Genomic DNA, 69,764 nt, shown 5'->3' with positions numbered 1-69,764 from the left:
ACTTGTGCTCATCAAAAGACTTTACCAGAAGAGTAAAAAGACAAGCTACAGAGTGGGAAAAAATTTTTGGCTGTGACAAATCCGATCAGCTAAAATCTACAAGATACTGCAAAACCTCAACAACAAAAAGACGTATAACCCAGTTAAAAAATGGGCAAAGGATATGAACAGGCACTTTGCCAAAGAAGATATTCAGGTGGCTAACAGACACCTGAAGAAATTCTCACAATCATTAGCCATTAGAGAAATGCAGATCAAAACTACAATGAGATGTCATCTCACCCAAAAAAGGCTAAGCATGAATCCAAAAACCACAAAATAATCAATGCTGGAGAGCTTGTGGAGAGACTGGAATACTTATACACTGTTGGTGGGAATGCAAAATGGTACAGCCACTTTGAAAATCAATTTGGCACTTCCTTAAAAAGCTAGAAATAGAAGTACCATACGATCCAGCTATCTCACTCCTTGGAATATATCCTAGAGAAATAAGAGCTGTCACAGCAATAGATACATGCACACCCATGTTCATTGCAGCACTGTTCACCATAGCAAAAAGATGGAAACAACCTAGGTGCCCATCAAGGGACTAATGGATAAACAAATTATGGTATATCCATACAGTGGAATACTACGCAGCGATAAAGAACAACGATGAAGCTGTGAAAAATCTGGTAACATGGAGGAAATGGGAGGTCATTATGCTGAGTGAATTTAGTCAGTCAGAGAAGGAGAAATATTGTATAAGACGACTATTACAAAAACTCAAGAAGAGGTTTAAACACAGAAGAAAGCATTCTTTCATGCTTACAAGGGCGGGGAGGGAGGGTGAGGGTTATTTAAGTACATGGTAGATAAGAATTATTTTAGGTGAAGGGAAGGACAGTACACACTACAGGGGAAGTCAGCACAACTGGACTAAACCAAAGCTAAGAAGTTTCCTGAATACAGTCAAACACTTTGAGGGGACAGATTAGCAGGGGTGATAGGGGTCTGGGGACCATGCTTTCAGGGGACTTCTAAGTCAATTGGCATAACAAAGCTTATTAAGAAAATGTTCTGCATCCTATTTTGGTGATCGGCATCTGGGGTCTCAAAAGCTCGCAAGCGGCCATCTAAGATGCATCAGTTGGTCCCAACCACCTGGAGTAAAAGAGAATGAAGAACACCAAAGACACAAGGAAAGTATTAGCCCAAGAGACAGAAAGGGCCACATAACAGAGACTCCATCAGCCTGAGACCAGAACAACTAGATGGTGCCCGGCTACCACCAAGTGCCACCCTGACAGGGAACACAGGAGAGTCCCGGATGGAGCAGGAGAAAGGTGGGGTGCAGAACTCAAATTCTAGTAAGAAGACCAGACTTAATGGTCTGACTGAGACTGGAGGAACCCCAGAAAGCATGGCCCCTGGATTCTCTATCAGTCCAGAACTAAAACAGTTTCCGAGGCCAACTCTTCAGACAGGGATTGGACTGGACTGTGGGACATACAGTGAGACTCATGAGGAGTGTGCCTCTTAGCTCAAGTAGATACAAGAGACTAAATGGGCAGCTTCTGTCTGGAGGTGATATGGGAAGGCAGAGAGGGTTAGGAGCTGATTGAATGGACATGGGGAATCGGGCGGAAAGGAGGAGTGTGTTGTCACAGTATGGGGAGAGCAATTAGAGTCACATAAGAATGTACGTATATATTTTTGTATGGGAAAAAATAAAAACAAAAGTAAAAGGCCCATTGTGACCACTAAATTGATTTTGTCACTCACAGTTTGAAAATGTTTTATGGGCTAAACTGGGTGGTTAGTACACAGGTGTTTGTCTTGTTATTTCTCATGCAGGACTCACTCCTTTTCTTCACACACCTGTCAGAAAGAAGCCCCTCCAGGCAGATGGGGGACAGCTGCCTGGGTGATAGATGAGCTTTGCAGAGTGCAGCTGGGTACCTGGGGAGCCCAGGCAGAGTGCAGCTTGGGTGGCCAGATTCTTCCTGTTGAAGGGAGCCTGCTGCAGAATACCCCACTGGAGTGGGGCCTAGCTCAGGGGGCACGGGGCTTGGGAAGGTCCTCTCTGCAGCTGTGTCCTCTGGCCCCTCACCAGGGAGTTGGCCCACACTGTCCTGGGAAGGAAGCCCGCGCAGTGTCCAGCTTGGGTCTCTTGTTCTGCCCAGCACCTGTGTGGGGCCCACAGCATCCTCTTCCTTCACTTGCCCCAGCTGCCTGGAACGTTCTAGTGGCCTTCTGAGCCCTGGCCTGGCCTTCCCACAGGTGCCAAGCCAGCAGTGTCCGTTAATCCGTGGGGAATGCCCACCGGAGCCAGCACACACTCCGTCCCCAAGGGCTCAGACCCCTGGGCTGCTCCGGAGCAGGCAGCCCGGAGTGCCGGGGCGAGAACCTCCGATGCCTGGGGTGCAGCCTCGGCCACCAAGCCTGTGTCCACCTCTGGTAAGACCCAGCCCCAAGCATTCAAGTGAGGGAGCCCGGCCGTATGGATCAGCGCGGGGTCCCGGCACTCCTGTGCACCTGCCTGGGAGAGCCCCTGGCTGGGTCGGGAGAGAAGGCTGCGCTGGGCCCTGTGCGCACGGCCCCCAGGCCTGCCCCTGCACTTAGGGCCCAGGGCAGGCTGGCCTCAGGGAACTTCTCACACACCCCTGTCCCAGCTTCTGGGCCCAGCTCAGATGTACTCTTCCATCACTGGCAACGCCTTAGTTGCGGGGCGTGGTGGAGGCAGTGGCAGGAGCACCCGACACTCTGCACTGGGGGCCACATCCCTGGCCTGGCCCTCATGGTCCTTCCAGCCTACAAGTGACCCAGAGCTGGTCCTGCCCTCTCTGGACCCAGAGTTCTTCTCACGCATGGGGGAAGTTGTACCTCCCTGCCCCCTCCAATGGGGCAAAGGCCCCCTGCCGGCCCAACCCAGGCCGTAGTGGGCTGGGGCACTGAAGCACAGAAGCCACCTAACACGCCCCATCACTGCCTCTCCTGTCCACCCAGGGTCCTTTGATCTCTTCGGTAATCTGAATGGTACAATTAAAGACGACTTTTCTGAATTTGACAACCTCCGAACTTTAAAAAAAACAGGTAAGGAAATATGGCAGTGATTTCCATAACATTCTGTGCATATCAGCTTCATGCACTTCCTCTGTGTTGGGATCTTGGGAGCCTTAAGCGTCTAGCTCTAGGAACTCCCACATAAACAATGAGAAGTCTGCGCTGGAGGTTTTCTTTTCACCTGTCCTCTGTGGGGCTCATGCTTCCTGTTCCAGCCTGTGTCTTGGCCTTCTTTCCTCCGGCCATGTCACCAGGTCAGCCAAGCCCTGGGGCAGGTGCCTTCTGCATGCACACCCTCCTCCTGGGGTCTGACCTTCTCCTTCCAACTTCCTGTTCCCCGCAGGTGCCTCCTTTTTCCACACAGCCCTGTCTTTGGGCATGAGCATCATCACTCCCAGATCATGGCTCCTGCCTGGCTTCCAAGACCCCAGGCAACCCTCCAGGCCCCCAAGACCCCAGGCAACCCTCCAGGCCCAGCTTCCTCCCTGGGTGCCTCTAGGGTGAGGGTGCTGAGAGAATGAGCCTGGGAATGGAGGTGGGTCTAGAGGGGCCAGGGATGCCCGCTTTACCTGCCCCTGTGTGGAACTGGACACAGCCAGGGCCTCTGTCCTTCACAGCAGTGGTCACAGCCACACAAAGAAACTTCTCTTCTTTCTCTTCCCTCTTTCCACTCCCCGACCCTGTCGCCGACCCCTCCTGCCCTGCTCCTCCTCTGCCTTCTTTTGACTCCCCAGCTATGGCCACAGGCCTGGCCAGCCCTGGTCTCAGGTACAAGCAGTCAGGTCCCAGACCAGCCCGCTGGCCCCTCTGCCAGCCAAGGGGTCCTAGCTAGGAGGCCAGGGAAAGCTTTGAGAATATACTCGTTCTTGGGGTCTGTCTTTTGCTGCATTTAAAAAAAAAAAAAAAAAACCGCAGTAAGAGCCCATGTGTCTCTCCACAGGCCTGAGTACAACCTAATCGTCCTTGTCTGCCTTTTGCACCTCTACAGAAAAGCCTCTCAGCCAGGCCGTTGCTCCATGAACACCCTTCCATGGGCTTTCATAATATGTCTCCCAAATTATAGATGCATTCACATTATGGGAAATATGGAAAATATGGCAAAGTTGGAGGAAGAAAAAGTCTTCTATAATCCTACCACCTGCATGCAACCTCTTTGTTTACTTCATGTCACTTGATGTGACCCAGCAGTAATTTATTTAATCATTGATTTTTGGGAGGGCATTTTAGGTTGATTTCAGGTTTTGCTAATGTAAATAATGGTACAGTGAACATCCTGTGCACATCTTACGTTATTTCCTTAGGCTAGATTCTTAGAAAAGGAATTGCCGACTGGTGAGTGTGACCGTTTTTAAGGACCTCTATGTCCATCACCACGTTGCATCCCAACAAAGCAATCATATTCCCACTGGCCTGTCTCAGCAACCTGCTGTTGGCTGAATTTTAAAAATAGTTTGCTTTCTTTTTACTATCAAGAAATTAACGTTCATTGTAGAAAATTTAGAAAATGCAAACATAAAAAATATAAATTCCCCATGCCTGGCCACCAACCCACAACATCTTCATGTTTTGGAGAATTGTGTTGTACATACTGTTTTATAACCCGCTGTCTTTACTTAATACTTCAGTGCCATGTACTTACCATTCATCTCCTCCGGAGATGTATTTACACTGGCTGTGGGTATCTGGTTATTTAACCCGCCCCACAGCTGGTGGCTGAGGCTCTCGCTTGGGGCTGTATGGTCCGTCTTGTAGTGAACATCCCCATCTCCTGTACATCTACACAGGACTGCTGGGGAACCTCAGGTTGGAGGACTGTTATGTGTGGCTTGGAAGTGTGTAGGGTGCAAGTGTGGTGAGCTCTCACCCCCCATGCTCATGTGTGTCCTTGTCTTGCAGCTGAGTGTGTGGCCTCTCTGCCATCCGAAAACAACGGAACCACAAGCTCTGACCCCTTTGACTCTCAGCCTCTGACCATTGCCTCCAGCAAGCCCGGTGGTGCCCGGAAAACACCCGAGTCCTTCCTGGGCCCCAACGCGGCCCTGGTAAACCTAGACTCGTTGGTGACCAAGCCCGCCCCGCCGGCCCAGTCCCTCAACCCCTTCCTGGCACCAGGTATGCACTCCCCAGGCTGCCCTCTGGCTGCTGCCTTATTGCTTAAACCCTCTCTTCTGCCTTTCTGATGAGCTCCTCCCTCTGCAGGTCCCAGACGAGGGGGCAGCCTTGTGGGTGGGAAGGAGTGGAGCCACCAGAATGGGCCCAAGCCTGGAACTCCTTGCTCCAAGGCCACGGAGGTGGGGATGAAGCCATTTGTAGTTGAGGATGAGGTGTGAGCAGAGGGTAGCCCTTTTTTCAGCCAAGATTTCCTTCGTGCTTGGAGCCCCTGTCTGGGGGCACCAGTGTCAGCTCTGGGCAAGATGGGGGAGGGATGGGTGCAGGAGGAGGGAAGAACCAGGGTTTGTTGTCCACATCCCTGCTTTATACGGGAAAATATAACAGCCCTATAGCGTGAGCCATCTTCCAAGGACCAAGCACTCTAACTTCAGCTCCTCGAACCCCACCTTACCGTTCTTGTTCAATCTGAAGCCCTGCTCCACCCCTCCTGGAGCTCTGTTGGCTGCACAATGAGTCCCAGCCCCTTGATTTAGTGTCGGGCAGCTGACCACCCTGTCCTGCCTCTTCTCACGTCCTGCATTCATCAGGCCTCAGCCCAAGGAGCCCCAAACCTGCTGGGTCCTCGTTACCTAACCCAGGCGTTTTCATGTTCTGTTTCCTCTGCCTGGAGGGTCCTCCCTCCTCCTCCTCCTGGGGACACTCCTCCTACAACCCCCAGCTCAGGTGACCCCTTACTCTGGGAACCCCCCACTCCCTCACAGATTCTCCAGCAGGGCCTAGGCCCCAGGGCAGGGAGGATCTGAACAGCTGGAGCTGCACCCTGGCAGGACCTCCAGAGGATGACTGTTGGCTTCAGGGCTGAGGTTGGCACTTTGGGACTGCAGAGTCGTGGAGCACAGCAGGGTGTGGCTGCACCCGGGGCAGGGGCATGGTGGTCCCTTGCTCCCTGGAGCTCTTCTTGAGGTGGGGCTGGATTCCAACCCAGTGCCTCAAGCCAGCCTTGAGCCCATCCCTACCCCAGGGCAGTTCCTGCCTCCTTTGCCCAGCAACCCAGTGGGAGGTCCATCAGCAGCCTGCCTAGGCTCTAGGTGGGCACTGTCAGGCCCTGGGGCAGCTTTTCAGGCCACTGGATTGTCCAGGCCACCCAGCCCACTGTCAGCTGTGGGGTCACACAGCCAGATCTGTAGTCCTGGCACTGTTCCTCCCTAGCTGAGCCCTCCAGCAGGTGACTGCCCTGCCCAGTGGTCTCAGCTTACCTCGGGGGGTTATAGCGAAGTCATGGCAAGGGGTCCGTGCAAGAACCCCCTGGCATGGGTCACTGCAGCAGCGTCGCTTGTGGGTGATGGGCAGCTGCTCCAGCTGACTTAGGGCTGGCAGCTCTGTAGTATTTGGAAGCATACTAATAGATGTTCCGCTAAAAGGGAGAAAGGTTTTCTAAGGTGACACAAGCCCTAGAAACACTGGTTAGACAGGGGCTCAGGTCTTTACTGAAGGCCCCTGGGCCTGCATGATGCCTGCTTCTAGCCCCGCTGCCATTTCCCAGGCCCCCTTGGTCACAGAGCATGGCAGCACTAGCAGGGGCCGTAGTTGCTGGAGGAGGAGGTGTGGGGGCCACACAGCCAGCGCTGCCCCTTCAGGCACGTGGCCTCGGCAAGTTAGTGGCCACACACAACTGGGCCTCCCACCTCAGTGGGCCTTGCTCTTCATGTGGGTGGTCACTGTCTGCCGTGGGCCCAGTGCCACCAAAGGCCCTGCAGGCACAGCAGGGACCAGCCGGATAGTGGTGTCTGTGTGGGAGAGGTGGTCCTCTGCCTCTCAGCAGCTTTGGGTACCATGTTGTCCTAGTAGCTCTGCCCACTGCCCATCCTGTTCTCTCCCCAGGTCCAGCTGTGGCCTCGGCCCCCGTCAACCCCTTCCAGGTGAACCAGCCGCAGCCGCTGACACTGAACCAGCTGCGGGGGAGCCCGGTCCCAGGGGCCAGCACGTCCTTTGGGCCCAGCCTGGCTGTGGAGCCGCTGGCGATGACCTCCGTGGCCCCCGCGGCCCCACACCCAGCTCTGGGCAGCAGTAGCTCCTCCTTGATGCCGCTGGGCCCTGCAGCAATGAACGTGGTAGGCAGTGCGGGCATCTCCCCATCAGCAGCTCCGGCCTCTGGCACAACAAACCCTTTCCTCCTTTAGTGCCCAGACCTGGGATTGCCTGGAGTGGTGCCCAGAGCATCTGTGCCTGAGAGGGCGGACCACAACCTCATGCTGCATGGACCACGTCCGAGAGCCCTGGGAGATCAGGGCAGCCCAGCTCCAGCTGCCCAGGAAGAGCTGTCCTCGCACCCAGTCCCCCCTCAAGCTGCAGTCACTGGAGTAAGGCTGTGGGACCTCAGTGCCCCTGCAGACCACAGCCTGCCGAGTTGGGAGTGGACCTGCCTGGCCCAGCTCTCGCTGTCTTCTGAGCACCCACCCTGGCACCACTAGGGATCTACTGGACCCCCTGAGGCCTTCCGAGGAGGAAGTTAGCAGTGTTACTGAGCAACTCTTGGACCTTGCCCGGCCCAGGATCGGGGCTGTGGCCTTGTCTCTGCCCAGACGGGCTGGGTGTGGGTGGGAGGGGTCCTTGTGCCTGGCCACAGACATGGACTCTTTGGGAGTGGTTGTGCATACTTCACTTTCTTTGACTCGTGTGAGTTCAAAGTAAGCACAATCACCGGGGGACAACTCTTGAATTAAATCCACTAGAGCAAGCTTTAAAACTAATCTGAGCATAACCCTGCCATGTGGCTATATGCTTGTATACGTTTGCACATATTTTGTTTAGTACAGTTTCATATTTGAGTTTGCAGAATTATCTAATAGTCTTTTTTTGGCTAATATTTTTATAATGTGGTTCTTATTTAACTGTCTAGTTTTGATAGAATTTACCAGGTCTGACTGAATTAAGATAGCGGCACATGTCATTTTAGCGGTTTAAATCCTTATTTATGGTTTTAACTCTGTAAGAAAATTTAAAAAGGAGATGTTTGGATGACAAAAAAAATGCCTTATGGAAAAACGAGAGGAAATTTTTGTGACTTTATAGGAAAGAATATGGGAATTTGATTATACATAAAAGATGATGTTTATTAAAAAAAAAAAAACAAAACCTACAACAGCAACAAAAAAACACTGGCCTCCAGTTGACTTTTCCTTCCTTTAACTCCCTATTTTGGTGAATTCTCAAACTGGTGGGCTTTTAGCCTTTTGGCTAGATCCTGAGAGGCTATTTTTCTTACTGATATACCAACACCTGAAAATTAGAGAAAAAATCTTAATGTATGAATGTGACTTACCAGTTTTTTATCAGCTAATTCCTTTTTTTTTCATTAAAGGCATGCACAGATTAACAAGGACTTCTGTTTACAGTGGAATCTGAAATGGAAGAAACGTCTTTAACCATGTGTGTCTGTGAGCTACTCCATCTTGGTCCATGTGGAAGATGGGATAATGTGGACGCAGCACCATCTCAGGACGGATTGTGGCGCTTCTGTCTCCGTGGGCCTGGGGTATCCCCAGGCTGGGATGGGGTGAGGGACCAGGCGGGCCCTCATCCACCCATCTGCCCACTCCAGACACATGTTGCCAACTTAAAAATAATTCACGTCTTACTCTGGAGAGGAAGAAAAATTCATTCTCACACAGGGTAGATGTTTAACAAGCGTGCATCAGTGTCATCTCCCTCTCCCAGCCTCCTGCCTTCCTTGCCCCACCAGCCACTATACAGATAGTATTCGGTCACGTATTAAAGACCAGAGGCTTGCTTCTCCCCAGAGAAGGGCCATTCCCCAGCCATTCCCCGAACCAACAGGGACCAGGCAGAGGCTGCAGGGCTCCTGGCATTCAGCCTGTCTGCTTTTGTTCAAGAACAGGGCATCTGGTCTCTTTCTGCCCAGGGCAGGTGGGGACAGGTGGGGTGTGGGGCAGGAGATTCCCCTGGGAAGGTGTTTTCACCCCAGAGTGGTTAGGGGCCTCGGCTGGCCTTACAGGCTGGTGGGCCAAACTTGACTACTTGGGGTCAGCAATTCCATTGTAACGAAGAAGAAACTGAGGTGCCTCTGAGGTCCCAGCATCTTCCCCTTCATCCATTACAGCCCCCAACCTCTCCCCCTGGCAGCACACTGTCCCTGTCCCCGCTGCACTGATGAAGAGGCTGCCCGGCGGCTGTGTGCCCGATGAGCAGGGGCAGAGGGTCCTTACGGTCCCCTCAGTCCCAGGGCCAGTGCCTGGCTTTAAGCTTGTGTTGACTTGATACTTATTTACTGTATAATTTATCGTTGGTACCACGATGCGGTTTCTCGCTGTCTTTCCCCTACTCACCTTCGTTAATCCCATGACACAGACAGTGGAGGGGCGGGGCAGGGCAGGTGGCCTGGCTGGGGACAGCTTATTTCACCCGGAGGCCAGCTGGTTCTCCTGCCCTTGTGACCTTGGGATTCGAGGCCTCTGAACCTCAGTGGTGGACTGGGGGAGAGGACAGAAAGGAAGTGGGGAGCGGGAGCTGGCAGCCAGTGGGTTTCTGCCCTGGTGAGACCCTGGGATAGCAGGTCTCCAGGGCTGTGACTGATGGAATTGCTGGCCACTAATGCTTTACTCTTTCCAGCACCACCTCAGCGCTATCACTTCTGGAGTGGACGTGACCCCCCCACAATCTGGGCCTAACCATGTGGCTTGCTTAGAGTGAGGTATAGGTGGCAGTGCCGGTTCCAGGCTGGTGTTGAGGGGCCTTGCATGTTCACCTCCTCTTTGGCATCCATGCCACAGGAAGAGCTGCCCCGAGAATCCACGGCCTGCCAGCCCACAGACCCTGATTGTGTAACTGCCGTGAGCCACTGGCTCCTGGGTGGTACAAAGGGCCTGTCCCCTCTCAGACCTGTGATCAGAGGAGGGCCAGCAGCTGAGGGACAGAAACGTGTGCAGACAGGACTGGAAGGGGTGCTTGGGTGGAGGAGGCTAAGGCAGAGGCCTGGACAAGCCGGGAGACATGCAGACTAGGTGGCTGGAGGGCCCTGAGGAGCGCCTGGAGGGAGGGCTGGGAGAGCCCTGAGAGTGAGCCCTCTGCTGGGCTGCCAGTACCACTGCTGCAGCCTACTTTCTCTCAGCCCCAACACGGGACCCACAGCGTCCATTCAGGGACCCGACACACAGACCAAGCACTGGCCTGGAGGACTCTGGGAGCGGCTGGGGGAGGCCTGAGGAGAGTTTGCTGGAGTGACGGGCCGGTGGCAGAGGGTGCCCTTCGGGAACAGGTCATAGGAGAGGAAGAGAGAGGTGAGTTGGTACTCCAGGCCCTGCTGCAGTGGCCAGCCTCCACGCCTCAGTGGCCTCACCAGGCCCACTGCCCTGGAGGTGGCCCTCCAAGCGAGGCTCAGGGACCAGACTGCCTTTATTTCTTGATTCCACTGTCTTCAGCACATGGCTCTGCAGGGGGCTGTGGAAGCCGTGAGAGGTCAGGCCTAGAAGGGCATGCATCTTTTCCACCACACTCCAGTGCCAGGACTGGCCCCACGGCACCATCAGAGTGCAAGGGAGGGAGTGCGGAGATGGCTGTGGTCAGCACATGGCCAGTCTCTCACTGCTGGTTCTCATCACCAAATATTTGTTTCACCACCCCCCCATGGAGCGCATATTCCCTCCCCAAGGGAGATGTTCTAAGGGCCCCCGGTCTCTGCATCCAGCTCAAGTCCTGCATTATTTCTTGGGGTGCACAGCCTGCTTCCCCCGAGGCTGGCACTGCCTGTACACTCACTTCAGAGTCACCTTATCTGCACCCCCAATAAGTCATGGAGTGGAAGGAGCAGCTGCTACAGACAACGTTGGGAAAAGCAGTGCTGGCCTCCTGCCATGGGGGAAATGTCCTGATGATGTGCTGGTTCTCTCTGCCGTAGTCTCTCCTTGGTGGGGGGTTTGGGGTGGGGGCTCATCCTTTTTCTATGACCCGTGGCCACAGTGCAGGTGGGTGTCAGAGCACTCCCCTTAGGCCCCATAGCTTCCTCAGCTTGTGCCTCTTGTGGACGTTCAGGGCCCAAGACCTGTGTCAGAGGCCTTAGTCCAGGCTTAAGTTTCCTTTGGCAACACAGTTCCCTCCTAAAGTTGGTAATCTTTTGACTACTTCTTCCAATCAGTTATGTGTGCAAATAACTGCTGTTAGTTTGGTTAGACTTACTTGTCTACCACTGTTGGCTCCCACACTGACTGGGACTAGATGGGCTAGTGGGATATTAGCCAGCAGAGGCTTGGTAAACACTCACACCCTGGGACCTCTTCTCTTGAGATGCCTCCACTTGGTACCCAGCTGTCATGCTGCAAGAAGCCTGGCCACAAGGAGAGGCCATGCGGAAGAGAACGAGGTGCTCTGGTCAGTAGTTCCAGATGGGCTCCCAGACAACTGTCAGCCATGGGCATGAGCCATCTTAAGACCTCCCAGCTCAGGTGATTCAGATAACTGCAGCCCCAGACGACAACACGTGGTGCAGAACCGTCCAGCTGAGCCCAATCGCCCTAGAATCATGAGAGAGAATACACGGTGGCTGCTTCCAGCTACAAAGTTTTGCGGTAGTTTGTTACACGGCAATAGGTAACTTAAAAGTATACACATAAAATACTTTCCTAGACATAAAAAAAAAAGTTGCTGTCGAGTTGACTCTGACTCATGGTGACCCCATGTGTGTCAGAATAGAGTTGTGCTCCTGGGTTTTTCAGTGGCTGATTTTTTGGAAGTAGATTGCCAGGCCTTCTTCTTAGACATAAAACCTGCCTCACTTCCTTGCTCCCTTACCCCCATACTTAATAGCAGCTACCATGAAGCTACCTGGGGCAATGGTGGGAAGGGCACCTCCTTAAGGCTGAGTTACTTTGTTCAAATGTTTTACTACGCCTTTACTACTAAAGCATTTTTCAGTTATTTTCCTGTTCTAGAATTGGTCTCCTTTTCCAACTTTTTGATGCCAAAATATTTTGGATTCTTTCATTTCTGCTTGCAAATTGGCCACTTCTTTCCCGAGCTTCTCTCTTTATTGTGATAGTTTTCTAAATGCAGCCACCAGTAGCCAACGAACAGCATTAATATCCTATCATCCTTCTCCCTCAGGCACAAGGATGTTCCTGGCAGCTCCCTTCCAAGCTGTGACTGAGTAATCCAGATTCCTCTCTTATGATATCTCCATCTTCAGCACTTGGCCCCAAAGGTGCCGTGGAAAGGGAAGAATAAGAAGGATCACCCGCAGGAGGCTTTTAATGGGCCAGAACTAGAAGTGGTAGGCATCCTTTCACCCCACATTTCTTTGGCCAGACCTACTCACATGGACCCACCTCGATACAAGGGGCCAGGACACACAGTCTTCCTCCATGCCCAGGAGAAGAATGAAATGGTTTGGTGAACACACAGCTGTGTGGCTGTGAAGCATAGACCGATGGCATGTGAGGGGTGACCTGGGTCACACACCTCACCTGTTCTCCATTATATGGTCACAGATCTCCACCCTCCTCCCCACATACCAAGCACATACACAAGCTTCAACCTCCCAAGGTACTATTGTTGTCCTGCACCTTGATAGGGTTGGGTATGCATTTGTCAAAACTGGTGCAGAGTCCACCTGAGATGATGCATTTTTTTGTATGTAAATGTTATTAAAAACAAAAAAACTGAAAACAAAGATTGAACTCTAGTTAATGATAAGCAACCTAAAATACTCAGAGGGAAATGAACTGCTGTCTGCCATTTATTTTTAAATGCACTAAAAACAGGCTAGATAAAAGGACTGATGGAAAGATGAGTAGTTGGATATATGGAAAAACCAAACCAAGTACAGGAAAATAGTAACGGTAGACTCTAGATAGTTCATATGTGGCTGTTTACTGTACAATTATTTCAACTTTTCTGTGTTTGAAAAGTTTAATAAAATGTTGAGAAATTGCACGAATTAAAGTGAAGGGTGAACCACTAAGTCAAAGCTGCGCTAGGTGGTGGAAGTGACCTAAGTCACCTGTGAACACAGGATGGAACAGGATGAGGGTCCAGGGCAGGGCAGGGGGAGATCCACTGGCATGTGGAGGTGAGGAAGTGGACAGAGTACAGATGGCACCCTCAAGTTCTGCAATAAAGGTAGGCTGAGAAATGGAGGGTATCTGGAGGGGCCGAGGGTTTTTTTTTTTTTTTTTGGCAGTATCAGAGCATGTCCACCACTAGGCTGATGCAAATGATCCTGCAGATAGGGGAACACGTGATGGAGGAGGGAGGGGAGAATCACAGACCCCATCCTTGAGAAGCCAGAGGGTGTGGGGGCCACTTCAGGTAGGGTCAGGAATGAATAAAACAAAAGGCAGTCCTCTCACGTGGTGGTGCAGACACGAGGAAGTTCTTCGATAGTTCCCATTTCCTTGCAAGCTCAGCTGCGAGGAGGCCAAGGGGGTACTGAAGTCTGAAGAGAGAAAAGATGTGAAGCATCTTCTCAGAGAAGGTGGGGGCACACATGAGGAAAGGTGGGATTGCCTGGCAGAGTGGCCACTGGAGGCCCGGACTGTGGACTGAGCATGGACCCAGCAGCAGGTGGTTTCTGCTTCTATGGGTTGGGGTTTTGCCAGGTGGCTATAAAGGGAAAAAGAGCACAGGCATCTACAAAAAAGTGCATGTGAATGATGATCATGAACTCCAAAGTGGGTAGGGAGGAAAGCAAGGAAAGGAAGGGCTGGTGGTCAGCAAAAGGGAGGTTAGCCATTTGGTGGCTTTGCAACCAGGAAGGGACGACGGTGTTGGGAGAGGGGACCTGAAGTAAGGAGGCGGGTGTGGGGAGGTGATGGTCTGAGCGGGATGCTTGAGTTGATTCTGGAGGCAATGGTCAACTGGAAATGGGTCTGACCATGGGAGTGGGTGGCTGTTGAGGGGCAGAGGCAGAGTTCCTGGGGTTATCCATGTGGACAGTGATGTCACCAGGAATGGCAGGAGGCAAAGATGGGGCAAGAGGCAGTCCAGTCTCAGTAATCGCCACAGTCAGTGGTGTGGTCTGATGGCCTGGGCTTCAGAGGAGTTGAATGGGGCAGGGATGGGAAACATTTTGTAAACGCTAACAAGGGGCAAGGACTGACAGCCTACCTTTGGGTCCAGGTACATGGGGTGCAGGGTGCAGTCTGGGCTCAGTGAGGGCTGGAAGGTCAAGGGGACTTTCCACTCTGAGACTAAGGATGAAGCACGAGCCCAGCCGGGGCGGGGGTGGCAGAGGCCTGGGCATGTGTGCATGTTTCTCTTGGTGCTAACAGAACTGAGACCAAGGACAGGACAGGGTCATCCCCACAGTCTCCTGGTGGTGGGGGCCTGTCAGAAGCCCAGGCCTGGCACTTGGTAGCATTCAGGCTAAGAGAAGCCCGACTGGGCAGGGCCCCCACTGTCACCCAGTGTGTCTGCTGAAGGTTCTGTGGCAGGGTGAAAGCCTTGCTGTGCACTGGGAGGCGACTGCCTGGTGCTGGCATGGGGTGCAGCGTGAGAAAGCCCAGCCTCAGGCTGAGACCCCATCGGAGTGACCGGGGCACCTGTGTGGTGTGCATAGCCCCACAGTGTGGGCAGAGCCTCCTGGCCCTGGGGCCATGGCAAGTGGCCAGGGTATGGGCTACAGGAGCTCACCTCCCGCCAGGTCAAGGCTAGCTGAGTTAGGGCTCCAGCAAGTAGCTTCCTGCGTCTGGGAGGCCATCCTCCTCAGCTGTGCATAGGGAGCAGGCAGAGGGCAGGCTGCAGCCCATGTCCACAGGCAGCTCAGTCAGCTCTGCTAATGCCATCTTCCCAAGGGAAGCTGGCAGTCCCCGAGCATTGTGGCCGGACAGTGCTGGGCCCAGGGAAGTGCCTCTGTTCAATGCCTGCTGCCTCCAAGTGGACCCTGGGCCCACGCTACGGAGAGGCTGCAGACACGCAGAGGTGTGAAATTAGAGCTCTTGGCCCAGCTGCTATCCTGTTCACAGTTCCCCAGGCATTGCCCATACCCAGGCATTGGCCATCCCTGGGAGGGTCCATCCCCCAGCTACCCACTGTGTTACCCTGGGTATGGCACGCCCTGCCCTGGGGGGCTTTGGGAACTTCCTCAGGCCCACCAGGGGTGAGCACTTGGGCCTGGGGAACACCAGAGCTGGGAGGGAGGGTCTTGAGGTGGTCAGGAAAGGCTGCCATGCCTGACAGTGGAGGTGCTAAAGGGCGAGAAGCTCCAGGCTTGGGGTCTCTGGAAACGTGACTTTATTATAAAAACGTTCTCAAGGCTGTGCTTCTGGTCCACTTTCCGAAGCGGTAGCATCAAGAAGAGCCGCTGGGCCTGCAACGCCAGATGGGGCAGCAGCCAGAGCCCTCACCAGAGGACATTCTGGGGCAGGGTGGGCCCTGAGACGCCCTGTGAGTCCACAGGCCCCATGTCATAGCCCAGCTTCCTCATGTCCTTGGTGACTACGTTGAAGAGGAGGGTGACGAAGCCCTGGGAGCGGACCCGGGTCACTGGGGACAGAGGGTGGTATGTCAGCAGGACCAGGCCATGGGGCCACAGTAACTCCTCAGCCTCAGTGCTCTTCTGTACAGTGGGGTGACAGTGCCTGGCTTCTGTCCCTCAGAGCAGTGAAGGGGCCACAGCAGGGGTGGGGAAGACCACAGCAGACCCTCTGTGCCACACCTGGAAGGTGCTCTGGGGAAATTCCTGGGTCCCTGCTCCTGCGGCCCCAACCCCCAATGCCCACACCTGACATTCCCCTGCTGCTTCCTGGGACCACCTAGCCCCTGCCCAAGCTTCAACACGCCTGTGTGTGGAGTGGGGGGGTGGGGGGGTGGAGGTCAAGCTTTACCTTCCCGGCCTTCACCCTGAGCCACCACCTTGGGGTCTGTGTACTCGGGCCGCCGTCCCATGAACCAGCTGGGAAAACAGGACACGCTGGCGTGAGCAGGGCTCTGGCCTGGGTCCTCAGGCCCACCAGACACGGGCTCTCTCCTTGTCTCAGAAACTAGCACCGCCCCCACCCCCAGCCTGCCCCCTACCCTTTCTGCCCATCTGAAAGGCTAGTCTGGGCACCAGGGAGCTAACACCCTTGTCCAGATCAAGCAGAAATGGGGGACTGGCGGGCTTCTACCAGGCCTGTGGTGCTTTCCCACCACAGTCCTCCTGTGGATACACTGTGGACACGGAGGGAGATGCTGGGCAGGGGTCAGGCATGGCCTGAACCCAGGTGGAAATCCCAGAAATGTGGCTAAAGCTGAGGCAGAGGAGGAGAGGGATAAGGGCAGGGGGTCCTGGGGGGCAGGGTGCCACTTCCTGGACTCCAGCCTACCTTGAGAGACCGGCCAGCAGGGGCAGATTTGGGGTCGGCTCTGGGCTCCCCACCTCTGCCTCTTACAGTGTGTGGTCCAAGACATTACCCATCTCTGAACCCCAATGTTCTCACTGTGTAATCGGGGGAATGATGGCACCTGCCCCATGAGGCTATGAGGTGAGGGCACTCTGTAACCTGCCACATAAAACACCAACCTCACCACTCAGACTCACCTTGTGATCACAGACGTGATGGCATCATGTCACCTCCCATACTCCCAATGCAGGGGCCAAGGCCAGCCAGCCAGGAGCTGGCTCACTCAGTGCCTGGTCACAGAGGCTCAGGGCAGGCCCAGCAAGGCAGACGTACCCAGGCCCGGGCTGGCAGGGCCCTTTCCAGAGCAGTGCCACACTTCTGACACACCCACTTGAGCCGGAAAAAAACCAGGAGCACTATTCTCGGCCAGGTGAGTCAGGCAGACGTGGGCCTGGTCCCAAAGCGGCCTCCTGGCCTCCCAAAGCCAATCTCGTGCTGCCAGGGCCTCTGAGGTGAACAGTGCCACCCAGCACAAGGGCTGCTGAGCCTCTGGAAATGCCCTTGGGTGCTTCTGTGCACCTCTCTGGTCCCTGACCTTCTGCAGGAGCAGCTCCCAGCACTTCAGCAGCAAGCTCCCTCCAGGGCACTCCCCTGCCCCAGGAGGCTGCTGTGGGCAGTGGCTCCCCTGGGAGGAGAAGCAGCCTGGAGAGGTCCAGGGGGCGTGGTTGCAGGGCCTGAGGGCCTGCACACCAGCGCAGTGTGCCTTGCTGCACCTTGCTGCCAAGCGTCCCTGTCTGATTGGCAGGGAGACTGGGAGGCAGCAGAACCCCAGAGGCGGTCCCCAGGTGTCACTCCACCACCCTGCCCCACCCCATGCGGCCTGGGGTGGCTCTCCGCTCACTGGCCCAGGGCAGTACTACCCAGACAGGGTGAGGTGAGCTGAGGCGAGGTGAGCTCCCAGAGGCCCATGCCCACCCCAAATCGGGCTGGAGAAGGTGTAGAGATCACAGGGGGGATGTCCCCATGGACTCACAGCCATGCTCCATTCCTCAAGAGAGGGAGGGAGAGGCAGTGCATCTCGTGAGGGATCTAGATCCTGGGTCCACTAGCTATGCGCAGCCTGGGCAGGCCACAACCTCTCTGCTCCTCAGTCTTCAGCTGCAAAGCAAGGCTACTGCCAGCACCCACCTCCAGGGCTGGGTAGGGGCTGAGGCTGGTGGGGCAGGCATACAGCCTCAACCCTGGAGCTACCCTTCTCACTAGCACTGCCTGCCAGGCCTGGGCTGTGACAGACCACCTTCAGGGAAGGGCTCCTGGCAGACAGCACACGTTCCTGGGCCTGCAGCAGGAAGGAGCTTGTGGGCGGAGGAACTGCAGGCAGGAGGCAGAGCAGAGGTCACAAGGCAGCCGGGAGCAACAATGTTGCCGAGCCTCCTCACCTGGGGATGTGCCTGGTGGTTTGCTGCAGGGGAAGGGCATGGCCTAACTTGTTTTTGTCGCTATGGGAAGACTAACTTGGAGGGGCTAAATGATGGCCCCCAGGTCCTAATCCCTAGAACCTGTGAATGTGACCTTATTTGGAAAAAGGGTCTTTGCAGGTGTGATTAAGGATCTTGACATGGAGAGATTATCCTGGATTATCCGGGTAGCCCCTAAATATAATCACAAGTGTCTTTATAAGAGGGAGGCAAAAGGAGATTTTGATACAGAAGAGGAGGCGGCCATGTGACCACAGATGCAGAGATGGGCGTGATGTGGCGACAAGTCACGGACCACCTGGAGCCACCAGAAGCTGGGAGACAGGAAAGATTCTCCTCTAGAGCCTTTGGAAGGACAGTGGTCCTGCTGACTGCACATTTCAGCCTAGTGCTAATGATTTTGGACTTCTGGCCTCCAGAACTGAGAATCAATTTTGGTGTTTAAGACATCAAGTCTGTGGTCATGTGTTACAGTAGTCACACGAAACACACGAGGCCAAGCATACATATGGGCAGGCCTGTCAGGCCACAGAGTGGACTGGGAAGAGGGGTGTGGAGAGCTGCGACTGCCAGAGGGTGCAGTGTGGGGACAAAGGCTGGGGCACACAGTTTCAGCCTAAGTCCCACAATACCAGAGCATGGGGAGAAGGGCTGGGAGACGAAGTTCCGGTCTGAGTCCCGTAGTACCGGCGCCAGCTGTGCAGACTCCCCTGCTCAATCTGACAGACTTGCCATGTCTGAGCAGATGGTGCCCATCAAACTGCCCTCATCAATCAGACTTTCCCCAGTGTGGTACTCATGCCCACATTCCTGTCCAGGGAGACCTCTTTTGAAGGGCTCACGAGGGCCCCGGCACCAAACTGCTGTCCTCCAGGCACAGGCAAACCCGACCATCAGGTGTGAGGGCTTACGGCTTTCTCTTCTGGCAGCAGAACCTTTTCCTCAGTGAGGTTCTGTGTGAGCCCAAGCCGCTCTGCTAGGAGCTGTGAGATGTGGGCATGGGTAGAAATTCTGGCCAGGAGGGTGGGACTGGAGCCTCTCAAAGCCCTTCCCCAACCCCAATCCTCTGTACATATCACCCTGCTGCCTTCCTGTCAGCCCTAGGGGATGGGCATCATCCCCTCCAGCTTACAGGGGACAATCTGGCAAGGATACCTGGCTCCTCGTGGCCGCAGGCATCCCAGACACTTGAGCTGAGGCCAGTGGGGACACTGCTGTCCCTCCCTCCCCAGGCTTCAGTGATTGGTGGGGCTGGCCTCAGTGTTGTCCCTCTGCTCCTCCTATGCTCCCTCCCCCAAGCTGTGCCTGGCCCTAGCAGGCCCTGTCCCCCTGTCCTGGCTGTGGATGGAGAGCCAGGGTCCATCCTGCCTGCATGGTTAGGGAGCTGAGCTGATGGGGCCCAACTGGCCCTCCAAGCAACTCCTTTGATGTGGTAAGAGGTGAGAGGCCTTTCAGCTCGGTCTTCCTCCACTCCCATCCCGAGAGCATTCGTGGCAGGCCCTGCTGGCCTGCTCCTGCCTGCCTCTCTGACTTTCCCCACCATACAGCCCTGCTTACCACACCTGAGCTGCACTGGCCTCCTTGCTGTTCCTGACATGCTGAGCACATTCTCTCCTTTGTGCACACTGTTCTCTATGCCTGTGACGTTTTTCCCCCAGATCTTTCCACGGATGGTGCCTTAACTCTGCTTTAGTCTTTGCCGAATGTTACCTCCTCCCAGAGGCCTCCCCAGCTTGTGACCTTGGCCAGGTACTTGACTTCTCTGAGCCTCACTCTCCTAATCAATAAAATCAGGCTAATTATAGGGCTTAATTACTAAGTAAAAGGGTTTCTACAGGTTCGTTAAAAGGTAGAGTGGGCCATTTGTGAAATGAAGACAACAGAACCCACCTAACCTAGTTGTGAAGAGTACATAAATTAATACATGGAAAGCACGTGGAGCAGGACAAGGCACTGACTGATAAGAGTCACCTGCTATTAGGATTACTGTGTCATGCTGTTTTTCCCAGGCTGCTGTCTCTCATCTCCTACCCTTTTAATGTCACATTATGTTGTGAGCAGTTTCCCATCTGCTCAAATGGACACAGGGACCTTCAGCAGGGCTCAGAGTAAGACTGCACAGCCTTATGCTGCTAGAAGAGTAGCTGGTGGGTGCCTCCTGCCCCTTGAAGACCCTGAGGACCTGTCTCCATGACGAGGCTATGTGACACATAATGAGTGGAAAGTGACATCTGTCCACCCACTCTACTTAAATCAGAAGCGGGGCTGGGGTGGGGCAGAAAACTCACCTTGTAAACTTCTGCAGTTTAGATGTAGATTCTGGGACAAACATGGGGATGGTGCTCTTGTGCCTAAAACAAATGTATTCACAGAAAATGTGGCTCACTGAATGTGCTGCATGACAGAAACATAACAGAACTTTCTGAGTCCAGTGAAGTGCAGCAGGACAAGCACGGACCCAGGAGGCCTGGCTGGGGCTGGACCGAGTTAGAGTAAATGCCAGAGACCCACCCTACTACCTGAGCACTGGCCTTCACCTGCTGTGGGCACCGCACAGGGAGAGTCCTGCATTCTTTTAAAGGGCAGGGGGGATGCTGCAGGCAACAAATGAGGCCTGGGTCTTGGCTCATACCATGCTTCAGCAAGCCCTGGCCCTTCTCCACATGTCCACATCCTTTGCCACCTTCAGGGCCAAATTTGGATGCCCTTCCTCCAGGAAGCCCCTGCCAATTCCCAAGACCTTAGCCCTGCTGTGGTCACCTGCTCCAGTTCTTCCCCTAGTGCCTAGGGTCCTAGCCTTCACCCTACCCTGGGTGCTACCCACTAGCCCCCAGGCCCTGAGCCCACCACCTGCCCACCAAGCCCCTCCTTCCACATCCTGCACTTCCTGTTTCAGCAACAGCACTCCTCTAAGCTCCCAGCACACCACTGTCCCTTCTTCCTCCCCCTCCTCTGGACACACTCCCCATCCTTTAAGGCCAGATGACCTGCCCTCCTCTAGGCTCCAGGATACCCCATGTCTATACTGTCATTGCACTTGCCGAAAAGGACCAAGTCTCCCCGTCTTCTCCACTGCTCCAGGGGCTTCTGTGGGCAGGCCTGTGTCTGACGCACCTGTGTGCTCTGGTGCTCAGCAGGGCCAGGGCACAGAAAGGGCTCCCAGCCCAGGAGGTGAAGGACTAAATGAAGGCAGGCCCTAAATGCACAGCACTGCCTCTGGACCAGCCTCCTTTCAGGACCCTGCTGTTCCTGTGGGGTGCTCTGACCTGCCCGTCCCACCTGGACTCTGGACTGCAGCATGAGCCTCATCCCTAGTCCTGAGGCTCTCTGTCCAGACGTGGGCTGCCTCCCTCCAGCACCTCCCCAGACTGAGCTGCCAGGCCCCCAGTGACCCCAGAGCCCTGTCTGTCCCCAGACAAGCCCTGCTGAAAGGCCCTGTCCCAAGGAAGGATGGCCAAGTGAGGGGCAGGCTTCCACCCAGGGCCCAGCCTGGAGCGATGACCTACCGGCCAGGTGAGAAGGGCACGTGTACCATCCCATAACCACGGACCACGTCGTTCCCAAAAACGTCCGGTCCGTACACGCTGAGCACCATCTGCGGCCCTTGGGAAGGACAAGGTGGGGTCAGCACGTGGGGAAATGCTGGGGAGGCACAGGGCAGACACGGGGGTGTGTCCCACGAAGTTGGGGCAGCGGGCTGGCTGGAGGGCAGGGGCAGACATGGGAATCCCTCACCAAGGGCGTCTGCCAACCCCAAGTCAGTCAAGGAGGGTAGGAAGGTGTGGGGACCCAGAACCTGCCAGCCAGGTCCTGCTTGACCTTTTCCTTTCTGTTCCTCAGCACCCGGCCACAACACCAGAGGCACACAGGCAAGGTGCCACAACACAGTAAATGCCTCCTGAATGCCCACAGAGAGCCAGGCTCTGTTCCAGGCACTGGGAACAAAGCAGACGAGGGCTGCTCCTCAAGCTTCCACCCTGATGAAGGCCGTCAGGCCCAGGGTCAGGGCTCAAGCATGTACTTCAGGGGACCTGAAACCAGAGAGATGCTTGCTTTGGGGGAGTCTGCAGGAGTCTGAGAAAGTGAAGGCCTTCCCTGCATCTTCCTTTAAAATATCGACAATTATGCCTGTTCAATGCTAACACTTAGGCGGACTAAGTACTTTCACTCATTAGCTGATCCACTCCTCTGGATGTTAAGACAGATTCCTACCCCTGTAACAATGAGGCCCAAAGGGCTCTGAGCACCGGTGAGCAGGGCCTGCTCAAGGCCTAATCCTGCCACCACTGCTTAGCAACCTCAGGCAAGCCACCTAGTGTCTCTGCATCTGACTCCTTATCTCTACAGTAGGAAAAATTCCACCTCATAAGTTGTCATGAGGATTAGTTACTACTTGAAAAACACTTGGAATAGTACCTAACACAAAGTAAGTGCTCAATAAATGTTAAGGAGAGATCTGTACCTTCCCCATTGTACCTCAAAAACGTAACCACTAACCACTACTGAATTTTATGAAACCACCTCCTTACTTTTCTTTAAGAATGCATCCCAAACACTGTTTGAACTTCATACAAATGGTATCATACAAGATATGTATTTTGTATCCAGCTTCTTTAATTCAACATTGTTTGTGAGATTCATTCAAGTTGCTTCATGTATAGTAGTTTGTTTTCAGTGCTGTATAACATTTCATTATCTGAATATATCATAGTAATTTCATTCTAGTGCTAATGGATATGTGGGTGGTTTCTTCTTTGAGGGCTATTACGAACGGTGCGGCTATGAGAAGTCTTGTACATGCCTCTTGGTACACATGTGCACACATTCTGTTGTGTCCAAGAAAGGAGCTGCACAGAGTATACATTTGCTCAGTTTTAAAACATAATACCAAACTGTTTTCCAGAGCTTGTATCAACCTCCACTCCTACCAGCAGTGTCATCTGAGTTCCCAGTATTCTATAGTCTCACCAAAACCTGGTGTGATTGTTAAGTGTGTGTGTGTCAACTTGTCAGATATTAATATAGCCACTCCTGCTCTTTTTTTGACTGTGGTTTGCTTGATATATTTTTTTCCCATCCTTTTGAGTTTTAGTTTGTTTGTGTTTTTAAGTCTAAGGTGTGTCTCTTGTAGGCAGCATATAGACGGCTCATGTTTTTTACTCCATTCTGCCACTCTCTGTCTCTTTATTGGTGCATTTAGTCCATTTACATTCAGCATAATTATTGATAAGTATGAGTTTAGTGCTGTCATTTTGATGTTTTTTTGTGTGTTTTGTTGAGTTTCTTTGTTCCACTTAATTTTCTGTGCTGAGTCATTTTTCTTCATATATTTACTTGTCATCTTTTTCATTGTTGTTGATTTTGTATTTGCTGAATCTTTATATTTTTGTTTTTTATTTTGATGTGTAGGATTGTTAGTTTCCTTTGTGGTTACCTTAATATTTATTCCTATTTTTCTAAGTATAAACCAGTCTTTTATTTCTTTATATTGCCTTGACTTCTTCTCCACATGAAAAATCTATGTCTACATTTTTTAAGTCCTTCTTTTTTGTTTTAATGTTGTCATCTTTTACATATTGACATCTCTGTCTCCCTATTTTCAGTGTTTTAGCTTTGATTTATTTTCGTGACTTCCCTCTCTGGGTTGATATCTGGTTGCTCTATCCTGTGTTCTAGTCTTGGGTTGTTATCTGATGTTATTCATTTTCTAACCAGAGAACTCCCTTTAGTATTTCTCGTAATTTTGGTTTGGTTTTTGCAAATTCCCTAAACTTCTGTTTCTCTGGAAATGCCCTAATTTCGCCATCATATTTGAAAGACAGTTTTGCTGGACATATAATTCTTGGCTGGCAGTTTTTTTCCTTCAAGGCTTTATATATGTCATCCCATTGCCTTCCTGCCTGCATGGTTTCTGCTGAGTAGTCTGAGCTTATTGTTATTGACTCTCCTTTGTAGATGACTTTTTGTTTATCTCTAGCTGCTCTTAAAATTCTCTCTTTATCTTTGGTTTTGGCAAGTTTGATTATGTCCTGGTGACTTTCTTTTGGGATCCACCTTATGTGGGGTTTGATGAGCTTCTTGGTTAGATATCTTCTCATCCTTCACGATATCAGGGAAGTTTTCTGCCAACCAATCTTCAACAATTCTCTCTGTATTTTCTGTTATCCTCCCGTTCTGGTACTCCAGTCACTTTGCAGGTTATTCCTCTTGATAGAGTTCCACATAATTCTTAGGTTTTCTTCATTTTTCATTTTTTCTCATAAGTTGGTGTCAAGTGTTTTATCGTCAACCTCACTAATTCTGACTTCTGTTGCCTCAGTTTTGCTCCTATGACTTTCTATCAAAGTGTCTAATTCTGAAATTTTATTGTTAATCTTCTGGATTTCTGATTGCTGTCTCTCTATGGATTCTTGCAGCCTGTCATTATGCTCTTCTCAATCTTCTTAAGTTCCTCTATTGCTTGGTCTGCATTTTGCATCATTTCCTTCCTGATCTCTTGAGTTCTGTATATTAATCTTTTGTATCCTGCCTCCAGTAATTCCAAGAAATTTTCTTCCTCTGGAAAACTTCTAGATTCTTTATTTTGGGAGCTTGCTGAAGCCATCATGCTCTGCCACTTTCAGTGATTTGATATTGACTGTTGTCTCCAAGTCATCAGTAAGTTATTATATTTATTTATGTTTGCTTACTGTGTCCTAGCTTCTTTTGTATTGTTTTGATATGCCCAAATAGGCTGCTCGTGTGAGCTAGCCCAATCACCAGCACCCCTGAAGCTCCAACGTCCTGCCACCAGGTGGCCAGACCTGCCACTAAGTATGTGAGCCCAAGAGTCCACCCACTCCTCCTGTATGGATTCAGCTCAGGTGTACAGGTAGTTGGCCACCAAGTGTGTGGTGCAGGCTCTCACCTACAGTCCTAGACAGGCATGGGTGATTGGTGTAGGCACAGACATCCGGCTGCAGCAGGGGGTCACACACTGAGCAAGGCAGGGCGCCGATGGCCACCCGACTGTCCACGAGGAAAGCATGTCCCTGTTCCCTAGAGCGCGTAGGTGGGTGGGTTTTGCAGCCTGACTATGAGCACCCAATGCTGTTGACTGTAAGGACTGGGGGGCACCACTTATTCTTGGGCCCCTGTCGCAGGTGGCTAGATAGTATGGGTGGAGCTACCAGTCCTCAGGCCCCTGATGTGGGTCGGTGAGGACCCTGCTTAATGAGCATAGTAGTGTCAGATGTCACGAACCTGCCACTTCACAGCTTAAACAGCTGAAGTTAGACTTCAGGTATATACCCTGTTGTACTGTGGTAATAAGGGCCTATGCTGTTGAAACGGGCCCACACAAGTCTCTGCAGCGGGAAAGGCACTCAAAGTCTGTGAACCCCTTATGCCTGTGCTTAGGCACAGGAGCTGTGCCTGTCCTAAGTTCCCAGCTTAGGGGAGCTGGCAGATTATTTGTTCCCCAGTTTGTTAATCTGTTCCCTCTCCAAGGCCAGGAGAATGGCTCAGGGTACATGACGGGTCCTATTTCCAGCCCAGGGGACTTGGCAATCGCTGAAGCCATCATGGACCCACTGCAGAGCAGGAAGTGGGGAGGTAAATGGGAGAGAGGTTTTTCCCTAAGGGGGATTTTTTGATCCACGCAGTAGGCCAGACACAAGTACTTATCTTTCACCGACTGAGGACTGCTTCTCAGTGGTTCTGAATGGTCGACTAGACTGTCTCCCGCTGGGTCTCTCCCTATGTGGAAAATGCCTCCTGAGCGCCACTGCTTGCCTCACTGTGCACCAGGAGCTGATTCAGCCTGAAGGGCTCCAGCTCCTGCTGGGTCAGGTCTGGCAACTTGTTGCTGCTTCCGAACCATCTCTCCCTCCCCCTGCCTCTCAGTCCAATTCCTCAACTTTACCTTTGATGTTCAGGGCTCCTAGATTGTCATATATAATCGATTCACTTGTTTTTTTGGTCTTTGTTGTAAGAGGGACCACCAGAAGCATCTGACTACTCCACCATCTTGGCCTTGCCTCCGTGTGTGTCAACTTGGCTGGGCCATGATTCTCAGTTGTTTGGCAGTTATGATTTAGTTTGCCAGTTATATAACAATGTAGTCACCTCCATGATAAGCTTTAATATAATATGATCACCTCCATGATGGGATCTGCTGTGAGTAACCAATCAGCTGAAAGGGAGTTTCCTTGGGGGTGTGGCCTCCATCCAATATAGGTGGAATTTCTGGCAAGGCTTGTGGGCTTTTGCTCACACTGGATCCTGCAGCTGGCTCCTGTTTGTCTGACCTCCAGTTCTTGGGACTTGAGCCAGCAGCTTACCTGCCGATCTTGGAATCTGGCAGTCTTCTCATCCTGTGAGCCAGAGCTCCGTCGTCTGACTTGCTGATCTTGGGTTCACCAGCCCCTGCAGTATGTGAATGAGAAACTTCCAGCCTGACCCACAGACTTGGGACGTTAATCTCTACAAATGCATGAGTCATTTCTTTAATATAAATCTTTCTCTATATGTATTTTTACACTTCACTGGTTTTGCTTCTCTAGAGAACCCAGCCTAAGCCACTTAGCATTATCAGTATTTTTAATTTTAGCTATAGGGTCGCTATCAGTCGGAATTGACTCCACAGCAGTGGGTTTGGTTTGGTTTTACTCTGGTGAGTGGCAGCTCGTTGTAGTTTTAATTTGGATTTTTTCTGACTAACTAAGGTTGAAAACCTTTTCCGTTTTCTTGATCACTTGGAAGTCCTCTTCTGTGAAGTGCCTGCTCAAGTCTCTTGCCTATTTTTCTACTGGAAAGTCTTTGTTTTATTGATTTATGTGTATATGTATGCACACACATGTAATATGTGTGTATGTATTCTGTGGCTTGTCTTTTTACTCTTAATGATATCTTTAGATGACTGGAAGTCCTTAATTTTAATGTAGTCAGATTTATTAATTGTTCTCCTTTAAGGAGTTCTTTAAAAAGCCCTACCTTGATATCATGCAGGTATCTCCCAGGTTATCCTCCTGAAGATTTATTATTTTGCCTTTCACATTGAGATCAATGTATCTATCTGGAATTTACTTTTGTGTATGTATGAGGTAGGAGTCAGGTTTCGTTTTTTCCTGTGTATATCCAATTGTTCCAGCACCATTTACTGAAAAGATCCTCTTTTCCCTCCTGTTATTCAGGGCCGCCTTTGTTGCAAATCAACTGTCTACATATGCTTAGATCTGTCTTGGGTTCTCGGTAGATCTATTTGTCTGTCTTTGTGCAAGACTACAGTGTCTTAACTATTCTGCTTTATAATTAAAACTTGAGATCTGGTAAAACAACTTATATTTTATTATTATAAAGAATATATTTTTAAAATACCATTTTCTATTTATTGCTAGTATACAAAAAGCAACTGGTTTTGTGCACTGACCTTGTATCCAGCAATAATGCCAATATATTAATTTTAATAATTTATCTGTAAATTATTTTGGAAATTCTACACACATAATAATATCATCTGTGAATAATGAGAGTTTTATTGTTCCTTTCTAAATCTTACGCCTTTTATTTCTTTTTGTCTTATTGCCCTGGCTAGGATCTCTAGTGCAATGTTGGTGGTGATAACAAACATCCTGATCTCAGAGAGAAATCTTTCAACATTTCACTATTGAAAGTGATGCTTCCTCTTAGTTTTTTGTAGATAGCTTTTATCAGAGTAAGGGAATTCCCTTCTATTCCAAGTTTGTTAGAAGTTTTTATCATGAATGGATGTTGAATTTTGTCACAAGAGTTTTCTTCATTTATTGGGATGATCATGATTTTTCTTTTTAATGTGGTGAATCACACTGATTGATTTTAGAATATTATATAAGCTTTCTGAAGTAAACCCTACTTGCTCATGATATATGCTGCTAAATTCGATTTGCTAATATTTTGTTCAGGATTTTTGCAACCATGTTCATAAGTAAGTTTCTTGTTGTTAGGTGCCATCAAGTTGGTTCCAGCTCATAGCGACCCCACATACAACAGGATGAAACACTGCCCGGTCCTGTATCATCCTCACAATCGTTGTTATGCTTAAGCCCACTGTTGCAGCCCCTGTGTCAATCCATCTTGTTGAGCGTCTTCCTCTTTTTTGCTGATCCTCTACTTTACCAAGCATGATGTCCTTCTCCAGGGACTGGCCCCTCCTGATAACATGTCCAAAGCATGTGAGACGAAGTCTTGCCTCTAAGGAGCATTCTGACTGTACTTCTTCCAAAACAAATTTGTTCATTCTTTTGGCCGTCCATAATATATTCAATATTCTTCACCAACACAATTCAAAGCCGTCAATTCTTCTTTGATCTTCTTTATTCACTGTTCAGCTTTCACATGCATATGAGGTGACTGAAAACACCATGGCTTGGGTCAGGTGCACCCTGGTCCTTAAAGTGACATTTAAGGAGTGAGTTTCCTCTTTTTAATGTCCTCAAATTGCTTTGGAATGTTTCATCTTTTTTATTCTCTATAAGAGTTTGTGGAAATCTGGTATTCTTAATTGTTGGAATTCACTAGCATGTTCTTTCATATAAAATTTTTAATTATAGATTCAATTTAATAGATATAGGGCTACTCAGATTTTCTTTTTTTGGTTATCAGTTTTGCTAGTTGTATTTTTCTAGGAGTTTGACCACTTCGTCTCACTTGTTAAATGTACCGGTAAGTAGTTGTTCATAACATCTTATTTTTTTAATGTTTGCAAGCTGTAATGATGTCCCTTTTTCATTCCTGCCATTGGTTATTTATGTCTTCTTTCTTTTCTTCTTGATCAGTCTCAATGTTGCTATTGTTGTTAGTTGCTGTCAAGTTGCCTCCAACTCATGGTGACCTTATGTATAACAGAACAAAATGTTCCCCATTTCTATGCCATCTTCATGATGAGTATGTTTGAGTCCATTGTTGCAGCTATTGTATTAATCCATCTCACTGAGGGTTTTCCTCATTTTTGCTGACCCTCTACTTTACCAAACATGATGTCCTTTTTTAGTGATTGGTCTTTCCTGATGATGTGTCCAAAGTAAGTGACCTGAAGTCTTGCCATCCTCACTTCTAAGGAACATTCTGGTTTTATTTCTTCTAGGACTGATTTGTTCATTCTTCTGGCAATCCATAGTATATTCAATGATTTCTGCCAACACAACAGTTCAAATGCATCAATTCTTCTGGCTTCCTTTTTCACTGTCCAGCTTTCACATGCATATGAGCAATTAAAAAGCACCTTAGTCATCAAAGTGATATATTTGCTTTTTAAAACTTTAAAGAGGTCTTCTGCAGAACATTTGTCCAGTACATCATTTGATTTGTTGGTTGTTGATCCAAGTAGAATGAAGTCATTGACAACTTCAATTTCTTCTTCATGTATCATGATGTTGTTTACTGGTCCAGTTGTGAGGGTTTTTGTTTTCTTCACATTCAGGTATAATCTATACTGAAGGCTGCAGTCTTTGATCTTTATCAATAACTGCTTCCTCTTCACTTTCAGTAAGCAAGGTTGTGTCATCTGCATATTACAGGCTGTTAAATGAGTCTTCCTCCAATCCTAATGCCGCGTTCTTCATATAGTCCAGCTTCTCAGATTATTTGTTCCGCATATAGATTGAATAAGTGAAAGGATACAACCCTGCCACGTACCTTTCAGTCTCAATAGGGGCTTTTTACTTTTAAAAAGCAATTTTTGTCCTTTTTCATTTCCTCAATTATAAATTTGCTTTCTGCTTAATTCATTTCTGTTCTTTCTTACTCCTTTCTTCTACTTTCTTTGGGTTTAATTTGCTGCTCTTTTAGTAATTTCTTAAGATGGATGATTAGATCATTAATTTTGCAGCATTTCATATTTGCAACATATGCATTTAAACTCACAAAATTTCCCTCTGTGATTTTAACTGCCCCCAACAAATTTTAATAGGAAGTATTTTCATCATCATTCAATTGAAAATATTTCCTAATTTCAGTTATTTCTTGTTTAACACATAGGTTATTTTAGAAGTGATTTTCTTAATTTTCAAACACATGAGAATTTTCTCATTATCTTTTTGCTAGCATTAATTTTGTTATGTTCATGGTTTTAATCATCTGAAATGTTTTGAGATTTGCTTTATGGCTCAGTTTATGTGTGCTTGAAAATGTTTATTCTGTACATATTGTTCTACCTACAATGTTCCATATATGTCCATAAGGTGAGTTTGCTAATTACCTTGCTTAAATCTCCTACCTTCTTACTCATTTTTTCCTGCTTGCTAACTGGGCCAATAAGAGGTATGTTAAAATCTCCTATGATGGTTGTGAATTTGTCTATTTTTCTTGTTGCTGCTGTTGTTAGGTGTCGTTGAGTTGGCTCTGACTCGTAGCAACCCTATGTACAACAGAACGAAACACTGCCAGGTCCCGCACCATCCTCACAATTGTCGCTATGCCTGAGCCCACTGTTGCAGCCACTGTGTCAATCTATCTCGTTGAGGGTCTTCCTCTCTTTCACTGACCCTCTACTTTACAAAGCATGATGTCCTTCTCCAGGGACTGGTCCCTTCTGATAACATGTCCAAAGTATGTGGATGAAGTCTTGCCAGCCTCGCTTCTAATGAGCATTCTGGCTGTACTTCTTCCAAGACAGATTTGCTCCTTCTCCTGGCAGTCCATGGTATATTGAATATTCTTTGCCAACACCATAACTCAAAGGCATCGAATCTTCTTCGGTCTTATTAACTGTCCAGCTTTCTCATGCATACGAGGCAACTGAAAACACCACGGCTTGGGTCAGGCACACCTTAGTCCTTAAAGTGACATCTTCGTTTTTTAACACTTTAAAGAGATCTTTTGCACCAGATTTGCCCGATGCAATGTGTCATTTGATTTCTTGACTGCTGCTTCCACAGGTATTGACTGTGGATCCCAGTAAAATGAAATCCTTTACAACTTCAATATTTTCTCTGTTTATCATGATGGTGCTTATTGGTCCAGTTGTGAGGATTTTTTGCTCATGTTGAGGTGTGAAATATTCATTTATAAATTTTAAGACTATGTTATTAGGCACATACAAATTAGAAGTATTATACTTCCTGGTGAATTAAACCTTTTATCATGAAGTGTCCCTCTTAATTTTTAAAATAATGGCTTTTGCCTTAAAATCTACTTTATCTGATATTAACATAGTTAACACAGCTTTCTTTTGGTTGGTACATGGTATCTTTTCCCAACCCGTCAATCTTTCTGAATTCTTAGGTCTTAAATTGTCTTTTGTAAACAGCATATACTGTTAGACTTTTGTCTTTTGTAACTGAAACACTTAAAATCCAAACTCAACCCACCGCCATGGAATCATTTCCAACTCATAGCAAACCTGTAGGACAGAGAAGAACTGCCCCATAGAGTTTCCAAGGCTGTAATCTTTACCGAAGCAGACTGCCACATTTTTCTCCTGAAAGGCTGACTGATGGATTTGAACCACCGACCTTTTGGTTGGTAGCTGAGCGCTTAACCACTGCGCTACCAGGGTTCCCAAATTGAATGTAATTAGTTATATATTTGGGTTTAAATCTACCATCTTACTACCTGCTTTCTATTTTTCCTGCCTGTTCTGTGTTTCTTTTTCTCTCATTTCTTCCTTCTTTTCGGATTAATTAAAAACAAACTATTTCCATTTCCCCTTCTGTTATATACTCTTTCACTATTAGCAGTTACTCTAAAAATATGACATGCATCCTTGTTAGTCTAATGTTAACTGGTATCTTTACCCCCTTCCCAGACAACGCAAGAACCTTAGAACACATTAATTCCATTTACCTACCTCCCAACTTACATGTTATTGTTGTCATAGATTTTATCTATATTTTAAAACCCGGAAGGCATTATCATCATTATATATAGTCAAGATTTGCTTTGTTTCACCCACATATTTGCTATTTTCATTGTTCTTTGTACCTTTCTACATTTCCATTCCTCCATCTAGGATCATTTTCCTTCTGTCTGAAGTATTTTCTATTTCCTTTAGTGCAAATCTGCTGGTGAGATGACAAATTCTTTTTCTTTTGGACTGAGAATGACATTATTTCACTTGAAGACTATTTTCATAGAAGACAGAATTCTAGTTATTATTTTTCATCACTTTGAAAATATCATCCTGGCTTCCATTGTTTCTAATGAGAAAACCAGCTGTCAATCTAATTATTGTGCCTTTGTAATCACCTCCAACCCCCAGGAAAGCTGAAAGAATTCTACAAAAAAGCCTTGTTTATCATCTACAATCTACCATTAGCATTCTACTATACTTACTTCATCACATCTCTCTCCATCCCTCCATCCCATCCTACTTGTTGTGATGCATTTCAAAGTAAGCTGCAGATATCTGTGATATATGTACACTTCCCTTTATATACTTCACCATGCATAGCACTAACTAGAGTTCAACATTTGTTCACAGTTCTTTTGAGATAAAATTTACATATAATGAAGTCTACAAATCTTAACCACACTATTCAATGGATTTTGACAAATGCATACATCTGTGTAACTCAAATCTGGCTGTTTTTAAGATTTTCTTTTTGTCTCTGGTTTTCAACTGTTTTGCTATTATGTGCCTAGGAGTAGTTTTCTTTACATTTATCCTGCTTAAAGTTTGTCCTCGAGTCTGTGGCGTGATGTTTTTCATTGTTTTTGAAAAAAAATTAAAGCTATTTATCTCTTCCAGTATTGCCTTTGTCTTGTTCTCTCTCCTCCTAGGACTCCAAGCACACATTAGACTTTCTATATTCTCTATGTCTCCTATGCAGTCTTCAGGTTTTCTTTCTCTTTGTTTCTCTGTTTCATTGTAGCTATTTTCTTCTGACCTTGCTCTTGGCATACAATTGTCTCTTTAACTGTGTTTAGTCTGCTGAGTTCCTACTTTTGATTACCGTATTTTTCAATTCTAGGATTTCTATTAAATTCATTTTAAAATATGTCAAACTTTCTAGTTCTCTGCCATAATTCTCAGTCTTGCCTTTTATCTCTTTTGATCACGGTAAGAGTGTATCTGCTAATTCCAGTAAGTGAAGGGTCTGTATTTGTTGCTATTGTCTAATGTTTGCTGGTAATCATTCACATTGTCTTGATTCCTGTGTGCCTCTTCATTCCTTTTATTATATGCCAGTCATTAGATTTGAAAAAGTAGAAATAAATTGTGGCCTAGGAGATGTTATCTTCTCCAAAGAAATTTCTTATTTGCTTTTGCCAGTAGTCTTGGGATCTAACAATCTAGGCGTTAATCCAAAAATCAGGAGGTTGAAATGATTAGGACCTGAGCTGGGCTGAAGTCCCTGTGAGGGTTGATTTACTTCCACTTCTCCCTTACTCCCAGAGTACAGCCCTTTAGGGTCTCAATTCAAATTGCAGAGGATTTAGCACCCCTCCCCTCCTACAACTCTTTGGAGGGCTCTGAACACATCCCTTCTTGTGCCCCTAGCTCAGACAGGCTGTTGAAAGTCTTAACCAGCCTCTCAATCACCTCTCCTTGGGGAGATATGACTGGGGCCACGTCTTCCAATTTCTGCTTTTCTCCTGGATCTTGGCCTGGTAAATCCTCATTACTTTGCTAGCTCTCTGACACCTTCAAGTAGTTTTTTTTTTTCCCCTAATACTTTGTTCCGCTTTTCTAGTTGTCCTCAGCAGGAGGGGGTTGGTCCATTACCCAGGGCACCATTCGAGGAAGCCTATCAAAGCTTTCTCACATGTGGATGAGGACAGCAGGGTAGTCCCTTCCCAGGAGGCCCACTGGAACCCTTGGCCCAGACCCCTGGCATCCTTGTCCGTGTCCACAGGCAGCCCTCGTGCCAACCCTTGGCTCAGGAGTCTGCCCTGCACTCACAGGCATGGGAGCTATTCAAGCCTTCAGCGTGGGGCCTGACCTGATCCAGTCTCAATTTCCAAAAGGTCAACTACACAGCATCTAGAAGATGAACTAGGGTGGGGCAGGGATAAGAAAGAAGTGAAGGTAAATGGCCAGGTGGCCGGAGAGTACACCACCACAATGCTGGTACAACAGGCCAGGAGACAGGCAATGAATCCGGGAATCTGGACAGTAGTGGACACAGTGAGGCAGACACAATGCCCTGGGTGTGCTGCCTGAAAGCCACCCCCAGGGCCCCCAGACTCACAGCCATAGGGGTTGGTGCTTTTAAAGGTGACATCGATGGGGAAGTTCCACACCAGTGCTCCCTGCACATCTTGGCTTTTGGATGTGATCTGCGAGATCCCCTCCTCCAAACCCTGTGAGGACAATGACACTGACAGCTAGTATCTGAATTTCAGGCTGCCACACCCCCTCCTTATCTTGGGAGAGACAGTTGGGAGGGCAGTTTGGGAAGGGATAGTTTTCTTAACTATCTTCTCCCAAAACCTACCAACCAAACAAAGGGAACTAACAGATAACAGAGCACCTATTAGGTCTGGTACTCCTTGGTTCTTGACAACCCTGGGAAGCCAACTCCACTCCCTTTGTACTTGGTCTTGTCCCCTCTTGCCTCTTGAAGGAAACAGCTTTGTCAATTTTTCTCTCTCCCTCCTGTACATCAATTTCACTCAGATCATTCCCATCAGCATATATACATATGTTATTTTCTCTATCACAAAACTCTTTTGTCTTACTTCTTCCAGCTATCAACCCATCCTTTGCTGCCCTTTACAGCAAAACTCCTTGAAAGAGTGGTTGCTCCTTGCCATCTCCAATTTCTCTTCTATTCGTCCCTCATGACCCCAATTGGATGATTGGCCCGACCACTCTACGAAAGCACTCTCATCAAGTGACACATGGTTTTGACACTGCTAGATGCTAAGGCCATATCTCTGTCTTTGTTCTCCTGACACATCAGCAGCATTTAACACAGTGGAGCACACTCTGCTCCTGGACACACCTCCTTCCTTTGGTTTCTAGGACACCACAAGCATCTGGGTCTTGCTACCTCACAGCAGCTCTTGCTCAGTCTCTCTTGCTGGTGCCTTCCTAATGCTACAGTGTCCCAAGGCTCAGTCTCTGGTCTGCTCTTTTGCTGCACCTATGGTCTCATCCAGACTCACATCTTTAAATGTGGTCTGTATGTTGATGGGAGCCCTGGTGTCAGTGGTTAAGAGCTACGGCTGCTAACCAAAAGGTCGGCAGTTCAAATCCACTGGCCACTCCTTGGAAACCCTACGGGACAGTTGTACCCTGTCCAATACGGTCACTAAGAGTTGGAATTGACTCACAAGCAGTGGGTGTGGTTTTGGGTGTGGGTATGCTGATGATCCTCCAACTTCTGTCTCCAGCCTGGTCCTCTCCTCTGAACACCTGATCAGTATCTTCCTACTCCTGCTGCCTACCTCACACCGCCACGTGGACACCTAGTAGGCAACCTTACCATATGCCAGACTGAACTCTGCACAGTGCCCCACAGCTGCTCTCGTCATAGTCTTCGCATTCTGTGGCAACTGTACCTGCAAGTGCTCAGGCTAAAAACCTTGGTGTCATTCTTAACTCCTCTTTCTCTCATATCCCCCATCTAGTCCAACCATAAAACTTATTGGCTCTAACTTCAAAATATATTCAAAATTCAACCATCTCTCACCACCCTACTGCCACCACCCTTACCGCCAACACCATCTTCTTGCACCTGCGTTACTGTAATAGCCAACTGGTCTTCCCACTTCTGCCCTTGCTCCCTCCCAACAGTCTGTCCTCAACACAGAAGCCAGATAGATCATGCTAGAACATTAAATCGGATCACCTCTTTTCTCTGTTCAAAACTCTCTAGTGGGGTCTCATCGCACCCTGGGTCAAGGTCAGGCCCTTCCTCTGGTCTACAGAGCACTTCAAGCCCTGTCCCTCCATGTCCTCTCTGTTCTAACTCCAGTTACTCTCCTCCTTGCTCACACTGTTCATGGCCACTTTGGCCTCTTCATTGTTCTATGCCATCGAGTCAATGCTGACTCAAAGTGACCCTATATGACAGAGCAGAACTTCCCCATATGATTTCCTAGTCTGCAATCTTTACGGGAGCAGATCTCCAGGTCTTTTCACCCGCAGAGCCACTAGGTGGGTTCAGACCACCGATCTTTCGGTTCACAGGCAAGTGCTTAACCACTGCGCCACCAGGGCTCCTTCTGGCCTCTTTACTGCTCCTCAAACATGCCAGGCACCCTCATTGCACAGGGCCTTTGCACCTTCTGCTCCCTCTGCCTGGACAGTTCTTGCCACAGATCTCCACATGGCTTGTTCCCTCACTTCCTTCAGTTCTTTACTCAGAAGGTTACTTTCTCAGTGAGGCCTTCCCTGACCACCATATCTAGATTCCAAATCCCAAACCAGCTGCTGTCAAATCAATTCTGACTCATGGCAACTCCATGATACCAACTTCCCTCTTTTCCTTCACCACCCATCCCCCCCAGCTTCTGACTTTTTTCCCTTCAGAACTTACTACTAACAAACTAAAATATTTAGTATTTATTATGGTCTGTCTACGCCTACAAGAACGTATACTCCAGGAATACAGGGACTTTTGTCCGGTTTTCTTCACCACTGTATCCCTAGCATCCAGAAGACTTTCAATAGTCAGTCAATAAATGAATAAATAGAAAATAAGTACTGTCGTCTTAGTTGTACAGATGAGGAAATGAAGACTCAGAAAAGTTAACTAAGTTGGGCTTCCATTTCCCTAACTGCTGTGAGGCTTAAACAAGCCCTGTGCAAACAGTAAAATGTGGTGCAGACCAAAGACATCACTACAATCCTTCTCCTAGTGGAGACAGACTGTTCTCCAGGAAGCCTAGGACATGAGAGATCCCCTTCTGTCTTCTGACTTTCCAAAGTCATCTCTACAGGCTGAGGACAGGCCAAACGATGGGGGGACTCGCCCAAAATGTCTATAGCTCATCCCTTCCAGGTTGGCTCTCTGGGACCTGCCTGCTGCATTGCACATGTGTTCTTCTCTGCCACCTGCTGCCTCATGTAAGCTCACAGGATTTTGAGTGAGTACAGTTTGGGGGCAGGGGGCATATTTGGGAGCCCAACTGTGGCTGTGTTCTCCACTCTAGCTTTATCAGGAACAAAGTCATGTTTGGATCTCCCTCCAAACTCTGTCTCCCTTTCAATTGGTTGTTAGCTGGGAGGGGAAGGGGTATAATGGATACCTTCAGGAACCCCAATAATCACGAATGCCGTGAGTGAGGGAGGCCCAAGAGTCCCGCTTACCGCCGTGGGAGCCCAGTCCTGCCCGTACACGAAGCAGTACTTGCAGTAGAGGTCGTTGTACTCTGGAAACTGTGGAATAAAGCACATGAGTTCTATTTACTGGGACTCATGCTGCGGCCCACCAACATGCTGGCTAGGCAGGTGTAGCCAACAGGACTTTTGAACATGAGGCACTTGGGGTGGGGCCTAAGAGCCAGCTGGACATGTGGATATGGGGTTCAGCAGAGAGGCTGTGCTGAGGACTCTGCTATGGGAGCCCACAGGAGGGTTCCAGGTTGCTACAGGCCCTGGGCCTTTGCTCAGGCTCTGCCTTCTGTCTGATATGCTCTTCCCACTCCATCTGGAAAACTCCTGCTCTTCCTTCAAAACTCACCCTCCTGGAAGTCTTCTCTAACATCCAGGTTCCTTCAGTGCCTGGGCTTCCCTCCATCAAAGCACTGATTGCCTGTCTGTCTGCCAACCCCATTAGACCGCACAGAAAGCACAGGGTGGGCACAGAGGAGGTCTGAAGGGATGGCACCCAAGTGAAAGGTCTGAGAACCAGGAAGCCATCAAGACACATGCTACTGGTGCAGACCCAGCCCAGCTGAGAGCCCCTGATTGGACAGGACAGGGGAAGGGCAGAAGACAGCCTCAGGTGCTAGGCCAAGGGAGAGGTGAGCAGGGTGGGAGCATGGGGCAGAAGTATCCCTGAAGAAACTGGAGAAGGCAGGAAACACCTACTGTCAGGCCCTGGGCACAGCTTTACCTAAAACATCTCTAATCCTCACGTGTAAATACCATTTCCAATAACCCGTAAGGTCGGTGTTACGGTGTAGCAGAGCTTTGACACCAGACAGACCTGGGTTCAAACCCCAGCTCTGCCACTTGTAAAACAGGGATGTTAATGATACCCACCTCATAGTGTTGTGCTGAATGAATGGGAAGTGCTGAGGGCCGCGTCTGGCGCATAGTGAATACCTGACACATACTGGCTTTTATTAATTTATAATAATTAATGGTTTTTATAAAGTGTTGGGGTGACAGACACACCTCCGAGGATGATTCCAGGCCACCACCATCGTTGGCTCCGAGTACCCAAATCATTCCCACTCCAACCTCAGTTAAGGATCTGAGGCTCACAGACGCACCGACTCAGTCACGGGCGGAGGAAGCCTGTGCGCCGGCCCAGTCGCCCCCGTGACGCACCGTGGAGCTCCTGCCCGTGATTCAACAAAATCAGGGACCACAGGCTTGACCGAGTGTCCCCTTGGCACGAGCTCAGCGTCTACAGGCCTCAATTTCCACACTGCGCATTAGGAACGCCTAGCATTATCGCGCCGCGCTCCTCACATGCCAGTTCTCCTCCCCCGCCTCACCGAGGGAAACAGGCTCCAAGGAACGACAGGCCTCGCTGGGCCCTAGCGTAGCCCGAGGGGCCGATCCCTGGGGGAGGCTGGGGCGGATCCCGGCCGCTCACCTGGGCGCTCTCCACCTGCCCGTTGACCATGAGTAGGAAGACGCTGGGACCTGCCGCCGCCATGGCAGCGCTAACTGCAGGGAGAACCGGTCCCAGTTGCGAGCGCAGTTGCTAAGAGGTGCTAGGGTTACCTTGGAAACAGACGGCGTGGCGCGCGGGACATATTTCTTCACTAGTGCGCGCGGGTGGCAGTGCGCAGGCGCAGTCAGCGGACCCGGCCGAGAGGGGCGAGGAGGGGACGACGGGGCTCAGTGGGCGGGGCCCGCGGCGTCGCCACTAGTCGGGGTGAGAGGGTGGGCTACCCGGGCTCTGAAGGGACATTCTCAAGTTGAGGCCAGACAGCGCTCTACATCGGGTGAAGGAGGTACCCACTTGTGGTTTTCTAAACCCTCCTCCTAAAAATGTTTATTAAACAAACTTGGGAGGGACCCCAAAAATTCTTAAATCTAAGCTACCACTTCTCCATTGAAGCTGGGGAAACTGAGGCCCACAGAGGGGCAGTGCCTGGGACTGCAGCAGAATCCACGATCTGTCAGGCCCTGTTCAAATGATAGTTCCTCTTAGGCCGCCCTTGTCCTCTTAGGATTCACCATGGTTTATATTTGTACGTTTATTGAGACAGTCATGATTTGGGCCAATGCTTATCTCCCCCACTAGACTGCCAGCTGCATGAGTATAGGGACTGTGTCAGTCTGATATCCCTGTTGCCTGGTACATAGTAAGCACACAATAAGTACTTGCTGAGTGAATAAATAATTGAATATGGCCCTATTTTACAGAGTAGGAAACTGTGATTCAGAGAGGGAAGGTGACTTGGACAAAATCGCAGCAGCAGGTGGCTGAGCCAGGATGTGAACTCACAACTCCACAGACTAAAGACCCTCACTGCCTCCTCTGCCTTGTCCTGGGCCAGGCCTGATGGCACTTCTTGGCTCAAGTGTCCGAGGTGACATTAGAGACCTCCCGGACCCAGGAAATGAAGGGATGCACAGTAGTGTAGACTTTGGGAGGCCAGACTCCAAGCATGGACTCCAGGTCACCACCCTGCTCAACAACCAGCTGCCAGCTTGGGAGCAGACCAGGGGGCTCCTGTCACCCACCTGTGGAGGAGAGGGAGGAATAGGTCACAGCTTGGCCCACTGAAGCCCTGACCCCAGGTAAGCAAAGATACCTGATTGAGAAGGCAGAGGCTGTGGGCAACCAGGGTTTATTCGTGTGATGGAAGAGGCTGGGAGGCCCAACGGGTGGGGGGTGCACAGGGAGGAGCTCAGGCACTTGGCCACATACTGCCCAACTCCATGTCACACCCTGTCTCTTCCTAGTTAATATGCTTTCTCCAACAAATTCTACCAGACTTTCCCAACTCCTTCTTCTCTACGGCCTTTGAGGCTCAGGACTGTGCCAAAGTGAGTTTGCAGCTGAATGCCTGAGATGATCAGATAACCACTGGGACTTCCGTGCTTAAAAACCTGGCCATGCCAAAGGCTACCCCACATTTGAACAGGACATAAAGGGGGACTTCCCCTAAGGGACAGGAGGCTCTGAGGTGGCCACCAGAAGTGCAGAGGAGCCCAATTTCCCAGGTGTTGGTGGATGGGAGACCTCAAGGTATCGTGGGAGGGTTACCAAGCCTGCCTCTGTGGAGTCTGCTGTCTTTAGGAGGGACTGGAGGGGAGGGTTGCGGGGTCTCAGGGGCTTGTTCAGGGCTCAGCTGGAGTCCTCACCAGAAGTTCAGGTGGGCCTGGTGCACTGGGAGCCCTCAGGCAGGGTGACATCCAGGGTGGGACAGTCAGGTTGGAGGCAAAAGGGGTCTTTGCAGTTGCTGGGGGACAGTGGCCTCAGCAGCACACTGTGAAGCTCTCGGGGTAGGGCATACAGGTCTGCATGTGGTGGGGGACCCTCAGCCGGTGTGCCCAATATGGCTGTACTGGTGGTTAATAGATTGAGATACTTCCCCACCAGTGAGCACATAGCTCCTGCCCTGGTCTCCCTGCCCTAGGATGTGCCTCCTGGCTTCTACTCCTTGACTGTCCTCTTCCACCTTGCCCAGCACAACTCTGCCTTCATTGGACTCCTGCCTCACAGTCTCCTCAAGCCCAGGTGATCTTGAGGACCCTAGGGCAGGGAGAGTGGGGACGAGGTGTTGCCTGGTAGGTATCAGACATCCAGGGTGGAAGCTGACTCAGCAGAGCAGGAGGTCAGTGCCACCCTTCCCCCTGCATGACCAGGAGGTCCATGTGCCTGCGAGCAGCCCCTGCAGCCCCAAGTACCACCCTGTCTGTCCACCTCCCCAGTCCAGCATCCTCTGGCTCCCAGCCATCCCAGGCTTCTGCTCTTATCCTCACCAAAATCGGGCTCAAATCGTTGGGCCCAGCAGGGAGGCCAGGAGCCAGAGAAGGCTCAGCGACCTCGGCCTCCAGCAGCACAGTGGAATAACCAGGCCCACAGTAGGTGGTCTGGGGTCTGGGGTAGAAGCCAACGCAGGCTTCAGGGGTTGCTATCCCCAGCCTGTCCCCAGTTTACTAAGTCACTGCCCTACTCTAGGCCTCAGTGTCTTCATAATAAGAGGAGGGTGATGCCCAGATGACCTCATTCCCCTGTTAAGTTGGGAATAGGCCTAGGAAGGGCTAGGGGAATCTCTGGCTCTCTGAATCCTGCCTCAGGGGCTGCACCTGTCCCCTTTGCCCATGAAATTCAAGGGAGGAAATACATGGAGAGGCTTCTTCCAGGGGTAAACCAGCCAAGGGAGCTATAGAGAAGTGAGTCAGACAGTTCTGGGCTCCAATCCAGACTGCCCCTCAAAAGCTGTGTGACCTTAGGCTGATGGTCTGTCTAACTTATCTAAGTCTCAGCTTCCAGGAAAATGGGGATTATAAGGCCCCTACCCACCAGGGTTTTTAGTCAGTGGTAGCAACAATCTCCCAATGAAGATGATGATAATGTGATTGGAGTCCAGCTTGTATTTGTAGAGAAGTTGAATTGCTGGCCAAACTCTGAAAAACATTGTAGATATTTAAAAACCATTTGTCCTTCCTGAATGACGTGATAAACCAACTAGACTTAACAGACATATATAGAAAATTCCACCCTAAAACAGCACAATATATATTCTACTGCAGTGCACATGGATCATTCTCCAGGATAAACCACATTTTAGGTCACAAAGCAAGTCTTGATAAATTTAAAAAGATTGAAATCATACAAAGTATTTTTTCTGACCACAACGGAGTGAAGCTAGAAATTAATAACAGAAAAAATCCTGGAAAATACACAAACATATGGAAATTAAACAACACACTATTAAACTACCAATGGGTCAAGGAAGAAATAAAAAGAGAAATCACAAATTTCTTAGAGTCAAATGAAAATGAAAGCACAACATACCAAAACTTATGGGATGCAGCAAAGACAGTACTCAGAGGGAAACTTGTATCAATAAATGTCTACATAAAAAAAGAAGAATGATCTCAAATTAACAGCCTAACTTGACAAGCCCAGGAACTAGAAAGAGAAGAGCAAGTTAAGCCTAAACCTACCAGAAGAAAGGAAACAGTAAAGATCAGAGCAGAAATAAAAAACAGAAAAACAATAGAATCAATAAAACCAAAAGTTGGTTCTTTGAAAAGATCAATGAAATTGACAAACTTTTAGCTACACAAAGAAAAGAAAATATGCAAATAACCAAAATAAAAAATGAGAGAGGGGACACTACAACTGACCCAATAGAAGTAAAGGGAATTGTGACAGAATATTATGAACAACTGTATGGCAACAAACTGGATAACTTAGATGAAATGGACAAATTCTTAGAAGCACACGACCTATCCAAACTGACTCAAGAGGAAATAGAAAGTCTCAACAGACCAATAACAAATGAAGAGACTGAACCAGTTATCAAAAACCTCCCAACAAAAAAAAGTTCTGGACCAGATGGCTTCACTGTAGAATTCTACTAAACATTTAGAGAAGAACTGACACCAATACTTTTTAAACTCTTCCAAAGGATAGAAAAGGAAGAAATACTCCCTAATTCATTCTATGAAGCAAACATAACCCTGATACCCAAACCAGACAAAGACACTACAAGAAAAGAAAACTACAGGTTAATATCTCTTATGAATATAGATGCAAAAATCCTCAACAAACTGCTAGCAAACAGAATCCAACAACATATTAAGAGTCATACACCATGACCAAGTGGGATTTATTCCAGGAGTGCAGGGCTGGTTCAGCATTAGAAAATCAATCAATGTAATATACCGCATCAGTAGAACAAAGGAAAAGAACCACATGATCATCTGTATGGATGCAGAGAAAGGATTTGATAAAATCCAACTGCCTTTCTTGATGAAAATCCTAAAGATTGGAATAGAAAGGAATTTCCTCAATATGGTTCAGGACATATATGAAAAGCCAACATCCACCATTATGCTTAATGGAGAAAGACTGAGAGCTTTCCCCTTGAAATTGGGAACAAGACAAGCGTTCCCGCTCTCACCACTTCTATTCAATATTATATCAGAAGTCCTAGCCAGAGCAATAAGACAAGAAAAAGAAACAAAAGGTATCCAGATTAGAAAAGAAGTAAAATTAACTCTATTCACAAATAATATGATCCTGTATGTAGAAAATCCCAAAGAGTCCACAAGAAAACTTCTAGAGCTAATACAGGAATTTAGCAAAGCTGCAGGGTACAAGGTCAACACAAAAATTAGCTGGGTTTCTATACACCAGCAATGAGAAATCTGAATGGGAAATTAGGGACTCAAAACTACAATGAGATATCATCTCACCCTGGCATTACTGGCACTAATCAAAAAAAAAAAAAAAGAAAATAACTAATGTTGGAGAGGTTGGGAGATTGGAACTCTTACACACTGCTGGTGGGAATGTAAAATACTACAACCACTATGGAAAATGATATGGTGCCTCCTTAAAAAGATAAAAATAGAAATACCATATGATCCAGCAGTCCCACTCCTAGGAATACATCCTAGACAAATAAGAACCATCACACAAATAGACATATGCACACCCATGTTCATTGCAGCATTATTCACAATAGCAAAAAGACGGAAACAACCTAAGTGCCCATCAACAGATGAATGGATAAACAAATTATGGTACATACACACAATGGAATACTATGCAGTGATAAAGAACAATGATGAATCCTCAAAACATCTCATAACATGGATGAATCTGGAGGGCATTATGCTGAGTGGAATAAGTCAATCACAAAAGAACAAATACTGTATGAGACCACTATTATAAAAACTTAAGAAAAGGTTTACACACAGAATAAAACAGTCTTTGATGGTTACTAGGGAGGGGAAGGATGGAGAGGGGGAAATCATTAACTACATAGTAGACAAGCATTAACTTTGGTGAAGGGAAAGACAACACACAATATAGGGGAAGTCAGGACACCTTGACCAAGGCAAAGACATAGAAGCTTCCTAGACACATCCAAATGCCTTCAGGGACTGAGTTACTGGGGCTGAGGGCTAGGGACCATGGTCTTGTGGGACATCTAGGTCAAATGACATAACATAGTTCATAAAGAAGATGTTCTATATCCTACTTTGGTGAGTAGCACCTGGGATGTTAAATGCTTGTGAGCAACCATCTAAGATACATCTATTGGTCCCATCCTGTCCAGAGCAAAGGAGAATGAAGAAAACCAAAGACACAAGGAAAATAAATATTAGTCCAAAGGCCTAATGGACCACATGAACCACAGCCTCCACCAGCCTGAGCCCAGAAGAACTACATGGTGACTGGCTACCACCACCAACTGCTCTGACAGGGATCACAATAGAGGGTCCCTGGCAGAGTGGGAGAAAAATGTAGCACAAAATTCAAATTCACAAAAAAAGACCAGACTTACTGGTCTGACAGACACTGGAGGAACCCCCAAGACTGTGGCCACTAGACACCCTGCTAACTCAGAACTGAAGCCACTCCTGAAATTCACCTTTCAGTCAAAGGTTAGACAGTCCTATAAAACAAACAATAACACACATAAGGAATGTGCTTAGTAGTTCAGCAAATATACGAGACCAAAAGCAAAGATGAGAACGCAGGAAGAAACAGGAAAACTGGACGAATGGACATGGGAAACCCAGGTGGATAGGGGGAGAGTGCTGACACATTGCAGGGATTGCAACCAATGTCACAAAACAATTTGTGTATAAATTTTTGAATGAGAAACTAATTTGTGCTGTAAACTTTCATCTAAAGCACAATAAAAAAAAAAAAAGAAAATTAATGGAGATTGATTCTTTAAAAAAAAAGAATGCCTTGGTCTAGATGTGGTAGAGGAGGGTTCATACTTAGGTCTCTCTGATATCAAAGTGTGTCTTCTTAAAACTAAGGTGCTTTGGAGTTGTGTGGGAACAAGGGAAGCAATAACGCCAGTACAGCAGCTTCCACTGATTGAGACCTTAGTTTCCTAGTGGTGCCCGTAACAGAAATGCCACAGTGGGTGTCTTTGAAGAACAGGGATTTATTTTCTTCCAGTTCTGGAGGATAAAAGTCCAAATCAGGGTCTCAGCCTTGTCAATTCCTTCTGGGCATTCCTTGGTTTGTAGGTGCTCCTCACATGGCATCTGTCTTCCCCAAATGCCTCTGAGTCTAATCTGCTCCTTTTATAGCTCAGAAGTGATTAGATTTAGAACCTACCCTACTCTTGATGTTGTTAGGTGCCGTTGAGTCAGTTCTGACTCATAGCGACCCTATGTACAACAGAACAAAACGCTGCCTGGTCTGCGCCATCCTCATAATTATGTCAATCCATCTCCTTGAAGGTCTTCCTTTTTTTCACTGACCCTCTATTTTACCAAGCGTGATGTCCTTCTCCAAGGACTGAGCCCTCCTAATAACAAGTCCAAAGTATGTGAGACTAGTCTCGCCATCTTTGCTTCCAAGGAGCATTCTGGTTGTACTTCTTCCAAGACAGATTTGTCTGTTCTTTTGGCAGTCCATAGTATATTAAATATTCTTCACCAACACCACAATTCCAAGGTGTCAATTATTCATCGGTCTTCCTTATTCATTGTCCAGCTTTCGCATGCGTATGAGGTGATTGAAAACACCATGGCTTGGGTCAGGCGTGCCTTAGTCTTCAAGGTGACATTTTTGCTTTTTAACACTTTAAAGAGGTCTTTTGCAGCCAATTTGTCCAATGCAGTGTGTCTTTTGATTTCTTGATTGTTGCTTCCATGGGTGTTGATTGTGGATCCAAGTAAAATGAAATCCTTGACAACTTCAACCTTTTTTCTGTTTATCATGATGCTGCTTATTGGTCCACTTGTGAGAATTTTTGTTTTTTTAATGTTGCAGTGTAATCTTTGAGGCTGTGTTCTTTGATCTTCATCAGTAAGTGCTTCAAATGGTCTTCACTCTTAGCAAGCAAGGTTGTGTCATCTGCATAACGCAGGTAGTTTTTAGTCTTCCTCCCATCCTGATGCCCCATTCTTCTTCATATAGTCCAGCTTCTCAGGTTATTTGCCAGGATACAGATTGAATAAACATGGTAAAAGGACACAACCCTGATGCATACATTTCCTGACTTTAAACCATGAAGTATCCCCTTGTTCTGTTCCAACGACTGCCTCTTGGTCTACATACAGGTTCCTCGTGAGCACAATTAAGTGTTCTGGAATTCCCATTCTTCGTAACGTTATCCATAATTTGTTATGATCCACACAGTTGAATGCCTTTGGATAGTCAATAAAACACAGGTAAACATCTTTCTGGTATTCTCTGCTTTGAGCCATGATCCATCTGATCTGACATCAGCCATGATATCCCTGCTTCCACATCCTCTTCTGTATCTGGCTTGAATTTCTGGCAGTTCCCTGTCGATATACCCTACTCTAGTATGATCTAATTAATGTAACAAAGAAAACCCTATTTCCAAACAGGATTACATCCACAGATATAGGGATTAGGATTCTAACACGTATTTTTAGGGGACACAATTCAGTCTCTAACAAGATCCTACTCTGTGCTTCTCACACTTTTAAACTATACCTTCTCGAATGGCAGAAGGGTCCAAATGTATTATTGTTGTTGTTGGGTGTCGTTGAGTCGATTCTGATTCATAGCAACCTCATGTGAGTAGAACTGCCCTGTAGCAGAAGTGTAGGGCACATCTATTATCTCTACTGGCCCAGCATCCATCCCACCTTCTTTATAGCCCAGTTTCCTTTGGGGAAATGCTCGTCTCCACTCTCAGTTTATGCACTTTGGATGGTGCTGGAGTCCCCTCCCTACTTTCTGAGGTGGACATATGACCTAGGTCTGGCCAATCAGCATGCTTCTTCCCCCTGGCACAGTCTGTTCAATGAGACGTGGCCCTGGAACCTTTGCTGGGACTGTTGACCAAGAAGGATGCCTGGGGGTTCGCATGTGTGTGACTGTTGGTGCTGCCCAGTGTGGATAGATGATTGTGGCAAGCTCTGCTCTGGTGAGCCGTCAGCTGGACTAGGGTTGGAAGGCTATAGATGTGGCAGACATGGGGCCAGATGGACGGGTTCAGGACGGGTTGGTGGGGCCGGCCCATGGCCTCGCAGGGGAGCCTGGATTGGGGGCCTCTGGAAGTTGTTTGTAGGTGTCTGCCATTAGGAATGAGGGTTAAGGTTCTGGAGCTCAGGAAGATGACTGGGACTTGGAGGATCAGAGATGGGATTCATCATGTGTTATGGATTGAATTGTGTCCTTCAAAATATGTGTTATAAATTCTGACCCCTATACCTGTGATTATAATCCCATTTGGGAATGGGTTTTCTTTGTTATGTTAATGAAGCAGGATTAGCGTAGGGTGTTTTAAGTCAATCTCTTTTGAGATATAAAAGAGCAGATTAAGCTAGCAAGCAGAAATGGGGGAAGATAGTTGCCAAGTCACATGAAGATTGCTGAGGAACAAAAACTGAAAGGAGACAAGGACCTTCCTCCAGAGCCAATAGAGAAAGCCTTCCCCTAGAGCCAGCACCCTGAATTCGGACTTGTAGCCTCCTAACTGAGAAAATAAAGTGCTTTTTGTTAAAGCCACTCACTTATGGTATTTCTGTTATAGCAGCACTAGATAACTAAGACACCAGGTGATAGAACGAATGTGGCCTAGATGAGCCTCAAAGCATTCACTATTGAGTTTATTCACCACCCCCCAACCTGGCTGTCTTCCTGAGTCCCCATCTTGGTGACATTTCCATTGTCTGCCATGAAACTCAGACACCATGCATGCTTCCTGCATTTCCTCCTTCCACACACCTCTTTCCCCCATCTGTCCTCTGCACTCCACCCGTCACTGTCTAGTTCAGACACCATCAGGGCTCTCACTTGGAATGTCAATTCCTCCTTGCCTCCAGTCTCGCCTCCTAACCTACATCCTCCACAATTTGCCAGAAAGACCTTTCAAAAAGGCAGCTCTGAAGGGTATTCTCCTACTCAAGAGTCTTCAGAGGCTTCCTCTAGCCTAAGCCAAGAACCATGAACTGAAATGCCACAGCAGCCTGGTACTTGATATAATGAGTTAAGAGAGGTGGATATTTGCATATAAGATATGATAGTCCTTATTCCCACAAAGAAATATGCTTGGTCTCATTTTTTTTAGACATATGTTCTCTCAGCCTCTTTTGTTTTCCTGTTTTTGATACAGATGTAGAAAATAGTGATGCAAGTGTGATGATAAATGGCATCCGACTCTCGTGTTGTGTTGAGGAGGCAAATAGGGAGTGGTGAGGACTATGGTGAAGTGGAGAGCTCATGCCCTTTCCAGTGGAGTGGCCACTGCTCAGTTCTCTTTCCAAGAGAAACCAGAAATCAGGATTTTTATGTGGTATCTCCTCATTTTTAACAGGCAAATAATTCAAAGCTTTTAAAAGGCACCATGTGTTGATTTCAGTAATATGAAGTGTCTAGAATAGGCAAAGTCATAGAGATTAGAGTTTAATAGTGTGGTTACTAGGGGCGGAAGGGACAGGGAAAGGGGGGAATCATTGTTTAGGTTACAAAGAGTTTTTGTTTATGAGAACAGAAAATTTGGCAATGGATATTGGTGATGGTTGCACATGATTGATGTAATTGATTTTATTGAATTATACACAGGAAAAACATTGAATTGGCAAATGTGGCCTTTATATTTTTACAAAAATAAAATTTTTTTTTTAAAGCACCATGTGAGTTGTTGGGAGTGTAAATTGTTACAGTCTTTATGAATATAAATTTGACATTAGCTATCAAAACTAAAAGTGTAATACACTGACTTGGCATTCTCATTTCTTGGTATTTAACCTGCAGATAAACTTTTAGTGTTCACGATAACTTATTGTAGCATTGTTTGCAATAGCAACACATTGGAACTAATCTGACCCTGTGGTCAGGCTGGTGCTCAGTGACAATGACCACAGCATGCTCGAGTGTTGGACTCGCATGGCTGGGCCACCAGCACCACCCCAACTCCAGCCCGCCAGACTTCCCCCTGGCCCTGTAGCCCAGTAAACTGGTCCCGCACCTCAACCTGCAGGCTCAAGCCCTGGTTCTGCACCCCAGCCTGCCTGCTTACCCCCCTCAGCCTGCTCCTCACCCCGCCAGCCCTCCTGGGCCTGGCCCTGGCCCTGCTTCTCCTGGCCCTTAGCTCCTTGTGCCACCCCCTGGGCTTCCTGGCCCAACGCCCTGGGAGTCCAGCCTTACTTTCCATCTGGCCCACCACAGGTTATTGATACCGAGTGATCTTCAGGAAAAGTACATATGCTACCTTTTGTGTACAAAAGGGGAGGCAGATAAACTAAAAAACCTGTTGCCATCGAATCAATTCTGACTCATAGCAACCCTATATTGACAGAATAGAACTGCCCCATAGGTTTCCACAGAGCAGCTGGTGGATTCAAATTGCTGACGTTTTGGTTAGCAGCCAAGCTCTTAACCACTGCGCCACCAGACAGTTGTATTTGCTTGTATGTACTTCCAGTAAGAAGCTAATAAAAGTGCCATCTGGGAGTGGAACCAAGGCTTTTCCTGACACCCTTTATATTATTTGAGTTTTGAACTACATGAATGCTTTTCTTTTTCAACATTTTTTTTTCTTAAAGAACTGGTCCTTTGTGTTACATAGAGCAGAGATCAGTAAGGCAAGGATTGAAGAGTCTGATGGATTTGACTATAATTAGATTATTGGTGATATTTACCAGAACAGACTAAGGGCCTAGTGTGGCAGAAGCAAAGCAGCTTGAAGTGGATTGAAAAGTGAATGGGAATCAGGGAGCTTTTGCCAGGGAATATTGAACCGTCTCCAACTCGTATACCCTGCCTAGCTGAAATATTTATGGAGAAATATTGAAAGGATACACAATTTATTATTCTTTTATGATATTTTTATGTTTTATTCCTGGATCAGACAGGATGATAAGACAGCTGTCCACCTGGTCCCCTGAAAAAAATGTGTTCAATATGTCTTGCTTTTGTATGCCCTCTGCTTGCACTGAGGGATACTGCATTTATTTCAGAGTTAGGGAAGATTATCCACTGTTATCACCTAAAGGAAGGCCATCAAAGAAATATTCTTAGACCTCAGTGACAGGAAATCACCACTTCCCATGAGTATGGCTTCTTTATTAACGTTCAATGCAAATCATTTAACAGGTAGTTTGGCTTTCTGCTATGCTGTCTGGAAAATCACAAATTTACAGCTAAACCCTAACTTGGTACACCATATTATCTCTGTATATCTAAATGCTGATTTTGTTCTGGGGCTGACCTAATGTTCCTAAATATATTTTTCCTGATGCTGAGTTTTTTTAAATGTAACATTTACTTCTCCATTTTAATGTGTGAAAAAGAGTTGGTAACTGTCACCAGTAGAAACGAGGAGGGGGTTCTCGGGGACTGGTGATGTTTGTTCCTTGAGCTAGGTGCAAGTTGCACAGGTGTGTTCAGCTTGTGAGAATTTATTGAGCTGAACACTTGTTATATCTACAACTTTCTGTATGTATGTTTCTGTAAAAAACAAAATAGCGGGGAATAAAAAAAACAAAAAAATTGTTGTTGTTGCTGTTAGGTGCCATTGAGTCGGTTCCGACTCAGAGTGACTGTACGTGCAACAGAATGAAACACTGCCTGGTTCTGCGCCATCCTCACAATCGTTGCTATGTTTGAGCCCCTTGTTGCAGAACTGTGTCAATCCATTTCCTTGAGGGTCTTCCTCTTTTTTGCTGACCCTTTAGTTTACCAAGCATGTTGTCCTTCTTTGGGACTGGTCCCTCATGATAACATGCCCAAAGTACTTGAGATGAAGTCTCGCCAGTCTCACTTCTAAGGAGTATTCTGGCTGCACTTCTTCCAAAGACAGACTTGTTTGTTCTTCTGGCAGTCCATGGTATATTCTTTGCCAACACCTTAATTCAAAGGCATCAGTTCTTCTTCGGTCTTCCTTATTGTTAAGCTTTTGCTTGCATATAAGGCAAATGAAAACACCACGGTTTGGGGTCAGGCACGAAGTAACATTTTAAAGAGGTCTTTTGCAGATTTGCCCAATGCAATACAGTGTTTGATTTGTTGACTGCTGCTTCCATGGACATTGATTGTGGATCCAAGAAAAATGAAATCCTTGACAACTGCAGTATTTTGTTTTATCATAATGTTGCTTATTGGTCCAGTTGTGAGGATTTTTGTTTTATGTTGAGGTGTAATCCATACTGAAGGCTGTAGTCTTTGATCTTCATCAGTATGTGCTTCAAGTCCTCTTCACTTTCAGCAAGCAAGGTTGTATCATCTGCCTATCACAGTTGGTTAATAAGTCTTCCTCCAATCCTGATACCATATTCTTCTTCACATAGTCCAGTTTCTCAGATTTTTTGGTCAGCATACAGATTGAGGAAGTATGATGAAAAGATACAACTCTGATGCACACCTTTCCTGATTTTAAACCATGCAGTATCTCCTTGTTCTGTTGGAACGACTGCCTCTTGGTCTACGTACAAGTTTCACATGAGCACAATTAATTGTTCTGGAATTCCCATTCTTTGTAATGTTATCCATAATTTGTTATAATCCACACAGTCAAATGCCTTTGCATAGTCAATAAAATACAGGTGAACATCTTTCTGGTATTCTCTGCTTTCATTCATGATCCATCTGACATCAGCAATGATATCCCTCATTCTGCGTCGTCTTCTGAATTCGACTTGGATTTTTGGCAGTTTCCTGTCGATGTAGTGCTGCAACCATTTTTAAATTATCTTCAGCAAAATTTTACTTGCATGTGGTATTAATGATATTGTTCGATAACGTCTGCATTCCGTTGGATCACCTTTCTTTGAAATGAGCGCAAATATAGATCTTTTCCAGTCGGTTGGCCAGGTAGCTGTTGTCCACATTTCTTGGCATAGATGAGTGACCGCTTCCAGCATTGCATCTGTTTGCTGAAACATCTCTATTAGTATTCCATCAATTGCTGGAGCCTTGTTTTTCACCAGTGCCTTCAGTGCAGCTTGGACTTCTTCCTTCAATACCATCAGTTGTTGATCATATGCTACCTCCTAAAATGACTGAACATCGACCAATTCTTTTTGGTATAGTGACTCTGTATATTCCTTCCATCTTCTTTTGTGCTTCCTGTGTCGTTCAATATTTTACCCATAGACTTCTTCAGTATTGCAACTCGAGGCTTGAATTTTTTTTTTTCAGTTCTTTCAGCTTGAGAAATGCCAAGTGTGTTCTTCCCTTTTGGTTTTCTAACTCCAGGCCTTTGCACATTTCATTATAATACTTTACTGTGTCTTCTCAAACCACCCTTTGAAATCTTCTGTTCAGCTCTTTTACTTCATCATTTCTTCCATTCGCTTTAGCTACTCTACGTTGAAGAGCAAGTTTCAGAGTCTCTTCTTATATCCATTTTGGTCTTTTCTTTCTCTCCTGTCTTTTTAATGACCCTTTGCTTTCTTTATGTATAATGTCCTTGATGTCATCCCACAACTCATCTGGTCTTCAGTCATTAGTGTTCAGTGTGTCAAATGTATTCTTGAGATGGTCTCTAAATTCTGTCAGTTTGTTGTACTGTGGTGGCTTGCATGTTGCTGTGATACTGGAATCTATGCTACCGGTATTTCAAATACCAGTAGGTTCACTGATGGTGGACAGGTTTCAGCAGATCGTCCAGATTAAGACAGACTAGGAAGAAGGACCTAGTGACCTATTTCCGAAAAAAAATTGGCCAGTGAAAAGCTTATAGATAAAAAAAGAAGTGTAGGTCTACCAAAACTCATTTTTTGTTTGGATCTAGCCTTCTGGCCACTAGGTTGCAACCTAAGGAATAAACCCTTGGTCTGGCCCTCAGACTCACTACTGGGCTCTGTCCTGATCTCTCCGTCTTTCCATTCACATTCAGGACAAAGAAGAAACCTGTAGAGAGCATGCGTTCTTCTACTTCTATGCCTCCACACTTTTGCTTACCTGTTTCCTAGCTCCCAGTGCTCTCCATTCTCATCTAACTTGGCAGAAACCCAGCCATCTTTGAAGTCCCAACTCCAAAACCATTTTTTCTTTATAGCCCTACCTCAAGCTCTGCTCACTGCTGAAAACTTCCTTCCAGCTCTCACTGGCGGCTACGTCTACCTCTGACTCCTCAACCTTGTGCTTTAGAGGGATGGTGCTCGATAAATGTTTGCTACATGAACATAAGGAGCCATGGTGGTGCAGTGGTTAAATACTGGGCTGCTAACTGAAAGGTTGGTGGTTCCAACCCACCAGCTTCTCCAAGGCTGAGGAAGAAAGATGTGGCCGTCTGCTTCTGTAAAGATTAAAACCAAACCCATTGCCCTCCAGTGGATTCTCACTCATAGTGACCCTATAGAACAGAACTGCCCCCATAGGGTTTCCAAGGCTGTAAACCTGTAGGAAAGCAGACCCTGTATCTTGTTCCTGCAGAGCACCTGGTGGATTTTAACTTCCTACCTATAGGTTAGCAGCCAAGCGCTTAACCACTGTGCCAACAGGGCTCCTTGCTGTAAAGATTACAGCCTTGGAAACCCTATAGCAGCAGTTTTACCCTGTCCTATAGCGTCGCTATGAACCCAAATCACCTCCATGGCAACTTTTTTTTTTATATATTAATGAACGATTGGGCCCTGGGATGGCTCAGGGCTCCTGGGTTCTAATGCAGGCTGTGTCCTCTCTGGGCTTCACCTGGCCCTTAGCCTCTGTGGAAGGGCAGAGGCTGGACAACTCGGCCCGCTGACCTCCCTTGTCTCCGCCACGACCCAGAGTGCGGGAGTTGCAAAACATAGCAGAGGCGCGCAGAAAACATGCAGGGACGCCAGTGATTCCAGAAGCTGTGCGGAGACCAGCTGCTGGAAGTCAGTGGAGGCTCCAGGTCAGACGCTCTAGAATCCCCGAGGACTGGAGTCTCTGTGGTTGGACGTGACCAGTCTTGTGTCCCGGGAAGGGTGCATTCCCAGAGCCGGCATCTGGGACCAAGAAGATGGGAACCTCAGCCCCCCAGGCAATGAGGACTGTTAAGGGAAGAGGGGCCCAAAGGAGGGGGATTTCGGGACCTGCTTGGCAAGGTGGCCGTCGCAGACATCTCCATTCTTCCCGACCGCCCTGCATGCGCGTGTGTACGTGCAGGGGCTCGGTTTTCCATTCACGCGGGCCTCGGGCGCCGGCGCGCATGCGTCTTAGAACGGCGTACGCACAGGGGCGCGGTCTCTTATTCAAGCGGGCCTCGGCGGCCCGCGCGTTTGCGTCGGAGGGCGGTGTCCCGCGAGGAGCTCACCCTCTTCCAGCGCGGAGCAGCCTTTGGGCGGCTCCCGCCCGCGCGTTGGATTGCGACACGCGGACGTGCAGCGAGGAGGCGTGGCTTCCTCGATCGGTGGTCTCGGATTAGACGCAGCAACCAGAAGGGGCGGGACCCTCTGCAGAGGCCGCCCAGCGATTGGCTAAAGGTTGCCGTGGTCTTGGGGCGGGGCGGGGGACTGACGAGCAAAGCGCGACCGTGAGGTAGTGGCGGCGGCTCTTGAATAAGCAAGTGATCTACTTGACTGTGGACGAGGGGCTGGGAGCCCCGGGAACCTACAAACGTCCTGAGGCGGCGTCGGGACGAGGCTCCATTTGGTGAGTGTAGACCTGAGAGAAACCCAGGTGCCTCGCCCTTTCCTTCCCAGCGCGGCTCGCTGCCCCTCCCCCACCTCTGTCACTGCGTCTAATCCTTGATCCTGAGCCTGGGCACCGCCTCGCCGATGCAGCATGCCTGCCACGTGCCAGCCGTTTCTTTGGCTCCCTACCCGGCTGTATCGGCCTAAGAAACTTGGAAATTCATGGCCCTGCTGCCCTAGTCCGCAGAGAGGAAACTGAGGCCGGGAGCGGCCGTCTTCTCACCCGCGTCTCCACACAGATGCCATGGCCGAGCCCCTAAAGGAGGAAGACTGCGAAGAAGGCTCCGGGGAGCCCCCGGGGCGGGTGAAGGCAGAGCCTGTCAACCCCGCAGCCTCGGTGGTCGCCAAGAATCTGGCTCTGCTCAAAGCCCGCTCCTTCGATGTGACCTTTGACGTCGGCGAGGAGTACGAGATCATCGAGACCATAGGCAACGGGGCATACGGGGTGGTATCCTCTGCTCGTCGCCGCCTCACGGGTGAGCCGGGTCCCGAGTCAAGGAGTCCCTCTTCCTCCTTCCGTTTTCCTCCCACCCTTACGACTCCCCTGGACAGGAGTGCCATCCACCTTTCACAGGTTGAGCCGCTGGATCACAGAGAGAGCGAGTAACCTGCCCTGGCTCATGTAAGGAGGAAGGACAGCTGGAATGTGCATTGTGGTTCAATTCAACAAATACTGGTTAGGTGCCATCTGTGGGCCAGGCTCCATGTTAGGCACAGGTCTCTGAAACTCTGGTCTTGTGCTTTTGCCATCACATCTGCCTTCTTTCTGGTACACTGCTAGGGAGAAATGTCTTCCAGAGCTAGAGACTGGCACATAGGATTAAGGGGGTGGGGGAGGGTGGTAAACTTTGAGATGGTGAGAGATTTAGGGAGGTAGTAGATTGAGCACAGGCATTAGAGTCTTAATGCTAGCATTAACTAGCTGTGCAACCTGCATTGTAACGTAGTTGTGAAGGTTAAATTTGATAATGGTTGTAAAGCACTTAGCACAGGGTCTGGTACTCACTATACCCAGGTACTCAGTTTACAGTAGCTGTTGTTATTTGTACCCTCATTCTCTGGTACTTGCCTTTTCCCTGCTCCCAGGCCAGCAGGTGGCCATCAAGAAGATCCCTAATGCTTTTGATGTGGTGACCAATGCCAAGCGAACCCTGAGGGAGCTGAAGATCCTCAAACACTTCAAGCATGACAACATCATTGCCATCAAGGACATCCTGAGGCCCATGGTGCCCTATGGCGAGTTCAAATCTGTGTAAGAAGTAGGGCTGGGAGAGGGAGGCAGAGTTGAGACCTTTTCTGAAGGCTGGTGCCATATTTCTGAAGTTCTGAAAAGGCAGCTGAATCTAATGTAAAGGCACGCTGGGAAAATTCCCATGGTTCCAGGGCAAGTGCTCCTTTGTGGAGTTGCCAGGCAACAGTTACTCCTTGAAAAGAGTATAAACTTTATAGAATCTCAGTATATTTGGTCAAGGATAGCAGACATAAGACATTCATACTACCACTGTTAATTCTACTCCCGTAGCAGACATCACTAATTAATCACAGAGCATCCTTCTATAGAAAATGGACACACCTTCCCAATTCTCATTGTAGTTCTTCAAGCATCCGTTACCAAACAATGGAGATAGTCCCCAAACTAAATCTTGTAGCCAGTATTGGTTTAGTTCAGATCCATCTTTTATGTGATGAGGAAACTGGGTCCAGAGAGAAAAGTGATTTAGCCAAGTTTGTGGCAAAGTTGTAGAGAAGCTAGAACTTGTGTTCTTCCTCCATACCATGTCGTGGATTCCGTGGGGTGGAGAGTAAGGTCATTAACTGTCTGGAGTCAGGAAAGAGCACTGAGGCTGGAGCTAGTCCCTGGAGTGTGGGAGGGCCAGCCCATGCCTCTCTCCACTTTTCTTGCAGCTATGTGGTCTTGGACCTGATGGAGAGTGACCTGCACCAGATCATCCACTCTTCACAGCCACTCACGCTGGAGCACGTGCGCTACTTCCTGTACCAGCTGCTTCGAGGCCTCAAGTATATGCACTCGGCTCAGGTCATCCACCGCGATCTCAAGCCCTCGAACTTGTTAGTGAATGAGAACTGTGAGCTCAAGATCGGGGACTTTGGCATGGCCCGTGGCCTGTGTACCTCGCCTGCTGAACACCAGTACTTCATGACTGAGTACGTGGCAACGCGCTGGTACCGGGCCCCTGAGCTCATGCTTTCATTGCATGAGTACACACAGGCTATTGACCTGTGGTCCGTGGGCTGCATCTTTGGTGAGATGCTGGCCCGACGCCAGCTCTTTCCAGGCAAAAATTATGTGCACCAGCTGCAGCTGATCATGATGGTGCTGGGTACTCCATCACCAGCTGTGATTCAAGCTGTAGGGGCTGAGAGGGTGCGGGCTTATATCCAGAGCCTGCCACCGCGCCAGCCTGTGCCCTGGGAGACAGTGTACCCGGGTGCTGACCGACAGGCCCTCTCACTGCTGGGCCGCATGCTACGTTTCGAGCCTGGTGCTCGCATCTCAGCAGCTGCTGCCCTGCGCCACCCCTTCCTGGCCAAGTACCATGACCCTGATGATGAGCCTGACTGTGCCCCACCCTTTGATTTTGCCTTTGACCATGAAGCCCTCACCCGGGAGTGCATTAAGGAGGCAATTGTGGCCGAGATTGAGGACTTCCATGCCCGGCGTGAGGGCATCCGCCAGCAGATCCGCTTCCAGCCTTCCCTGCAGCCTGTGGCCAGTGAGCCTGGCTGTCCCGACATTGAGATGCCCAGTCCCTGGGCACCTGGTGGGGACTGTGCTATGGAGTCGCCCCCACCAGCCCCACGACCGTGCCCTGGCCCTGCACCTGACACCATTGATCTGACTGCCCAGCCGCCTCTGCCTGCCAGCGAGCTGGCCCCTCCAAAGAGAGAGGGTGCTATCTCAGACAACACCAAAGCAGCCCTCAAAGCCGCCCTCCTGAAGTCACTACGGAACCGGCTCAAAGGTGTCTTGTGGACAGAGTGGTTGGCTTGGGAGTGGGATGGGAGTGAGACTTCAGGCTTGGACTGGGCTGCATGCTCTTACCTTCCCTGCTCAAATTCCCTGCAGATGGCCCCAGTGCCCCTCTGGAGGCCCCTGAGCCTCGGAAGCCGGTGACGGCCCAGGAGCGGCAGCGGGAGCGGGAGGAGAAGCGGCGGCGGCGGCAGGAGCGGGCCAAGGAGCGGGAGAAGCGGCGGCAGGAGAGGGAGCGAAAGGAGCGAGGGGCTGGGGCCACCGGGGCCCCCTCCACTGACCCTCTGGCCGGGCTGGTGCTCAGTGACAACGACCGCAGCCTCCTGGAGCGTTGGACTCGCATGGCTCAGCCCCCAGCGCCTGCGCCGCCCACAGTCCAGCCCGCCAGTCCTACCCCTGGTCCTGTAGCCCAGCAAACTGGTCCCCCACCTCAACCTGCAGGCTCAACTCCTGGTCCTGCATCCCAGCCTGCCTGTCCACCCTCTGAGCCTGCTCCCCACCCCACCGGCCCTCCTGGGCCTGTCCCTGCTCCTCTCCAGTCCACCACCTCCAGTCTCCTGGCCCCCCAGCCGCTTGTGCCACCCCCAGGGCTGCCTGGCCCCAGTGCCCTGAGAGTCCTGCCTTACTTCCCATCTGGCCCACTCCCTCCAGACCCTGAGGAAGCCCCTCAGCTCTCCACCTCAGAGTCACCTGATGTCAATCTGGTGACCCAGCAGCTGTCCAAGTCACAGGTGAGAGAGGCCTAGGTTGTGGGTCCAGGGAAAATGGGTTCTGTTTGGTGGGGGCAAGTGGAAGGGAGAGGTTTTGGCATGTCCTCGTTTCATGAAAGTTATGAGGCAAAAGGGCTTTGTTTCTCTAAGCCTGTCTTCTTGCTTGTACAGAGAGCATGGTGCGTATACGCCAGTTGTTGTGAGACAAGTAAGACACTGCTGGGGAAGCACTGTCCCTAGAGCTGGGCACCCAGCAAGTCCTAATGCCTGCCGAGACTGGTATTCTCGTTCATGGACTTCCCAGGTGTACCTGCGGTCTGCTTTTGTGGCACCTGCATTGTAACCCCACCCTCATTCCCTGCAGGTGGAGGACCCCCTGCCTCCTGTATTCTCAGGCACTCCGAAGGGCAGCGGGGCTGGCTATGGCGTTGGCTTTGACCTGGAGGAGTTCTTGAACCAATCTTTTGACATGGGCATGGCTGATGCGCCCCAGGATGGGTAAGGGCAGGGATGGCTGGATAGAGTTCCTGGGAGGGGGCTATGGAGAGGGGACTCTGGTGCGGGAGGTACTCCCCCATGGGATGTGCAGGAGTTGGCCTAGGATAACAGCTTTCTGCCTGCCCCCTTCCCTTACAGCCAAGCAGACTCGGCCTCTTTGTCAGCTTCCCTGCTTGCTGACTGGTTGGAGGGTCATGGCATGAACCCTGCTGACATTGAGTCACTGCAGCGTGAGATCCAGATGGACTCCCCAATGCTCCTGGCTGACCTGCCCGACCTCCAGGAGCCCTGAGGCCCCAGCCTGGGCCTTGCCAGCAGGGGATGGACCTAGCTCCAGGCCCATGGGAGCATTCCCGAGGGCCAGAGCCCTGGGCCAGCAGGTGAGGCTCCACCTGGATTCTGCAGGTTCATCTCAGACCCACGTGCAGCCTTAAGCAGCCGCTGAGCCACCACCGAGCCATGGCAGGATGGGGAACTCCTACTGCCCCAAGTGATCTTTTCAGTATTTTATTATTTTTATTTTTACACTATATTTTTGTCATCAGTGAGGGCTGTGAAATACAAGGATCCCTTCAATGCCTGACTGTAGGCGTCATTTTTGGAGTTGGGGGCAGGACACGATCGGTAGGGGAGCAAGGAGGAGCCAGGTCCCTACGAGCAAATGCATTTGAGAGCACAACAGCTAAAGCTAGTTCATTCAGGTCTTGCAGGTTTATTGAGTCCACCCACTCCCATCTCCTATCCCCATAGAGATTGTTTCTGCTCCCTTAAACGGGCACATCTCAGTGTGGGCTGGGGCGGGGTGCCTCATGTCTGTGCATATTTAGCTGGTGGCTGTTTCAGGGTAGCATGTAGTAGCTGTGGTGAAATACAGTTTTGGCATTGAGCTGGGACAGGCAGGTGGGGGAAGCTGAGTATGTTAGTGAGATGGGGTTGTCGTCCATGTTGCTTACCACAGGGGCCTAAGTTGTGGAAGGGAGGCCAGAGGTTGGAGGTACTCTTAAAACAGCCAGACAGAGTCTTGAGTGTGGCAGTGGTGGCCACGTGCAGGTGGCCTGGCACACACTGTGGGCGCTGGTCCGACCATGCTGGCTCAGTCTGGCATCCAAGGTGGCCCAGATGGAGGAGTCCGCAGTAAGGAAGCTGGATGAGGGGGAATACAAACGCCTGGAGAGTGGTCTCTGACTCTTAGCTGTTGGGACAGGGCAGGGGCAGCTATGAGTCTGTGGAGCCCAGCCAGGTCCAGGCTGGGACGGCTAGGCCTTAGAGAAGGTTTGGGAAGCTGCCCGCTGTGCAGCCTCAAGGTAGAGGAGCAGAGGCCTGGCTTGGAGCCAGATGCCCAGAGCGTGGGAGGGGATCAGCCATGGCGGAGGAAGCTGGTGCTAGGGGCAGAATAATCAACATGGCAGGGGCTCTGGGAGGGGGGCAAAGGGAGCATTCATGAGGCCCAAAGTGGCAAAGGGAGGGGTGGGGTCTCTGGGAGCCAGCCTTCAAGCCCGGCGGATTTTCATCTCAGTGCGCTTGAGGGAGTAGTAGAAGCCCTTCCACTGGGCCCAGTTGATGCCGTTGGCATAGGAGAGGTGGGAGCCACCCAGGTAGAAGCCGTTGAGGTTGGCAAAGTGGCAGCTGCGGAACCAGAAGGCCCCTGAGGAGAGGGCTGCGCAGTTCTGCACAAAGAGGTCCTGGTCCCGGTCGAAGGTGGAGAACTTCTGGCCGCTGTGGTAGGACAGGGAGTCACCTGCAGAGGGGAGGGGGTTGGGGCTGCTGAGCTCCAGGCTGGCAGGGAGAGGGGCGACTGCAGTAATGTGTGACACTGTTGGAGACATCACATGGCAGCCTGGCGGGATGGGGAACCTCCCCAAACCACATGTCGGATAGATGTGCTTCTGCAGTGAAGAGAAACAGCTGCTCCTCTGCAGGGGCCCTGGAGCAAAGCCAGACTCCCTTTTCCCCGGGGAGGAGGCCCTTCCAAGCCCAGGAGGGGAGAAAGAGGAGCTTGAAAGGGATCCGGAACCTACTGGGCAGTGCCAGCCCCTACTTAGGCTGACAAGAAGGCGATACCTGCCCCGCCGTCCTCGAAGCCTGCCACATAGAGAGTGTAGCCGTCCTCTTCAGCACTGACTGCGTTGGGTGAGATGGAGAAGTCGATGTACTTGGCAAAGGCTGTGTTGTTCTCAAAGTCCTCCAAGTCCACGCGCAGCTCATACTTCTGCTTCAGTGTTAGGAGGTGGAGGTTCTGTAGCCCTGGTAGGGGAGAGGTGGCAGTTGGTCAGCAAGGACCTGGCACTCTGGGCAGCCCCCCTACCCCAGCAGCCCGCCCCTTGCTTACCCAGCCAGTATTCTCCGTCTGCACGGCCAAAGCCCAGCTTATAGTCGTTCCAGCCCCGGAAGAAACTCACTGAACCATTGAATCGCTTCTGGAAAACCTAGAGCAGAGAGAACAGGGGACCGGACCAATGGAGGGTCCAGTGGGCAGGGCCTCGCCCTGCTCTGGCTGTGGACCTTGTAATGTTGAGGCAAGTGTTGAAGGGTGGAGCCAGGGGCCTAGAACAAGGTGTACACTGACATCCACCACAGTGGAGCAGCTGCTGAGCGCCAGTCCAGCCAAACGCTTTATGCTCATTGTCATGAGATGCAGGACGGGAAGGGGTTTAGAGGGTGCATTCTAGAGTTCAGATGCCTGGGTGTGAGCCATGGTATTGGCTGTGTGGCCTTGAGCAAGTTACTTCACCTCTCTGGGTCTCCTTCCCAGGTTTTTTTTTGAGGATTAAATGCATTAACCCATCTTCAGCCCTCAATTTGTGTTGGCTGCTCGTGAACTGTTACCTCCGTTTTACAGATGAAGAGACTGAGGCTCAAAGAGGAAGTGCAGGGTCACACGGCTGGGGCTAATTCGAAGTTTGTTTGAACCACCTGCATGGCCTCAAATCCCCCTCCCCCACTTACCGTCCACTTTCCGCCCTCGGTGGTCATGTCACAGAAGACAGGCACGGGTACACTGGGGCCCGAGGGGTAGATGAGGTACACGCCGTCTGCCTGGTAGCCCTGGGAGTAGATGTCGTCACAGTCCAGGGGCTGCTGAAGGCAGGACTTCTCCAGAGCTGGCAGGAGGTGGGGGTGGGGAGGGTCCATGAAGATAGTAGGGGGAGAGGGACTAGGGCATTACAGTTTGCTCAGCACCCAGCGGTCTGTCTCATTCCCCTGGGGTGGGGTAGCGTGTCATATGAAATGACAAGAAGTGGGAGACCCTCAAAGATCTTTCATCCACCTCACCCATTTTAGAGAGGAGGGACCAGAGTCCTTGGGAGCCGAGGCTCAACTCTGAGGCCCGACCCCCAGGAATGGTGGCTCAGAACAGCCTCTCCTTGCCCAGCCCACTGGCCTGCTGCCTTTATGAACAGGGGTCTGCTTACCGTCTCCCCGGATCCCGGAGGCCTGGGGGGCGCAGTGGGTGGTGGAGAGGAGCAGCAGCAGCGGCAGGGCCAGGAGGGCCTGCGAGGGGAGGACAGGGTCACTGCAGCCCTCAAGCCCCAGACCCCTGCTTTCCTTGCATTTACCACCGTCACACACTTCCCACCCCTGCTGGATGGAACCCCTCTGCCTGCCCTTCAACCCCCTTCCTTTTGCCAAGTAACCCCACTCTTGGGCAGGCTCAGCACCCACATTACTGAAGCACCTTTCCTGGAGCAAGGGATCCCATGTCCCTTCATAGCCCCCTCTTTGTCAAGGGTGTTCTCCCCGTGGAGTGGGCTCAGTCCTGGTGCTATGGGAGCCCCCACCCTGGGCCCCGTACCGTCATTCTGTCCGTTCACTGCAGGGCGGCTGGGTGTCTGCAGCCCAGACTGCAACCGACTGGAGTTATGTGCTGGGCCCTGGCCAGCCTCCCCAGCCCCGCCCTGTGGCTGCAGAGCCCCTCTCCACCTCCCCCGACACTGAACTGGCATCAGCTTTCACTGTGAGTGGGGCCAGGGCCTGGGGACCACCTGTGTCTCATTAGGCCTGTCGGAGGCAGAGCTCAGCAGACGTTCACTCCCTGCTGGCATAGACTGCGCCCTGGATCCCTTGTCACCACACACCCACACCCACCTCCCATCCCCATCTCCCAACCTGTGGGCCCTTCCAGCTGGCCCCAGCCCTGTCCCAGCTTCCTGGTGCCCCTCCCACACATGTCTGCTTATTTCCTCCCCTCCTACAGCCGGTGTTTCATTAGCCATTTGGTGCAGGGAGGCGGAGGGGTAATGGTGAGGGGGGTGCGCCTGAGTTCTGGGAGGGAAGGCCATTCTGGGGGAGCTTCAGCGCTCCTGATGGGACTTGGCAGGGCGGAGACATTGCTGAGCCATGAGCACAAGTGTTCGGGTGGCCAGCCCTCTGTCTGCCCCAGGTCAAGCCAGGCCCCAGCTGTCTTCCTGGCCCGTTCCCTCTGGCCCCCTCAGCCCCTCCTTTCCCCTCCCACAGAGTTCCCTGGCATGTGTTGCTGGCTCCCTTCTCTCCCCTTCCCTACAAGCACAGGGCCTCTTGTTTCTCCTCACCCCTTCTTCCATACGCCTCACTTTGCCCCACCCCCACCCCATCCCATACTCTCCCTCAGGTCCTCCCTAGGCCCCTCTCAGCCAGTTTCCCATTTCTCAGCCTGAAACCCCCGATCAAGCCTGCAGCCCCAGGCTTCTCTCTGCCCCAGCCATCATTTGAGCCCTGTCTCCTCTTCCCAAGGGTGCTTATTGTTGCAGCCTTTTCACGGTTTTCTTTGCTGGTCTTTCCTTTCTATCTGTCTTCCTCCAGAAGGAGCTTTCTGGATGGCTCCTCTGAGCATGCCACCCCCTTTTCTAAACCTTCAGTGGCTGAGGCTTTAAGTTTCTCACCTTGGACTTGAGAAGAATTTCAAGTCTGGCTCCGGCCAGTATTTCTATTCCTTTTGACTCATGAACTATAATCTAGCCTCCCAGACTTCTCGCCACTGAAGCCTCCTTGCCTTTGCCTACGTTACCCGTGTGGCCCGCTTGTCTGTCTTCTGCCTGGCTAAGGGCCAGTGGACAGGGTCTACACCTCGTCTCTGCGTGCTCAGCACCCACCGCAGAGCCTGCACAGAGTAGGTGCAATAAACACATGCACTCACTGAACACACAGCTTCTGAACACCTATCAGCTACTGTCAAGTTGACCCCCAACTCATGCAGACCCCATGCACAATAGATTGAAAGGCTACCGTGTCCTGCACCATCCCCATGACTGGTTGCAGATAGGGAGGGTGATCCATAGGGTTTTCATTGGCTGATTTTCAGAAGTGGATCACCAGGCCTTTCTTCCTAGTCCATTTTAGCCTGGCAGCTCCACTGAAGCCTGTTCAGCATCATAGCAGCACGCAAGCCTCCACTGACAGACAGGTGGTAGCTGCACATGAGGTGCCTTGGACGAGACTCAAAACCTGCATGGAAGGTGAGAATTCTACCACTGAACCACCATTGCCACCTACTATATGCTGTGTGTTGTACTAACTGTTGGGGATACACTATCTGCCCCCAAGAAGTGGCTTTAAATGGTTATTACAAGTGTAGTTTGTGTTAGGAAAGGACAATTATTGCATGGAAGAACAAATACTGAGAGGCACAAAGTCAGAAAGCAGCTTTCGCTCAGGCCCCCTTTCCCCACTCCTAAATTCATAAGCCCTTTGGGAGAACCCCTGTCCACCTATTGGGTTTGGTTCTGTAATTGTTGGATTGTTGGTAAGGGTTGTCGCTGTTCATAGTTATGTCCCATCTAGGGGTTCTGGAGCCAGGCTGCCTGGGTTCAAATCTAGGTTCTGCCACTTATTAGCTGTGTGACCTTGTGCAGGTTACCTCACCTCTGTGTGTCAGTTTCCTCCTCTGTATAATGAGGGCAGGGATAGTATTTACTTCATAGGGATGTGGTGAGGATCAAGTAATAGGTGTCCATTGCCGAGAACAGTGCTCACAAGCAGTAACTGTTTAGTAAATATGAGCTATCACCGTTATCATAAACATCATGATTGTCTATAAACAGGTGACCTTCACGCAATTGGTATCCTTGCTCAGGGAGGAGACAGTTAACTGCCTCCCAAGACCCATTCTTGCCTTAGTCCTGAGTAGTAAGGATCCTGGTTTTTAGCTGGGCGCAGCACCTCCCTCAGAGAGAGGTGAGGTTACATGGCTAAAGTTTAGCCAATGAGATGCGAGCAGAAGTGTGAAGGTGAGTGGACAGTCCTAGATATCCCACCTTCTGTGCTGCTGCTGAAACTCTAGCCATCACCTTGGATAATAAGGAGGAGGGCCTCATGGAGGTAGGGAGAACTGGACACGGAGGAGCTGGGTCCCTACGATTTTGTAGAGCTCGGCCACCTTACCTGCCAAGTTGCTGTTCTTGAGGCTGCTTTTATGTGAAAGAGAAAGAAACTTCTCTAGAAAGAAAACTTCTATCTAGTTTAAGCCTCTGTTGGTTTTTTCCTGTTATATGCCGCTGAATCTAATCCAATTCCATTTCCCTTTTGGCAAACGCCAGCTAATTTTAGCACAAGGCTACAGAAAGGAAAATCAGCCATCAAAACAAATAGTAAAAAGTATCAAAGACTTTTGGAGAAGAAATAGAAGTAATAAACATAGGAATAAAGAAAAGCCAATCAAAGCCATGAGGCATCATATTTTGCCTATTAATTTCTTAAAAAATTGATAATATGTGTAGGTGGGGCAGAACAGGCTCTTCTGTTTGCTGGCTGTGGTTAGGAATTAGTTTGGGAAAGAAATCTGGTGATACTTACCAGAAGTCAGTAATCCCTCTTTGAAGATACTATCTGAAGTGCATTGAAAAGGCAACATATATTATTTATAGGTATTACTTAGTAAACGGAGACCTGGTGACACAGTGGTTAAGAGCTCAGCTGCTAACCAAAAAGTATGGAAGTTCAAATCCACCAAACACTCCTTGGAAACTCTGTGGGGCAGTTTTACTCTGTTCTATAGGGTTGCTGAGTCGGAATTGACTCAATGACAGCGGGGTGCTTAGTAAACATTGTGTTGGCTGTACCACATGGAAAACCTCTTCCCCTGTTTGGTGGTTTTCCTTCTAACTGGAATGTTGGTTCTCGTTTTCCCAGGTTTCTATGCACTTGGGTGGAGGGGCACGACCTTGTTTAGACAGTGACACTGTGCTGGGCTTCATATCAGGAGCTGGTGATTTGAAAAGAAGGACCATGAAGTATCCATTCTTGGGTGGGTGGAGGTGGTGAAATGTGGTACCGCCAGTGACATCTGGGCTCTAGGGTCTCTGGCTGGTTGGTGGTGATGTTGTGAGCTCAGTGTTACTGTCTATGGTCACGGGGCAAGGCTGCAGTGCCGTCACTGGGCCAGCCCTAAGTCATGTTGATGATGACTTGGTTCTCAGCCCTCATGGCTACCAGTTTTGCTCCACCTGTTATCTTTTGATGAAGAACCCTGACTCAAGTGCAGGAAGATGTTTATAACCGCATCCTTTTATTGCCAGCAACAGGCCAACTCTGGCTGACTTTGTTGGGAGGCTTCAGGGGATTCTGAGAACTGCTGTGGGAGCTGTAGAGCTTGGACTTGGGGAGAGGAAGGAGCTGAGGCTGCTTCTAGGGTCTGGGAAGCAGGCCCTCAGTGGTAGTCTTATAGTAGGGAAAGTCTGGCCAGGGGATGCTGCTCAGAAGGACAGGCCCATGACTCAGTTCAGGATTCAAGTTCCAGGGAGGGAGCATTTTGCTTCAGTCATTTTGTCCACCCTTTTGGCAGGGGGAGGTTGTCCCTGGGTGGTGCAAATGGTTAACATGCTTGGCTGTTAACTGAAAGGTTGGTGGTTCGAGTCCACCCAGAGGTACCTTGGAAGAAAGGCCTGGCGATCTACTTCTGAAAAATCAGCCGTTGAGAACCCTATGGAGCACAGTTCTCCTTTGAGCACACATGGATTCTCCATGAATTGGAATCGACTTGATGGCAACTGGTTTTATTTATTTTAATTTTTTAAAATTGTACTTTAGATGAAGGTTTACAGAACAAAGAGTTTCTCATTAAACAGTTAGTACACATGTTGTTTTATGACAATGGTTAACAACCCCACGACATGTCAACACCGTCCCTTCTCAACCTTGGGTTCCCTATTACCAGCTTTCTGGTCAATTCCTGCCTTCTAGTCCTTGTCCCTGGACTGTTGTGCTCCATTAGTCTCGTTTTGTTTTATGGGGCTGTCTAATCTTTGGCTGAAGGGTGAACCTCGGGAGTGACTTCATTACTGAGCTAAAAGGATGTCCAGGGGCCATACTCTCAGGGTTTCTCCAGTCTCTGTCAGGCCAGTAAGTCTGTTTTTTTTTTTTTTTTTTTGTGAGTTACAGTTTTGTTCTGCATTTTTCTCCCGCTCTGTCCAGGATGCTCTGTTGTGATCTTGGTCAGAGCAGTCAGTGGTGGTAGCTGGGCAGCATGTAGTTGTACTGGACTCAGTCTGGTGGAGGCCATGGTAGTTGTGGTCCATTAGTCCTTTGGACAAATCTTTGCTTGTATCTTGTTTTCTTCATTATCCCTTGCTCCTGAAGGAGTGAGACCAGTGGAGTCTGTTCGATGGCTGCTCGCAGGCTCTTAAGACCTCAGAGGCTACTCACCAAGGTAGAATGTCGAACATTTTCTTTATAAACTGTGTTATGCCAGTTGAGCTAGATGTTCCCCAAGACCATGGTCCCCACAGACCTCCACCCAGCAGTTTGGTCCCTCAGGAAGTTTGGATGTGTCTATGGAGCTTCCATGACCTTTCCTTGTACAAGTTGTGCTGGCTTCCCCAGTGTTGTGTACTGTCTTACCATTCACCAAAGTTACCACTTATCTATTGTCTATTTTGTATTTACCCTGCCACTCATCCTGTCATGGATTGAATTGTGTCCGCCCAAAAATGTGTGTAGCACCTTGGCTAGGTCATGATTCCCGGTATTGTATGATTGTGTTGTCTGATGTGATTTCCTTATGTGTTGTAAACTCTACCACTATGATGAGATTATATGGGATCTCATGTGTTGTAAATTCTATCACTGTAATGAGGTTATACTGATGAGGTTGACAAGATCAGTGTCTTAATGCAATCTCTTTTGAGATAGAAAAGAGAGAGGCGAGCAGAGACACATAGGAACCTCATACCACCGAGAAAGCAGTGCTGGGAGCAGAGCGTCCTTTGGACCTGACGTTCCTGCGCTGAGATGCTCCCAGACCAAGGAAAGACTGAGGCATCACAAGGACCTTTCTCCAGAGCTGACAGAGAGAGAGAGAGAGCCTTTTCCTGGAGCTGATGCCCTGAATTTGGACTTGTAGCCTACTGGACTGTGAATGAATAAACTTTTCTTTGTTACAGCCATCCACTTGTGGCACTTCTGTTAGAGCAGCACTAGATGACTGAGACACATCCCATCACTTGTAACCAACAAAGATTGTTTCTTTTTGTGTGTAAACTGTTTCATGAGTTTTTACAGTAGAACTCTCATACAGTATTTGTCCTTTTGTGATTGACTTATTTTACTCAGCATAATGTCCTCCAGTTTCATCCATGTTATGAGATGCTTCACAGATTCACCGTTGTTCTTTATCGTTACATAATATTACATTTGTGTATGTACCATAGTTTATCCATTCATCTGCTGATGGGCATCTAGGTTATTTCCATCTTTTAGCTATTGTGAACAATGCTGCAGTGAACATGGGCGTACATGTGTCTATTCGTGTGACAGCTCTTATTTCTCTAGGATATATTCCTAGGAGTGGGATTGCTGGATCATATGGTTTTTCTGTTTCTACCTCTCTAAGGAAGTGCCATATCATTTTCTAAAATGGTTTTATCATTTTGCATTCCCACCAGCAGTGCATAAGAGTTCTGATCTCCCTGCAGCCTTTCCAACATTTGTTATTTGCAGTTTTGGGATTTGTGCTAGTAATGCTGGGGTGAGATGGTATCTCATTGTGGTTTTAATTTGCATTACTCTAATGGCTAGTGATCGCAAGCATTTCCTCATGTGTCTGTTGGCTGCTTGAATGTCTTCTTTGGTGAAGTGTCTGTTCAATTCCTTTGCCTGTTTTTAATTGGATTATTTGTCCTTTTGTTGTAGAAGTGTTTTCTTTTAGGTTTTAGAGATTAGACCTTTGTCTGACTTGTTATGTCCAAAAATTATTTCCCAGTTTGTAGGTTCTGTTTTTACTCTTTTGTTGAAGTCTTTTGATTAGTATAAGTGTTTCATTTTTAGAGGATCCCAGTTATCTAGCTTATCTTCTGGAGTTTGTATGTTATTGGTTACGGTTTGTGTCCAGTTACTGCTGTGTATTAGGGCCTCTAACATTGATCCTATTTTTTTTTCTATAAACTTTATTGTTTTTGCCTTTATGTTTAGGTCTTTGATCCATTTGGAATTAGTTTTTGTATGTGGTGTGGGGTATGGGTCCTGTTTCATTTTTTTGCAGATGGACATCCAGTTTTGCCAGCACCATTTGTTAAAAAGACTGTCTTTTCCCCACCTGATGGACTTTCGGCCCTTGTCGAGGATCAGGTGACTATAGGTGGATGGATTTACATCTGGGTTCTCAATTCTCTTCCATTGGTCAGTGTATCTGGCATTGTACCAGTACCAGGCTGTTTTGACTACTGTAGCTGTAGAGTAGGTTCTGAGGTTAGGTAGTGCGAGTCCTCCTACTTTATTCTTCTTCTTCAATAGTGCTTTACTTATTCGGGGCTTCTTCCCTTTCCATATAAAGTTAATGATTAGTTTTTCCATCTCTTT

General features: G+C 49.1%; 4 protein-coding genes across 4 annotated transcripts in view; 2 read left to right on the top strand and 2 right to left on the bottom strand.

The window, feature by feature from the left end:
- EPN2 (epsin 2) overlaps positions 1–8,229 on the top strand; it is a 157,132-nt gene extending 148,903 nt beyond the window's left edge. The window contains exons 8-11 of the mRNA XM_004380987.3: positions 2,263–2,439; positions 2,989–3,075; positions 4,942–5,157; positions 7,039–8,229. Coding sequence (XP_004381044.1) covers positions 2,263–2,439; positions 2,989–3,075; positions 4,942–5,157; positions 7,039–7,337 — 779 coding nt within the window. The 3' untranslated portion in view covers positions 7,338–8,229. The remainder of the gene's footprint in view (positions 1–2,262; positions 2,440–2,988; positions 3,076–4,941; positions 5,158–7,038) is intronic.
- Positions 8,230–15,400: 7,171 nt separating this feature from the next.
- On the bottom strand, positions 15,401–38,813 carry B9D1 (B9 domain containing 1). Its single transcript, XM_004380985.2, has 7 exons — positions 38,644–38,813; positions 37,185–37,253; positions 34,117–34,228; positions 21,475–21,571; positions 20,257–20,319; positions 15,993–16,060; positions 15,401–15,651 (listed from the first exon to the last, which is right to left on the bottom strand). The coding sequence occupies exons 1-7, from the start codon at positions 38,704–38,706 to the stop codon at positions 15,509–15,511; spliced, it is 615 nt and encodes a 204-aa protein (XP_004381042.1). The 5' UTR covers positions 38,707–38,813; the 3' UTR covers positions 15,401–15,508.
- Positions 38,814–54,519: 15,706 nt separating this feature from the next.
- Positions 54,520–59,661, top strand: MAPK7 (mitogen-activated protein kinase 7). Its single transcript, XM_004380984.2, has 7 exons — positions 54,520–54,756; positions 55,037–55,273; positions 55,884–56,049; positions 56,703–57,781; positions 57,886–58,520; positions 58,864–58,997; positions 59,136–59,661. Exons 2-7 carry the CDS (start codon positions 55,042–55,044, stop codon positions 59,287–59,289), a joined length of 2,400 nt encoding a protein of 799 aa, XP_004381041.1. The 5' UTR covers positions 54,520–54,756; positions 55,037–55,041; the 3' UTR covers positions 59,290–59,661.
- An 826-nt stretch (positions 59,662–60,487) lies between these two features.
- On the bottom strand, positions 60,488–62,831 carry MFAP4 (microfibril associated protein 4). Its single transcript, XM_004380983.1, has 6 exons — positions 62,791–62,831; positions 62,411–62,489; positions 61,944–62,098; positions 61,327–61,423; positions 61,059–61,241; positions 60,488–60,735 (listed from the first exon to the last, which is right to left on the bottom strand). The coding sequence occupies exons 1-6, from the start codon at positions 62,794–62,796 to the stop codon at positions 60,488–60,490; spliced, it is 768 nt and encodes a 255-aa protein (XP_004381040.1). The 5' UTR covers positions 62,797–62,831.
- Positions 62,832–69,764: the final 6,933 nt, after the last annotated feature.

The sequence above is a fragment of the Trichechus manatus genome, unplaced genomic scaffold (assembly GCF_000243295.1).
Source record: "Trichechus manatus latirostris isolate Lorelei unplaced genomic scaffold, TriManLat1.0 scaffold00080, whole genome shotgun sequence".
In the NCBI taxonomy this organism is placed as follows: Eukaryota; Metazoa; Chordata; class Mammalia; order Sirenia; family Trichechidae; genus Trichechus; species Trichechus manatus.
This window is presented reverse-complemented; position numbering and strand designations above follow the sequence as displayed.

Coding starts and splice junctions, on each gene's coding strand:
- MAPK7 (XM_004380984.2), top strand. CDS start 55,042: ATGGCCGAGCCCCTAAAGGAGGAAGACTGCGAAGAAGGCTCCGGGGAG. Junction 55,274..55,883: donor TGCTCGTCGCCGCCTCACGG/GTGAGCCGGGTC, acceptor CCCTGCTCCCAG/GCCAGCAGGTGGCCATCAAG. Junction 57,782..57,885: donor ACTACGGAACCGGCTCAAAG/GTGTCTTGTGGA, acceptor AATTCCCTGCAG/ATGGCCCCAGTGCCCCTCTG.
- MFAP4 (XM_004380983.1), bottom strand. Junction 62,099..62,410: donor CTCCGGGATCCGGGGAGACG/GTAAGCAGACCC, acceptor ACCTCCTGCCAG/CTCTGGAGAAGTCCTGCCTT. Junction 61,424..61,943: donor CCGAGGGCGGAAAGTGGACG/GTAAGTGGGGGA, acceptor TCTCTGCTCTAG/GTTTTCCAGAAGCGATTCAA.
- B9D1 (XM_004380985.2), bottom strand. CDS start 38,706: ATGGCGGCGGCAGGTCCCAGCGTCTTCCTACTCATGGTCAACGGGCAG. Junction 37,254..38,643: donor GGCAGGTGGAGAGCGCCCAG/GTGAGCGGCCGG, acceptor TTTATTCCACAG/TTTCCAGAGTACAACGACCT. Junction 15,652..15,992: donor TCAGGGTGAAGGCCGGGAAG/GTAAAGCTTGAC, acceptor CTCTGTCCCCAG/TGACCCGGGTCCGCTCCCAG.